The 72,089-nt window shown below is 45.2% G+C and overlaps 3 protein-coding genes and 1 pseudogene across 3 annotated transcripts; all 4 read right to left on the minus strand.

Moving 5' to 3' along the window:
* Nucleotides 1–3,176: 3,176 nt before the first annotated feature.
* Nucleotides 3,177–4,124, minus strand: LOC135874206 (olfactory receptor 52R1-like). The gene has a single exon (XM_065399003.1). The coding sequence runs from the start codon at nucleotides 4,122–4,124 to the stop codon at nucleotides 3,177–3,179; it is 948 nt and encodes a 315-aa protein (XP_065255075.1).
* Nucleotides 4,125–35,714: 31,590 nt separating this feature from the next.
* On the minus strand, nucleotides 35,715–36,713 carry LOC135895311 (olfactory receptor 52R1-like). Its single transcript, XM_065423383.1, has one exon. It carries the CDS (start codon nucleotides 36,711–36,713, stop codon nucleotides 35,715–35,717), a length of 999 nt encoding a protein of 332 aa, XP_065279455.1.
* Nucleotides 36,714–50,928: 14,215 nt separating this feature from the next.
* Nucleotides 50,929–51,876, minus strand: LOC135895627 (olfactory receptor 52R1-like). Its single transcript, XM_065423768.1, has one exon. The coding sequence runs from the start codon at nucleotides 51,874–51,876 to the stop codon at nucleotides 50,929–50,931; it is 948 nt and encodes a 315-aa protein (XP_065279840.1).
* A 16,660-nt stretch (nucleotides 51,877–68,536) lies between these two features.
* On the minus strand, nucleotides 68,537–69,534 carry LOC135883288 (olfactory receptor 52R1-like; annotated as a pseudogene).
* Between the last annotated feature and the right edge of the window lie 2,555 nt (nucleotides 69,535–72,089).

Below are 72,089 nucleotides of genomic sequence, written 5' to 3' on the forward strand. Positions count from 1 at the left end.
AAATCTGGTTCCATTTTGGTTCACATGGAGCCCAGCCTTCCTGTATAGGTGCCTCCTTTCCAAAAAGGTTCCCCAATTCCTAATAAAACTAAATCCCTCCACCCTCCACCATCATCTCACCTATGCATTGAGATCCTGCAGTTGTTATTGTCTTTTTGGGTCTGTGTGTGAAAATGGAAGCATTTCAGAGAACGCCACCATGGAGGTCCGGGATCTCTCTATCCTATTGGTACCTCCCCAGCACTACACATAAGTCTAACTAGAGGCCTCAAGAGATCCGTAACTTTCACACCTGGCAGGCAAGTCACCTTGCTGCTCTCCCAGTCATTGCAAACCCAGGTATCTATGTTTCTAATGATCAAATACACCAAAATTATTACCTGTCTCTACTTATTAAAAGAAGTTCCATCACACGGAGAGCTATCCTCAGTATGAGAAGGTTCCATGACATCATCTGGCAGGAAGGTCCCAATTGCTCCAGTTTCATGTTCTCCTTCCCTGAGACTTTCATCCTCCTCAACAGCACAGAGGCTGTCAGTCCGTAGGTGGGACCATTTCACTCTGTCCCGGGAAGTCTTATCTATGTACCTCTCTGTCTCCCTTAGCTCCTCCAGTTCAGCCACTCTGGTCTCCAAAGCCCATACATGGTCCTTAAGCAAGTAACTCCCACTGATTTGCATGTTCAGAAGCTCAGCTGATGGGCTGGTGAGAGGTGTCTATTTCCACGTGGGATTGTCAGCTGTGAACCCTCCTCTGGAGCAAGGTGCCTAGGAAAGGTCAGCATTTTCTATTGAGAGACGCGAGAGAGATGTGGGAGACTCAGATCCAAAATCTTTGTTCTATCTGCTTTGGAGCAGAGACATAAACACAGGTCTCCCACATCCCACGGGAATGACCTGAGCACCCCGCAAATGGCTATTCTCGGTGGGGTGCTCAGTCTCTCCAGTTTGAGCTGTTCCACTTTATACAAACAAACATTCAGTGGAGCAGGGATTTGAATCTGGGTCTCCCACATTCCAGGTGAGGGTGATAAACCGCCGAGCTATGGGATATTCTGGGCATGAACATACATGGACACACATGCAAACAGACACACACACAGACACAGGTACACACGGATGCACACACACTGATGCACATGCAAGCACACGCACAGTCCCACATGCGCACACACACCTGGAGCCACATGCACACACACACACACACACATGGACCCACGGATGCACACACACCCATGCACACACACACTTGGACCCACATTCACACACAAACACAGAGACCCACATACACACACGGACACACATGCACACACACATTCCCAACCTGCAAGGCCCCATCCAGGAATCGTGGTCTGAGAATGTCTAACAGATTGGGGCTGCTAGGGAGATGGGCGGGGGAACACCTCGTTGGAGAATCCCACCAGAACTGAGGCCTGAGCTAAGACTCTGAGCAGCTCGTTAGCTGTGGGGCAGCGTCAGTGCTCAGGTTGCTTTGTGCAGGCTACTGGTGGAACCTTAGGCTCCTACAGTGTAAGGTAGCACATGAGCCGGGGCTTTGAGGAAGGCAGCGGTGCCTAAGCTCAGTATTTATCTAAATGCCTTTGTGGATCTAGCCCTGGCCACCTTTCTAGAAGAAGCTTAAATCAAACACAAGTTAAGATTGTTCAAAGCCAAGGACGCTGTCTGGCGATGCTTAGGGGAAACAGCCAAGTTCACGGACATCCACCTGTCACTTTTAAAGAACTCTTTCCTCCTTTCTGTGTACAAGGACCAGGCTCCCTGCAGCAAAACACGTTTTTATCTGCTCTTCCCATCCTCCAGTGGCTCTAGTGTCCCAGCTGCTTGCCCTGCTAGATCCCGGGGCAATGCCCCTACCTCAGGTGGCTAGCAGCTGGTGCACCATCGTGGGATGAGAACATGGTGTGATGCTGTATGTTTCAATATGACCATTTTTTATCATTGTTGCTATCACTGTTATAGAATTGCTACAAATCTTGTACAAAGTATGTCCTGTCAGGTGTCAATGGGAAAGTTATGATTTGTTAAGTGTTCCCAGGTGACATACCTCAGGTGAATAAAGCCAGGCAGTGATGTGTTGAGGGCCAACAAGGACACTTTGCTCTCACAAGGGCCATAGAAGAAACATGCCTCTGTAAGGATAAGATCAATAGCTGCACCTGTGAGTTATCAAGAATGTTAGGACATGTGATATGGTCATGTGACCCTGGACTCCAACTTGGGCCAGTAACTGTCCACAAAGAGATGCTGTCGGCTTTGTTTGGGAGAGTAAAATTCCACACACAGAACAGAGGATATTAAAGGACCCCTCAGACATCTCCATTTTATCTTCATTTCTCTGGACTGGGTTTCCAAGAAGGAAGCTCTGAACAAGGTCTGATGAACCCTGACCAATTTGGGTAATTTCCAGAGATTCTTTTGCAAGCCAACAGTTTATTCCATTATTGCTATGATCCTAAAATATGAACTCTGAAAAATCATTTGTATGTATCTGATCCATTAAACATGTATATCTCTTCTTCTTTTCTTTTATTATTAAACCTTTAGATTTTAGTTATTAACAGATTGGCAACAGCATGATTATTGGGTAATATATTAGTTATGTATTTGCCTTGAGATTAGAAGGACCCTATATATGATAAAATTTGTTTTCACTAACAGCTCATTATGGAGTCCAATGTCCGGATGGTGAGCCAAAGGCTGGGATGCCTAAGGAGACTGCATTTTTGGTTTCTATTTAACCAAAGTGGTTAAACAGAACTTTACGTTTGTTGCTGGCTTGGTATAATTTAATGATAGAATAACCAGCAGTCTGGGATGAGTCTGCCCAATTTCTCAGCAGTTTGTCCTGAATTTCACATCCTCAGCTGTGTCCCACTGGAAAAGGGGGCAGGGCCTTTGAGGAATAAGCGGGGCAGGGCACAGGGCCTCAGAGGTCCACTTAAAAGCAATTAGAAAGGTGGGAACCCTATGAGTTAATGAGCTGTACACAGACCAATTCCCCAGTCTGTCACATTGACACAGCACAGTAAGGCCAGGAAAGGATTCAATGTCACTTTGACTGTCCAATAATTGATTCAGGGAAGAGGGCCCAGCACCGTCTCTCCAAACAGCTGTGCATGGAGGTCAGTCTGAGAGCCAGAGCACGAGAAGAAAAATTTAGATGTCTTTACAAATAAAGAGCCGGAGCAGCCTGTCCCGGATCTGTTTGGTCCTCACACCGTAGATGATGGGATTTAGCGTGGGGGGCACCAGGAGGTTCACGTTGCCAATGAGAACACGGAAATGCAGGGCCACATTCTGGCCAAATCGGTACGTGAGGGAGGAGAAGAGAGCTGGGATGAAAAAGGCTAAGATGGAACAGAGATGGGAGCTGCAGGTCCCCAAAGTCTTGAGCCGGGCATCCTTTGTGGGGAGGCGGAAGATGGCCCTGAGGATCTGGGTATAGGACAATGCAACAAAAAACATATCCAGACCCTTCACAAAGAATAGCACAAAGAGGCCGTAGTAACTACTTATCCGGGTATCAGCGCAGGCCAGCTTCACCACAGCTATATGTGCACAGTACGTATCGGGGATGATGTTGGTTTCGCAATATGGCCACTGCCTCGTCAGGATGAGATAGGGCAGTATGAGCATGCCACCACGCAGCACCACAGCCAGGCCGATCTTGGCCACCATGGGGTTTGCCAGGAGGGTGGAATGTCTGAGGGGATCACAGATGGCCACATAGCGGTCAAAACCCATGGCCACGAGGATCCCAGACTCCATCACTGAGAACGAGTGAATGAAGTACATCTGGGTGAGGCAGGCACTGAAATCAATCTCCCTCGAATTGAACCAGAAGATGCTCAGCATTTTGGGCAGGATGGATGTAGACAGCACCAGGTCAGTGACAGCCAGCATGCAGATGAAATAGTACATGGGGGCACGGAGGCTCTGCTCCCTCTTTACGACGAATAGGATGGTGAAGTTCCCCAAGATGGCTATGGCGTACATGGCACAGAACGGGATGGAGATCCAGACATGGGCCGCCTCCAAGCCAGGAATGCCCAGCAGGATGAAGGTGGAGGGGTTGGTGAAGTCGGTTGTGTTAGAATCTGACATGGAGTAGGGAGAAGGTGTCCAACTCTGAGACAGAATGGTGTCTCCTGAATGTACTGTACGTTCTTCTGACTTTGTGTATGTGCCCAGGCTCTAGGGTGATGGTTGCAGTACCAATGCCTGAATGGAGAGGAAATGTTAATATGGGACACTACATGCACAACTGAGGACTGTTCTCATGGGTGAAGGAAATTGGTCACTCTTCACACATTGAAAAATGACATTTTCACTATTCAGACAAATGAATTATGAACAACTGACCCTACTAATGCCAATTCCGTATTTTATGCTGCTCAACATCTAACAGTGAAAAAGAAACAAAGCTTTGACAAAACATTACCAGAGGGAAACATCCCAATTAGAACTCACCTCATGGAAAACACCTGAGCATCATTGATAGTAGCTCCACGGAAACAGTTGCTTATTTGCAGCTGTGGCCAAAACAAAGACAATGTTCAGATGCCTAAGGGAGGGGATGGAGAATACTCTGCTCTGGACACGTGCTCAGTTGTGGACACTCGGTCTGTATATAGTGTATAGCAGATAGAAAGGGATTTCTGAGACAGGATATGAGAATGGGAGAGGCCGCCATACGCTGACAGAGTGTTGAGTATAGCGAAGAGACAAAGAACGGGGCATATGATAGAGGAGAGCAAAATAAAGACTGGAACTGATGACATTCAAATGGAGAAACACAGAACAGTTCCCAACCAGTAATATCTATAGACACTTAGTTTCAGGGTGTTAGTCTGTATCCGCAAAAACAACGAGGAGTCCTTGTGGCACCTCAGAGACTTACAAATTCATTTGGGCATAAGCTTTCATGGGCTAGAACCTACTTCATCAGATGCATGGAGTGGAAAATACAGGAGCAGGTATAAATACATGAAAAGATGGGAGCTGGCTTACCAAGTGTGAGGTCAGTCTAACCAGACAATTCACTCAGTGTTTCAAAAGAGCTAATTCCCCAAAGAAGAGACAAAAGATCGATAAAAGTGATTGGGAGGAAAAATTTAAAGATTAAAAATGAGAATGAAAATTTGGAGTTCTTGAAGAAGAGTTTATGAGATTGGCAAAAGTTCACTATTCCACAGTCAAGAAAGTAGAGAACTTTGGACAAAAACCCGGTTTACTGACAAAGTGAATACAGCAATTGGGGGAAGGATGGAATGGGAAGCAATATATAACATATGGGGAAAAGGGAAAATAGAGAGCAAATAATACAAATTGGAATTTATGAAAATTGATAAGGCATGCTAAAAACATCATGGAAAAATCCATGCTTCGCAGGTTTAAGGATTACAAAAAGGAGGTTATAAAAGTATATTGAGAACAAAAGAAATCCTAGAAAAGTTATGGCTCAATTCTCTGAGGGAGAAACAAAGTTTGTTAATGTTGCAGGAAAGGTAGATATCTTCAAGATATAGTTGTGTTCTGCATTCGGAAAGAAGCAGTATGAGAAACATGTATCACATAAGATGATGAAATACTTTCCAGTCCATTAGCAGTCAAGGATAGCGATAAACAGCATCTACAATTGAATCTTAGAGTTCCAAACACCAGAGTTACGAACTGAATGATTAAGCGCACATCTCACTCGTAACCAGAAGTACACACTGAGGCAGCCGGAGAGACAAAAGAAAAAAAAAGGGGGGGGGGGGACAGGACAGGTCTGGGTAAAACGTAAACTATTCAATAAAAAAAGGGAAAGTTTTAAAGAAAGATTTTACAAAACTAAGAAAGAATGGAAAAGTTGGTCTGGGATTAGTTAAAAAAACCCCATAGGAATATAATTAATGCCAGTCAACAACATGGTTTACGGAAAACACGTCTTGTCAAATAAACCCGATTTCATCCTTAAATGAGAGTACACTTTTGATTGATCAAGTGAACCAAGCAGATGCAATACACTTTGATTTCTCTGAGGTATTTGTTTCAGTAGGGGGAAAAATTCAGATAAAAAAATGCACACTATACAATATCAGTAGAGCACATGTAAAGTGGACTAAAAACTGGCTAACTGAAAGATCTTAGAAAGCAGTTGCCCATGGGCCATTGTCAGTGAATGGGGGTGTTTTTATGAGGTTCTGCAGGGATCTGTTTTTGGCCCAATACTATTCAATATTTTCATCAATGATCTGGAATCAAATAGAAAATCACTGAAGATAAAATTTACAGATGACCCAAAGATTGCCAGATTGGTTACAATGAGGAGGCCAGGACAGGCATACTGATTGATCTGGAACATTTGGTGAGCTGGGTCCATCCAACAAAATGTTTTATTACAGACAAATGCAAAGGGATCCTCTCAGAACAGGGAATGCAGGCTCCACCCACAGACTGGGGCACTGCATTATGGAACGCAGGGACCCTGGAAAGGATTTAGGGGTCATTGTAGACAACCAACTCATTGTGAGCTCCCAGTGGTATGCTGTGGCCAAAAGGGCTGATGTGATCCTTGGATACATAAACAGGGGAATGGTGAGTTGGAGCAGGGGAAGGATTTTACCTCTGCACGTGGTATTGGTGAAACTGACTGTTTCCACTCCCGGGTTCCACATTTCAGAAATGATGTTGAAAAATTGGAGAGGGTTCAGAAAAGAGCCATAAAAATGATTGGAGACTGGAGAAAATGCCGGTCAGAGAGAGTGACGTAAGGGGCTTCATTTATTCATCTTAAATGCCAATAATGTGCTCTAGTGAGGAAAGGCAAAGCAAGACCCAATCCCTGGAATCTGAAGCCAAAAATATTACTGTTGGAAATAAGGGCCAAGTGATTACCACTCTGGGTGATTAAAATTTGCAACACACTGTGAAGGGAAGTGGTGGATTCTCCAACTCCCCATGCCAGCAGATCCAGACTGCATGCTTTTCTGGAAGATCTGCTTGAGGGCTCTTCTACACTTAAAAAGCTACAATGGTCCTGCCTAGTGCTTCAATGTTGACACTACTTACACAGACGGCAAAGGTTCTCCCGTCAAAGTTGTTAATCCACCTCCCCAAGAGGGGTAGCTAGGTCCATTGAAGAATTCTTCTGTTGACCTAATGCCTTATACACCAGGGTTAGGTTGATATAGCTACATTTTTCAGGGATGTTGATTTTTTCAAAAAAGGCAAATGAAATCATGCGAGGTGATAGTACTCATCTACTCGACATTGGTTAGGCCTCAGCTGGAGTATTGTGTCTAGTTTGGGTCACTGATGTATAGGAAGGATGTAGAGAAACTGGAAAGGATCCAGAGGCAAGCGACAACAATGATCAAAGGGATAGAAGGCAAGCCATATGAGCAAGGGCTGAAGCAACCATTTTTGTTTGGTGTGGAAAAGAGGAGATTGATGGGGAGATCGGAGCAGTCTTTGGATACCTGAAAGGCTGCGATAAGAAAGATGGAGAATGTTATTATCTTTTGCCGCAGAGCACAGGACAACAGGCAGTGGGTTCAAACTCCAGCATAGCAGATTTAGATTATATCTGAGAAAAAAAAACTTCCTAACTTTAAGAACAGGAGGACAATGAAACAGACGCTTTGTGAGGTTGTGGAAGCTCCTTCGCTGGAGGTATCCCAAAGGTGGCTGGACACCAATCTTTCTGGGATGGTTTAGACACAACACATTCTACATCTTGGCAGCCGGTCAACTCCATGGCTCTATGATTCTGTAACTAAAAACCTAGATTGGAGCAGGTCTTAGTCACACACATGTTATGAAGCTCGATTCAAAGATAACTGGGTAAAATGTAATGGCCTGTGTTATACAGGATGTCAGGCTGGATGATCAGATGGTCCCTTCTGACCTTAAATCATATGAATCTTTCAGCAAAGAACATAGATCAGGCATTTATATTTACTCTGTTTCACAACACACAAACAAGGGAACATTCAATTACATTGAAAATCTGAACATCTAACACCTAATACCTATTTGGCCTGTGGAACTCATTGCCGCTGACATTATTGGAGCAAACAGCTTAGCTGAATGGGACTCACACATGGCTATTGTAGGTGGTTCTGGGGGGCACCCTTAGTTAAGGCTCTCCAAGAGCTTCAATTAGGAGACCTCATTTTCTTTTGTTTTTAAGCTTCCCAAACTGTAACCATTAGAACTTATATTTGCAATGCTGGGTGTCTCCTCCTGGCTGAATTGTGTTTTCAATGTTTCAGGCATAACAGTTCAGCCAACATCTCAAATGAAGATAGGAGAGAATATGTGTTGCCCATGTTGAAAAATTCTTATAATTATTCCTCAACGCTTTGCAGCAGATAAAAGTCAGGTAACTCCCGCCCCCCACCCCCCCACACACACACTTTTAACAGACAAAGCCTAACATTGCAAGGGGAGGACAGTGACAGTGACAGTGTCTGTGCATTAACACACAGCTGGCTCCTGAGGTCTTTATTCAGTTCTTACTCCAAGGGAAATTTTGCCTCACTGGGGCCTGAGCAAAATACAGGGCCTGGCCTCCGAATTTGGCTTTGTATTGTACATCTATTAACACCTTTCATCATGAAGGATCCACTGTGTCACTAAAATACAGCCACCTCAGGGCTTGAGGCCATTGGCAGGGGCAGGTGGGTGTCCACAGAAAGGAATGGCATTTTGGACAGTGATACGGGTAAAATTCACCCCTGTGGCAAGGGCCCTGGGATGTTTAATGGCTGTGCAGAGCATAAAAGACAACAGACCTATTCTCTATCCCATTACGCCCATGTTGCTCTTGGTTTGTCCAGCAGGTGAGCTCCTCAGCTAAAGATGGGTACCTGTGAATTGTGAAGTGGAAGTGTCTTTCTTGGGAATCCCCGTCAGGTAGCCGTGTCCCACACCTCTCGCACCCCAGCATCTGCATCAACATCCCACGCTGAGAGCTGACACAGGGCTGAACACCGTTAATAATGTAGCTCTTTGCAATCCCAGTTGGCTTCGCTCAGCCTCTGGGGGAGAAGTGGCATCTGGATTCAAACAGGCTGGAGACTGGAGACACTCTAGCTAATATCTTTCTTTCCATGTCTGGGCTTCTGTGTTTTTTGTCCAGCTTCAGGAGTAAACAGTAATTAAGGGACCTTCCCGAAGGGAGATGAGAGCTCTTGGGCTCTGTGATGAGTCAGAGAGGAATTGGCTGCTCGGTGTATTTGTGTATATTTAAAAATTATAGTTGATTAGAAAGAAAACTAGGGATAATGCCTAGGCCTCCCTAGGGTCTGATACTCTGTAAATGCCTAGGATGGCTTGGTAGATAGCAGACAGACAGATCTGGAGACAGATGCCTGAGGGGAGACACAAGCACTTTCTGCAGGCACACAGGGCTGTCACTAAGGGATCAAAGATTAGTAATGCTCATCAAGAACTATTATCATGCTGTGCAGCACCTTTCATTGGCGGATCTTGAAAACACCTAGCTAGGTAAAGTCCCTGTGAACATATCCCCATTATACAGATAGGTAAACTCAGGCAAAGGGAGATGTGACTTGGTGAAGATCCCACAGAGAATGACAGACTGAACTCATGAGTCCTGACTCACCTACTGTAGCCACCATCTCTCCTTCAGTAACTGAGTGCATGACAACTGGGAAATGGACTCACGGTCTAGAAGGACCTGTTCGTTGGGTGTGTGTGAGACGAGCTTCTCCGGAGTGTAACCTGGAACTGGGATACCGCTCAGCCCTCTGATATACCTGTGACATTGCACTCTATATGATTTTAGGAAAATATGCTAATGAGTGTGAATATAATATAACTAGAATATGCTTCAAGCAAAAGGTCTCTTGTAAGGTATCATTACAAAGCTTATAGTCTACTGAGTGTGGTCATCCTATTTGAATTTATGTATCATTCTTCTATCTGAAATTAGAAATATGAAATATAACTCTGGGGGCCTATTGTAATTATGCAAAGTGTGGGCCATTAATGGTGGTTTGGAATCTTGATGGCTCCCATCAACCAGGACAATTGACTGTGGATGGCTCTGTTTGCTTGCAGGCCTTCCTGTGAGTCAGGCTGGGAGGAATGAAGGTTTGCGGTCTCACAGGACATGTGATCATGTCACCTGAACTGGAATCCATCTTAAACCTGGTGCTTTTCCATTTAGAAGGAGGGGGTGGGAACCCAGAGAGGGACAAAGGATTCCTGCCTTGTGCAAAAGATATATAAGAGGGTAGAAGAGAACAAAGGGGGCTGCAGTCATGAGAAATCCCCTAGCTACCACCTGAGCTGGAACAAGGGCTGTAAAAGGGGAAAGGATTGTGCCCAGACTAGGAAGGCGTCCAGTCTGTGATAGAAGCTTATTGAAACATCTCTGAGGGTGAGATTTTATCTATATTCAGTTTTCTTACTGTATTAGGCATAGACTTGCGTGTTTTATTTTATTTTGCTTGGTAATTCACTTTGCTCTGTCTATTATTACTTGGAACCACTTAAATCCTACTTCTTGTATTTAATAAAATCACTTTTTACTTATTAATTAACCAAGAGTATGTATTGATACCAAGGGTAGGGGGGGCAAACAACTGTGCATATCTCTTTATCAGTGTTATAGAGGGCAAACAATTTATGAATGTATCCTTTATAAGCTTTATACAGGGTAAAACGGATTTATTTGGGGTTTGGACCCCATTGGGAGTTGGGCATCTGAGTGTTGGACACAGGGACACTTCTTAAGCTGTTTTCAGTTAAGCCTGCAGCTGTTGGGGGATGTGGTTCAGACCTGGTTCTGGGTTTGTAACAGGTTAGCGTGTCTGGATCAAACCAGACAGGGTTCTGGAGTCCCAAGTTGGCAGGGAAAATGGGTTAGAAATAGTCTCAGCACATCACTTTGAAGTTCCCAAGGGGTTTTCTGTGATCCAACCCATCACAATACCAATCTGGGCTCCCTCTCACACTGTGAGGTTATGGAAGCCGCTATCCTCTCCAGGTCTTGCACTTACACAGCCATACACAGGCAGGGACACACCCAGCTGCAGTTATGTGAATACTTTCACTAGCCACTCATGAACCAACAATAGAGAGGCTCCAGCCAGTTCCCCCCAGCTCCCAAGCCTAGGTCCCCAGAGCTATATTGTCTTGCCCTTGTCAGAAGTCTGACCAGTGTAAGTTTATTACCCAGTCTGCCCCTGTCATAAACAGATATTTAAGGGTTAATGCCTCTTTTACCTGTAAAAGGTTAAGAAGTTCACCTAGCCTAGCTGACACCTGACCAGAGGAACCAATGGGAGGACAAGATGGTTCAAAAGGAAGGAGGGAAGTCTCCTTTGTCTGAGTCACCTTTCAGTTTTGACCGAAGTGGAAAAGCTCCAGAATTCAGCCTCTTATCAAGTAGTGAGTATTAGTGAAGGAAATAAATAGGTTTATGTTTATTTCTTTGTAACTTGTCTTGGGCACTAGGGAATAATTAAATTGGGTATTCTTTTGTGTACTAAGTTTTTGCCCAGGGGAACATACTCTGTGTTTTGAATCTGTTCTCTGTGAGAGTAACTGGTATGCTAATCTCTCCCAGAGAATTTTCTTTTACCTTTCTTTTCTTTATTTAAAAGCTTTTTTTTAAGAACCTGATTGATTTTTTCCTTGTTTTTAGATCCAAGGGGGGTGGATCTGGATCCACCAGGAGTTGGTGGGAGAAAGGAGGGGGGATGGTTAATTTCTCCCTGTTTAAAGATTCAAGAGGTTTGGATGGTGTTCATCAGGGAATTGGTGGAGGAGTTTCTCAAGGCTACCCAGAGAGGGAAAGGTTTTTTGGGGGAAGACAGAGTTTCCCAAGTGACTCAAACTATTTGGGTGGTGGCAGCTAGACCAGATCTAGAGCATCTGAAGAAGTGAGGTTCTTACCCACGAAAGCTTATGCTCCCAATACTTCTGTTAGTCTTAAAGGTGCCACAGAACCCTCTGTTGCTTTGGGTTCTTGTATTCCAGAGTCTGTTGAGGTAAGGATGTAAGGGGACTTTGCATGTTGGGTAGCCCTCTGTTGTGCTGCTTCTCAACCCTAGGGTTATGCACATTCAAAAAGCCTACCCTCCCCCATCTTGTGTTCTCCCTGATAGCCTCACTCCAAGCACTGGGACCTTCCCCACCTCCATTCCCTAGAGGTTTGTGATCGGTGAACTCTGGGCTAAGAGGTGTGTTTTCTCTCAGCAGCTCTTTCACAGCTGCCTTCCATGTCTTACCAGTCCACGGAATTACTTCCTCCCCTCTGTCTAATGGGTCATTAGCATTTTCATAGACAACCATTTTTAGCAGGATCTACCTCCTGTCCTAAAGAGACAGAGTTAGTTTTCACAAACACGTCAGGAACAAAGTCCTGAAAAATTAGGACCTGGATTGAGGTACCCTTCATTACCCCTCTCTCTACCCCCGAGCGGTCAGTTGTGTGACTGATCCCCTCTGGGAGGTCAGTTACACGGTTCCCTCTCAAACCATGAGCCTCAGGTTGGGTGCATGGGTACAGATATGCTGAATCAGCCATTCTGTCCTGGGCATCCTCTCCCATGTGACCAGTGAGGAGACATTCCTGTACTTCCACAGCTCCTTCCCCAGTTTCCTTATCTGGGCCCTCTTCTAGGATACATAACTCTATACTTTCTAGGGTGGGATCTATCCCCAGCTTAGCCATGAAGGGCTCACAGCTAGCAGCCTGGACAATTTTGTCACTGGCTGGCACTACACCTACTCACTTCGTAAGGTGGTATTGCCCCCTTGTGCATTCCCAAGACAATCCCTGCTACCAGAGGGGAGACCAGAGGAGAGGGCAGAGGTAACAGGACTGCGGTGAAGGAAGAAAGGAGCCACACTGGAGATGGAACAACTGAAACTCCCCAAGGACTTGAAACTCTCAGGTAATGCAGCAGACTCTGGGAAGAGACTCAGGCAGAGTTTTGAGATATACCTATGCAAGTACAGGTCTGTCTCATCTTACACGGGGGTTCTGTTCCACGGTTAGCGCGTAAAGTGAAAACCACGTATAGTCAAAATTACATTGAGTTAAATGGCGGGCGGAATCGCCTGCACTACAGGTACAGTATTAAAATTGTTATTTTTCTCTTTTTTTTTTGTTTTTTGTTTTGTTTTTGCCGACAGTGTAAAGCTGAAATCGAGCATGTTAAATGCGCGTAAGATGCGACAGACTTGTAACTGGGTTTGGTGAGAAAGGAGACCAGCAGAAAATTGCAATCTTCTTAAAAAGTGCAGGACTTGAGGCAGTGGATGTCGTTATTAGTATGCAACTCAGGCTTTGTCTACACTAGCATTTTAGTTGTTAAAACTTTTGTTGGTGATGGGTGTGAAAAACATCCCCGTGACCAACAAATGTGATAGTGTGGATAGCGCTACATCAGCGGGAGGCGCTCATTGGTGGTGGTTTAATTATGCTGGCAGGAGAGCTCTCTCTATACATACAACATGATGGGGGCTAATTTAGCTACAACGAGTCAGGAAAAAGATCTTGGCGTCATCGTGGATAGTTCTCTAAAGATGTCCACGCAGTGTGCAGAGGCGGTCAAAAAAGCAAACAGGATGTTAGGAATCATTAAAAAGGGGATAGAGAATAAGACTGAGAATATATTATTGCCCTTATATAAATCCATGGTTCGCCCACATCTCGAATACTGTGTACAGATGTGGTCTCCTCACCTCAAAAAAGATATTCTAGCACTAGAAAAGGTTCAGAAAAGAGCAACTAAAATGATTAAGGGTTTAGAGAGGGTCCCATATGAGGAAAGATTAAAGAGGCTAGGACTCTTCAGTTTGGAAAAGAGAAGACTAAGGGGGGACATGATAGAGGTATATAAAATCATGAGTGATGTTGAGAAAGTGGATAAGGAAAAGTTATTTACTTATTCCCATAATACAAGAACTAGGGGTCACCAAAAGAAATTAATAGGCAGCAGGTTTAAAACAAATAAAAGGAAGTTCTTCTTCACGCAGCGCACAGTCAACTTGTGGAACTCCTTACCTGAGGAGGTTGTGAAGGCTAGGACTATAACAATGTTTAAAAGAGGACTGGATAAATTCATGGTGGCTAAGTCCATAAATGGCTATTAGCCAGGATGGGTAAGAATGGTGTCCCTAGCCTCTGTTCGTCAGAGGATGGAGATGGATGGCAGGAGAGAGATCACTTGATCATTGCCTGTTAGGTTCACTCCCTCCGGGGCACCTGGCATTGGCCACTGTCGGTAGACAGATACTGGGCTAGATGGACCTTTGGTCTGACCCAGTACGGCCTTTCTTATGTTCTTATGTTCTTATGTTCTCTCCCATCATCACAGAGTGGCTACACGGGAGACCTTTCAGCGACTCAGTTGCAGCGGTACACCTATCCCACTGTAAGGTGTGTATCATAGAATACAGGGTTGGAAGGGACCTCAGGAGGTAATCTAGTCCAACCCCCCGCTCCAAGCAGGACCAATTCCCAACTAAATCATCCCAGCCAGGGCTTCGTCAAGCCTGACCTTAAAAACCTCTAAGGAAGGAGATTCCACCACCTCCCTAGGGAACCCATTCCAGTGCTTCACCATCCTCCTAGTGAAAAAGTTGTTCCTAATATCCAACCTAAACCTCCCTCACTGCAACTTGAGACCATTACTCCTTGTTCTGACATCTGCTACCACAAAGAACAGTCTAAATTCATCCTCTTTGGAACCCCCTTTCAGATAGCTGAAAGCAGCTATCAAATCCCCCCTCATTCTTCTCTTCTGGAGACTAAACAATCCCAGTTCCCTCAGCCTCTCCTCATAACTCATGTGTTCCAGCCCCCTAATCATTTTTGTTGCCCTCCGCTGGACTCTCCAATTTTTCCACATCCTTCTTGTAATGTGGGGCCCAAAACTGGACACAGTACTCCAGATGAGGCCTCACCAATGTCGAATAGAGGGGAATGATCACGTCCCTCAATCTGCTGGCAATGCCCCTACTTATACAGCCCAAAATGCCATTAGCCTTCTTGGCAACAAGGGCACACTGTCGATTCATATCCACCTTCTCGTCCACTGTAACCCCTAGGTCCTTTTCTGCAGAACTGCTGCCTAGCCACTCGGTCCCTAATCTGTAACAGTGAATGGGATTCTTCCGTCCTAAGTGCAGGATTCTGCACTTGTCCTTGTTGAACCTCCTCAGATTTCTTTTGGCCCTATCCTCTAATTTGTCTAGGTCCCTCTGTATCCTATCACTACCCTCCAGCATATCTACCACTCCTCCCAATTTAGTGTCATCTGCAAACTTGCTGAGAGTGCAGTCCATGCCATCCTCCAGATCATTAATGAAGATATTGAACAAAACCAGTCCCAGGACTGACCCTTGGGGCACTCCGCTTGAAACCGGCTGCCAACTAGACATGGAGCCATTGATCACTACCCATTTAGTGCGACGATCTAGCCAGCTTTCTATTCACTTTATAGTCCATTCATTCAGCCCATACTTCTTTAACTTGCCAGTAAGAATACTGTGGGAGACCGTATCAAAAACTTTGCTAAAGTCAAGGAATAACACATCCACTGCTTTCCCTTCATCCACAGATCCAGTTATATCCTCATAGAAGGCAATTAGGTTAGTCAGGCAGGACTTGCCCTTGGTGAATCCATGCTGACTGTTCCTGATCTAAGGTTCTTTCATAGATTCATAGATTCATAGATTCTAGGACTGGAAGGGACCTCGAGAGGTCATCGAGTCCAGTCCCCTGCCCGCATGGCAGGACCAAATACTGTCTAGACCATCCCTGATAGACATTTATCTAACCTACTCTTAAATATCTCCAGAGATGGAGATTCCACAACCTCCCTAAGTAATTTATTCCAGTGTTTAACCACCCTGACAGTTAGGAAATTTTTCCTAATGTCCAACCTAGACCTCCCTTGCTGCAGTTTAAGCCCATTGCTTCTTGTTCTATCCTTAGAGGCTAAGGTGAACAAGTTTTCTCCCTCCTCCTTATGATACCCTTTTAGATACCTGAAAACTGCTATCATGTCCCCTCTCAGTCTTCTCTTTTCCAAACTAAACAAACCCAATTCTTTCAGTCTTCCTTCATAGGTCATGTTCTCAAGACCTTTAATCATTCTTGTTGCTCTTCTCTGGACCCTTTCCAATTTCTCCACATCTTTCTTGAAATGCGGTGCCCAAAACTGGACACAATACTCCAGCTGAGGCCTAACCAGAGCAGAGTAGAGCGGAAGAATGACTTCCCGTGTCTTGCTCACAACACACCTGTTAATACATCCCAGAATCATGTTTGCTTTTTTTGCAACAGCATCACACTGTTGACTCATATTTAGCTTGTGGTCCACTATAACCCCTAGATCCCTTTCTGCCGTACTCCTTCCTAGACAGTCTCTTCCCATTCTGTATGTATGAAACTGATTTTTTCTTCCTAAGTGGAGCACTTTGCATTTGTCTTTGTTAAACTTCATCCTGTTTACCTCAGACCATTTCTCCAATTTGTCCAGATCATTTTGAATTATGACCCTGTCCTCCAAAGCACTTGCAATCCCTCCCAGTTTGGTATCATCCGCAAACTTAATAAGCGTACTTTCTATGCCAATATCTAAGTCGTTAATGAAGATATTGAACAGAGCCGGTTCCAGAACAGACCCCTGCGGAATCCCACTCATTATGCCTTTCCAGCAGGATTGGGAACCATTAATAACAACTCTCTGAGTACGGTTATCCAGCCAGTTATGCACCCACCTTATAGTAGCCCCATCTAAATTGTATTTGCCTAGTTTATCGATAAGAATATCATGCGAGACCGTATCAAATGCCTTACTAAAGTCTAGGTATACCACATCCACAGCTTCTCCCTTATCCACAAGACTCGTTATCCTATCGAAGAAAGCTATCAGATTGGTTTGACATGATTTGTTCTTTACAAATCCATGCTGGCTGTTCCCTATCACCTTACCACCTTCCAAGTGTTTGCAGATGATTTCCTTAATTACTTGCTCCATTATCTTCCCTGGCACAGAAGTTAAACTAACTGGTCTGTAGTTTCCTGGGTTGTTTTTATTTCCCTTTTTATAGATGGGCACTATATTTGCCCTTTTCCAGTCTTCTGGAATCTCTCCCGTCTCCCATGATTTTCCAAAGATAATAGCTAGAGGCTCAGATACCTCCTCTATTAGCTCCTTGAGTATTCTAGGATGCATTTCATCAGGCCCTGGTGACTTGCAGGCATCTAACTTTTCTAAGTGATTTTTCAAGTGTTCTTTTTTTATTTTTATCTGCTAAACCTACCCCCTTCCCATTAGCATTCACTATGTTAGGCATTCCTTCAGACTTCTCTGTGAAGACTGAAACAAAGAAGTCATTAAGCATCTCTGCCATTTCCAAGTTTCCTGTTACTGTTTCTCCCTCTTCACTAAGCAGTGGGCCTACCCTGTCTTTGGTCTTCCTCTTGCTTCTAATGTATTGATAAAAAGTCTTCTTGTTTCCCTTTATTCCCGTAGCTAATTTGAGCTCATTTTGTGCCTTTGCCTTTCTAATCTTGCCCCTGCATTCCTGTGTTGTTTGCCTATATTCATCCTTTGTAATCTGTCCTAGTTTCCATTTTTTATATGACTCCTTTTTATTTTTTAGATCATGCAAGATCTCGTGGTTAAGCCAATGTGGTCTTTTGCCACATTTTCTATCTTTCCTAACCAGTGGAATAGCTTGCTTTTGGGCCCTTAATAGTGTCCCTTTGAAAAACTGCCAACTCTCCTCAGTTGTTTTTCCCCTCTGTCTTGATTCCCATGGGACCTTACCTATCAGCTCTCTGAGCTTACCAACATCCGCCTTCCTGAAATCCATTGTCTCTATTTCGCTGTTCTCCCTTCTACCCTTCCTTAGAATTGCAAACTCTATGATTTCATGATCACTTTCACCCAAGCTGCCTTCTACTTTCAAATTCTCAACGAGTTCCTCCCTATTTGTTAAAATCAAGTCTAGAACAGCTTCCCCCCTAGTAGCTTTTTCAACCTTCTGAAATAAAAAGTTGTCTGCAATGCAGTCCAAGAAATTGTTGGATAGTCTGTGCCCCGCTGTGTTATTTTCCCAACATATATCCGGATAGTTGAAGTCCCCCATCACCACCAAATCTTGGGCTTTGGATGATTTTGTTAGTTGTTTAAAAAAAGCCTCATCCACCTCTTCCATCTGGTTAGGTGGCCTGTAGTAGACTCCTAGCATGACATCACCCTTGTTTTTTACCTCTTTTAGCCTATGCCAGAGACTCTCAACACTTCCATCTCCTATGTCCATCTCTATCTCCGTCCAAGTGTGTACATTTTTAATATATAAGGCAACACCTCCTCCCTTTTCCCCCTGTCTATCCTTCCTGAGCAAGCTGTATCCATCCACACCAACATTCCAATCATGTGTATTATCCCACCAAGTTTCAGTGATGCCAACAATGTCATAGTTGTATTTATTTATTAGCACTTCCAGTTCTTCCTGCTTATTACCCATACTTCTCGCATTTGTATATAGGCATCTAAGATACTGGTTTGATCTTTCCTCCCAGTTTTGTCCTGACCCTCCTTTCTCTCTGCCAATATAGCCCACACTCCCTCTCGTTTCCAACCCATCTCCCAGGTCTCCATGTTCCCCACTTACCTGCGGGCTTTGCTCACCTGTCCCCGTCAAACCTAGTTTAAAGCCCTCCTCACTAGGTTAGCCAGTCTGTGTCCAAATAGGGTCTTTCCCCTCCTCGAAAGGTGAACGCCATTCTAAAAACGCTTCTAAAAAGCATTCTAAAAGGTTCTTTTAGAATGCTTTTTGATTTGGTGTATACATTTAGTTTGAGCCTCTATTATGGTGTCCTTAAAAAGTTTCCATGAAGTTTGCAGAGATTTCACTTTTGGAACTGAACCTTTTTATTTCTGTTTAACTAACTTCCTCGTTTTAGTGTAATTCCCCTTTGTGAAATTAAATGCTACAGTTTTGGGCTGCTGTGGTGTTTTCCCTGCCACAGGGATGTTACATTTAATTATATTTTGGTCACTATTACCAATGCTCCACTTAGAACTAAATCAATAATTGCCTCTCCCCTTGTGGGTTCCAGGGCTAGCTTCTCCAAGAAGCAGTCATTTAAGATGTCAAGAAACTTAATTTCTGCATCCTATCCTGAGGTGACATGTACCCAGTCAATATGGGGATAGTTGAAGTCCCCCATTATTGTTCTGAGGTTTTTTTATAGCATCTCTAATCTCTCTGAGCATTCTAAGGGCTTGTCTACACTACAAAATTAGGTCGGATTTATAGAAGCCGGTTTTATAGAAACCGGTTTTATGCAGCCGACTGTGTGTGTCCCCACATAAAATGCTCTAAGTGCATGAAGTCGGCGGACCGCGTCCACAGTACCGAGGCTAGCGTCGACTTCCGGCGCATTGCACTATGGGTGCCTATGGGTACCTATCCCACAGTTCTCGGAGTCTCCGGCGCCCATTGGAATTATGGGTTGAGATCGCAATGCCCGAATGATGCAAAGCAGTGCCGCGGGGGGTTCTGGGTACATTGCGTCACGCCCCTCCCCCGCCGTCACAGCAACGGCAGACAATAGATTCGCGCCTTTTTACCTGGGTTACCTGTGCAGACAACATACCACGCCAAGCATGGAGCCCGCTCAGCTCAGCTCACCGTCACCATATGTCTTCCGGGTGCCGGCAAACGTGGGACTGCATTGCTAAACAGCAGCAGCAGCTTACTGCCTTTTGGCGGTAGACGGTGCAGCATGAGTAGTAGCCTTCATCGGCGCTCGGGATGCTGGTAGCTGTGGGGCTGGCAGCCGTAGGGCTGCATTGCACCAGCCCCTTGCCTTTTGGCAGTAGATGGTTTATTACGACTGGTAACCGTCCTGTCAGTATTGTCTGCTGAGCATCCAGAAGAGGCCGAGGGCGATCTGGGTGCTGGCAGACAATACTTGCCTTTAACCGTCCTCGTTGGACAATGATGGTTACCAGTCGTAGTATACTATTTGCTGCCAAGTATTTGCTGCCAAGCACCCAGAAAATGCCGAGGGCTATCAGTCATGCTGCACTGTCGTCTTAAGATGTAAAAAATAGATTTGTTCTGTATTCATTTCCTTCCCCCCTCCCTCCGTCAAATCAACGGCCCGCTAAACCCAGGTTTAGGAGTTCAATCTCTGAGGGGGGGGGCATTCTGTGTGACAGTTGTTTGTATTTCTCCCTGATGCACAGCCACCTTTCTTGATTTTAATTCCCTGTACCTGTACGCCATGTCGTCAGTCACCCGCCCCTCCCTCCCTCCCTCCCTTCTTCCCCTGGTCTTTAGATACTAGTTTCGCGCCTTTTTTCAGATCAGACGCCATAGCTAGCACTGGGATCATGGAGCCCGCTCAGATCACCGCGGCAATTATGAGCACTATGAACACCACGCGCATTGTCCTGGAGTATATGCAGAGCCTGGACATGCCAAAGCAAAACCAGGAGGACCAGCTGAGGAGGAGGAGGCGATTGCAGCGCGGCGACGATAGTGATGAGGAAATTGACATGGACCTCTCACAAGGCACAGGCCCCAGCAATGTGGAAATCATGGTGTTACTGGGGCAGGTTCATGCCATGGAACGCCGATTCTGGGCCCGGGAAACAAGCACAGACTGGTGGGACCGCATCGTGTTGCAGGTCTGGGACGATTCCCAGTGGCTGCGAAACTTTCGCATGCGAAAGGGCACTTTCATGGAACTTTGTGACTTGCTTTCCCCTGCCCTGAAGCGCCAGAATACCAGGATGAGAGCAGCCCTCACAGTTGAGAAGCGAGTGGCGATAGCCCTGTGGAAGCTTGCAATGCCAGACAGCTACCGGTCAGTCGGGAATCAATTTGGAGTGGGCAAATCTACTGTGGGGGCTGCTGTGATCCAAGTTGCCAGGGCAATGAAAGACCTGGTGATATCAAGGGTAGTGACTCTGGGAAACGTGCAGGACATAGTGGATGGCTTTGCTGCAATGGGATTCCCAAACTGTGGTGGGGCGATAGACGGAACCCATATCCCTATCTTGGCACCGGCGCACCAAGCCACCGAGTACATAAACCGCAAGGGGTACTTTTCAATGCTGCTGCAAGCCCTGGTGGATCACAAGGGACGTTTCACCGACATCAACGTGGGCTGGCCGGGAAGGGTACATGATGCTCGCGTCTTCAGGCACTCTCTTCTGTTTCGAAAGCTGGAGGAAGGGACTTTCTTCCCGGACCAGAAAATAACCATTGGGGATGTTCAAATGCCTATCGTGATCCTTGGGGACCCAGCCTACCCCTTAATGCCATGGCTCATGAAGCCATACACAGGCAGCCTGGACAGGAGTCAGGACCTGTTCAACTACAGGCTGAGCAAGTGCCGAATGGTGGTGGAATGTGCATTTGGGCGTTTAAAAGCGCGCTGGCGCAGATTACTGACTCGCTGTGACCTCAGCGAAAAGAATATCCCCATTGTTATTGCTACTTGCTGTGCGCTCCACAATATCTGTGAGAGTAAGGGGGAGACATTTATGGCGGGGTGGGAGGTAGAGGCAAATCGCCTGGCCGCTGATTACGTGCAGCCAGACACCAGGTCGGTTAGAGCAGCACAGCAGGGCGCGGTGCGCATCAGAGAGGCTTTGAAAACTAGTTTTGTGACTGGGCAGGATATGGTGTGAAACTTCTGTTTCTTTCTCCTTGATGAAATCGCAGCCCCCCCACGCACCCGGTTAACTCTACTACCCTGTAAACCAAGCACCCCAACCTCCCCTACCCTCCCCTCTTCAAGCACCACTTGCAGAGGCAATAAAGTCATTGTTACTTCACATTCATGCATTCTTTATTAATTGAGCACACAACTAGGGGGATAATTGCAAAGGTAGCCCGGGATGGGTGGGGGAGGAGGGAAGCAGCACACAACTAGGGGGATAATTGCAAAGGTAGCCCGGGATGGGTGGGGGAGGAGGGAAGCAGCACACAACTAGGGGGATAATTGCAAAGGTAGCCCGGGATGGGTGGGGGAGGAGGGAAGGAAAAGGACACACTGCACTTTAAAACTTTAAAACTTATTGCTGTGGAAATCATCTAGGGTGGAGTGATTGGGTGGCCGGAGGCCCCCCCACCGTGTTCTTGGGCGTCTGGGTGAGGAGGCAATGGGACTTGGGGAGGAGGGCTGGTGGTTACAGAGGGGCTGTAGCGGCGGTCTCTGCTCCTGCTGTTGGTTACAGAGGGGCTGTAGCGGCGGTCTCTGCTCCTGCTGTTGGTTACAGAGAGGCTGTAGCGGCGGTCTCTGCTCCTGCTGTTGGTTACAGAGGGGCTGTAGCGGCGGTCTCTGCTCCTGCTGCCTTTCCTGCAGCTCAACCATACGCAGGAGCATATCACTTTGATGCTCCAGCAGCCGGAGCATCGACTCTTGCTTTATGAGTACAAGTTGACGCCACTTCTGCTCTTCAGCCCGCGTTTCAGCACGCAACCTCTGCTCTTCAGCCCGCGACTTCTCCTCTTCAGCCCGCCACCTCTCCTCTCGCTCATATTGGGCTTTTTTAAAATCAGTCATTGACTGCCTCCACGCATTCTGCTGTGCTCTGTCAGCGTGGGAGGCAGTCTGTAGTTCAGTGAACATTTCGTCACGCGTCCTTCGCTTCCTTCTTCGAATATTCACTAGCCTCTGTGAAGGTGAAACATTTGCAGCTGGTGGAGGAGAAGGGAGAGTTGTTTAAAAAAGATACATTTTTGAGAACAATGGGTACACTCTTTCACTTTAGATTTTGCCGTGCATCACACAGCACATGTGCTTTCATTACAAGGTCGCATTTTTCCTCTTATATTGAGGGCCTGCCTGTTTGGTGTGAGAGATCACTCACGCAGTTCCAGGCCACAGATTTCAGCTTGCAGGCAGCCATGGTAAGACACAGTCTTTTGGCTTTTTTAACCTTGTTAACAAGTGGGGATGGTTTAAAACAGTACTGCTCTCATTAACCATACCAAGCACCCGCTGGGTTGGCCATTTAAAATGGGTTTGCAATGTAAAAGGAGGGGCTGCGGTTTCAGGTTTAACATGCAGCACAAACCCAACTAACTCCCCTCCCCCACACACCCAATTCTCTGGGATGGTCACTTCACCCCTCCCCCCCACCGCGTGGTTAACAGCGGGGAATATTTCTGTTCAGCAGAGCAGGAAGGGGCACCTCTGAATGTCCCCTTAATAAAATCGCCCCATTTCAACCAGGTGACCGTGAATGATATCACTCTCCTGAGGATAACAAAGAGCGATAAGGAATGGATGTTGTCTGCATGCCAGCAAACACCGGGACCATACGCTGCCATGCTTTGTTATGCAATGATTCCAGACTACGTGCTACTGGCCTGGCGTGGTAAAGTGTCCTACCATGGCGGACGGGATAAGGCAGCCCTCCCCAGAAACCTTTTGCAAAGGCTTTGGGAGTACATGAAGGAGAGCTTTCTGGAGATGTCCCTGGAGGATTTCCGCTCCATCCCCATACACGTTAACAGACTTTTCCAGTAGCTGTACTGGCCGCGATTGCCAGGGCAAATTAATCATTAATCATTAAACACGCTTGTTTTTAAACCATGTGTAATATTTACAAAGGTACACTCACCAGAGGTCCCCTGTGTGCCCACAGGGTCTTGGGTGAGTTCGGGGGTTACTGGTTCCAGGTCCAGGGTGACAAACATATCCTGGCTGTTGGGGAAACTGGTTTCTCCGCTTCCTTGCTGCTGTGAGCTATCTATGATGTTCTCTCCATCCTCATCTTCCTCGTCCGCCGAACCCGCTTCCCTGTCTCCAGAGAGGGACTGATAGCACACGCTTGGGCTACTGGTGGCTGCACCCCCTAGAATGGCATGCAGCTGCTCGTAGTAGCGGCATGTTTGCGGCTCAGCCCCGGACCTTCCGTTTGCGTCTCTGGCTTTGTGGTAGGCTTGCCTTAGCTCCTTAATTTTCACGCGGCACTGCTGTGCGTCCCTGTTATGGCCTCTGTCCTTCATGGCCTTGGAGATCTTTTCTAATGTTTTGCCATTTCTTTTACTGTTTCGGAGTTCGGCCAGCACTGCTTCATCTCCCCAGATGGCGATCAGATCCCGTACCTCCCGTTCGGTCCAGGCTGGAGCTCTTTTGCGATCCTGGGACTGGGACTGGGACTCCATCACGGTTACCTGTGCTGATGAGCTCTGCGTGGTCACCTGTGCTCTCCACGCTGAGCAAACAGGAAATGAAATTCAAACGTTCGCGGGGCTTTTCCTGTCTACCTGGCCAGTGCATCTGAGATGAGAGTGCTGTCCAGAGCGGTCACAATGAAGCACTGTGGGATAGCTCCCGGAGGCCACTAATGTCGAATTCCGTCCTCACTACCAAATTCCGACCCCCATAAGGCCGATTTTATCGCTAATCCCCTCGTCGAGGTGGTGTAAAGAAACCGGTTTAAAGGGCCCTTTAAGTCGAAAGAAAGGGCTTCGTCGTGTAAACGTGTCCAGGTTTAAGTCGACTTAACACAGCTAAAGTTGACCTAAACTCGTAGTGTAGACCAGGCCTAAGTCACTATCACCATCCTGGTCATTTGGTCGGTTATATATCCCTACTGCTATATTCTTACTATTCAAGTATAGAATTACCGTATATACTCGTTCATAAGCCGAATATTTTTCGTAAAAAAGTGACGCATCAAAGAGCAGGGGTCAGCTTATAAATGGGTCTACACCAAAATTTGATAATTTTAAACACTATGGAATCATTGAATTGAATATCTAATACATTGCCATTTTGTTTACCTGGAGCGTCTGCAGGCATGGAGCCCCTCAGCTCCCTGTAGCCGCGGTTCGCCGTTCCCAGCCAATGGGAGCTGTGGGAAGTGGTGCGCCACTTCCCGCAGCTCCCATTGGCTGGGAACGGCGAACCGCGGTCACAGGGAGCTGAGGGGCTCCATGCCTGCAGATGCTCCAGGTAAACAAAATGTATCGCCAACGGCTTACCCTGACAGGCCGGGAGCCAAAGTTTGCCAACCCATTTATTGATGTCAATACTGCAGCCTTTTAAAGTTGCAAAGGCTTTGTTTTGTGGACTAGACTGGCTTGAAATGGACCTCATAAGTCTCGAGCCAACATGAAAATATAAGGTGCAGAATCGATGGAATCTCTAATAAAATTGAAATAGCCTGTTATCCCTACAGACCTGCCAATCTACAGGACCGCTTTGAAATAAACAAACAACAATAATAATTTGACAGTGATAAAGCAGGTGACATTCCTATATAAAGTCCTACAAAATCTATAACTATAATTATAATAATAATCTATTTTCATACTAGTATGTAAAATGAACAATGGTGAAATCAAAAGAAAAAGGTCTTCTTATCATGCAGCGTTCAAACTTAAAGTTGTTAAATATGCAGAAGCAAACAATAATTGGGCCGCTGCTCATGAATTCTGTATCAATGAGAAGCAAGTAAGAGAATGGTGAAAAAATAAAACAACACTAAAAGACATGCCAAGAAGCAAGAAAAAATGTCCAATTATGTGCGCTTCATTTCCTGCGCTAGAGAAAGATCTCAATAATTGAGTTGTTGAATGTCGACAAAATGGGTACATTGTCACTAGAACTGGAATTTGTCTGCGTGCTTTGCAAATGTCGAAAAATGGCAAATACATGTCAGTAAAGCCGTCAATGTTTGTTGCATCAGCAGGTTGGTGTACTCACTGCATGAACTGTCATAGTCTCTGTCTTTGTCAGTGAACAAAGTGCAAAAGCTGCCTAGAGATCTGGAAGAAAAAACTTGAATCTTTCCAAAGGTTTATTATAAAATATCGAAAGGAATATGCATTTGAACTGTCACAAATATGGAATATGGACGAAACACCAATGACATTCAATCTCCCAAGCAACAGAAGGTAACCGGTGTTGGTGAAAAAACAGTTTTAATTAAAACCAATGGCCATGAAAAAATCTATTTTACAATGGATTTATCATGTTTGGCAAATGGATCAAAGCTCCCTTCTGTTGTTATTTCTAAAAGAAAAACCTTGCCTAAAAAGATGACATTTCCTGCTGATGTCATCGTACTTGCACACGAAAAGGGATGGATGGATGAAAGTGGGACTATTGAATGGCTGGAAAAAATGTGGAATAAGAGACCAGGAGCACTTTTCAAGAAACCTGCAATGTTCGTTTGTGACATGTTCAGGGCACACAAGACGGATTAGGTGAGAAATGTTGCCAAAAATATGAAAACTACTTTGGCTGTAATACCTGGAGGCTTAACTTCAGTTCTACAACTGCTTGATGTCTGCCTGAACAAACCCTTAAAGACAGGCTACGCAAAAAGTGGTCTAAATGGATGTGCTCAGGAATGGCGAAGTTGACAAAAGGCAGGAATCTTATGAAGCCAGAAATCAATCTGGTTGCCCAGTGGATCAAGGATACGTGGGTGTCCATTCCCTCAGAAATGGTAGAAAAATCATTTAGGAAATGCTGTATCAGCAATGCACTTGATGGGTCAGAAGATGATGCCAAATTTGATGATGACACAACAGAGGCTGATGATGAGAAGGAATCTGACTTCCTGCAGCTCCCATTGGCTGGGAACGGCAAACCGCGGGCACTGGGAGCTGAGGGGTTCCGTGCCTGCAGACACTCCAAGTAACCAAAACATCCCGACCCGCCAGCGTCTTACCCTGACGGGCCGGGAGCCAAAGTTTGCCAACCCCTGAAATATAGGGTCAGCTTATGAAAGTGTCATACAGTTTTTGCTATTTTTACCTAACCATCTTGGGGGGTCGGCTTATAAACGAACGGGCTAATGAACAAGTATATATGGTACTATCCATAGAGATTCTATGGTATAGTTTGGTTCAATTAAGATTTTTACTTCATATGATTTTATGCTTTCTTTCATGTATAGTGCCACTCCCCCACCAGCACGACCTGTTCTGTCCTTCTGATATATTTTGTTCCCTGGTATTACTGTGTCCCATTGATTAACCTCATTCCACCAAGTTTCTGTGATGACTAGTTGTAGCGAGCGAAGACTCACCGGCACGGCATCTCCTGCTGGTCGTCTTGGGAATTAGTTCAACTCCAGCTCCGGAGCGCCCTCTGCTCACCGGTGGCTCACCTGCCTCAGGCCCCGTGTGCCTCCCAGATCCTGGTGCCCCTTTACCTCAGTGTTGTGCCCCAGCAGTACCCCCACATGCTGGGTCTCCCCTCCCAGGGGAACCCCCAACCCTCTACACCCACCTTGCCTCAGTGACTTCTGCCAGTCATCATCTAGCCCCCGCTCGCTGGGGCAGACTGTAAAGGCCACTCATCATTGGCAAGGGGGTAGGACCAGCTGCCTCTGCCTAACCTTGGGCTACAAATCTGCAACCCCAGTACCTGCTTTGGCCTTAGCAAGGCCCGCAGCCTGGGGATTTGCCAGGCTGCAGCTCCCCAGGTCCTCTTGTCTTTCCCCAGCACAGCTCCTAGGCAGCCAGGTCCTTCTCTCTTCACAGCTAGAGAGAGACTGCTTGCCTTCTGGCTCTGCAGCCCTTTTATATGGTCTTTCCTGATTCACTCTAAGCCCCAGCCCTTTCCAGGGCTGGCTTTTAACCCTTGCTGGGCAGGAGCGGGGTGACTGTCCCACTACACTAGTATATCAATATCCTCATTAAATATGAGGCACTCTAGTTCACCCTTTTTTATTATTTAGACTTCTGGTATTTGTATATAAGTACTTTAAAAATTGTCACTTTTTAACTAAAAGAACAGGAGTACTTGTGGCACCTTAGAGACTAACAAATTTATTAGAGCATAAGCTTTCGTGGGCTACAGCCCACTTCTTCGGATGCATATAGAGTGAAACATATTGAGGAGATATATATACACACATACAGAGAGCATGAACAGGTGGGAGTTGTCTTACCAACTCTGAGAGGCCAATTAAGTAAGTGAAAAAAACTTTTGAAGTGATAATCAAGATAGCTCAGTACAGACAGTTTGATAAGAAGTGTGAGAATACTTACAAGGGGAGATAGATTCAATGTTTGTAATGGCTCAGCCATTCCCAGTCCTTATTCAATCCTGAGTTGATCGTATCTAGTTTGCATATCAATTCCAGCTCAGCAGTCTCTCGTTGGAGTCTGTTTTTGAAGTTTTTCTGTTTTAAGATAGCCACCCGCAGGTCTGTCATTGAATGGCCAGACAGGTTAAAGTGTTCTCCCACTGGTTTTTGAATATTATGATTCCTGATGTCAGATTTGTGTCCATTAATTCTTTTGCGTAGAGACTGTCCGGTTTGGCCAATGTACATGGCAGAGGGGCATTGCTGGCACATGATGGCATATATCACATTGGTAGATGTGCAGGTGAACGAGCCCCTGATGGTGTGGCTGATGTGATTAGGCCCTGTGATGGTGTCACTTGAATAGATATGTGGACAGAGTTGGCATCGGGCTTTATTACAAGGATAGGTTCCTGAGTCAGTGTTTTTGTTCAGTGATGTGTGGTTGCTGGTGAGTATTTGCTTTAGGTTGGGGGTTGTCTGTAAGCGAGGACAGGTCTGTCTCCCAAGATCTGTGAGAGTAAAGGATCATCTTTCAGGATAGGTTGTAGATCTGGCTATCTTACAACAGAAAAACTTCAAAAACAGACTCCAATGAGAGACTGCTGAGCTGGAATTGATATGCAAACTAGATACGATCAACCCAGACTCAATGACCTTTCAGGATCCCTTCCAGTTCTATGAGATAGGTATATCTCCATATATTATATTATAGTTTTAGGGAAAATATGTAAAACAGATTTATTAAGCACAGAAATATTTTAAGTGACTATAAGTAATAGCATACAGATCAAAGTTCGTTACCTCAGAAATAAACAAAATTGCAATGTATGTTCTATACACTAGATAGGATAACATGAGGGGCAAAGGAGTCCAGGAGAGCTGGCTGTATTTTAAAGAATCCTTATTGAGGTTGCAGGAACAAACCATCCCAATGTGTAGGAAAAATAGTAAATATGGCAGGCTCCTGCATTGTCATGTTACCGAAATATCGGGTCCACCTAGCTGAGAGCCAATAACAGCCAGACAGGGATAAGGAGGAGTTGCTTTATTCTGCAGAAGAAAGGAGAGCCTTGCACCTTGGTACAAAAACTTTGTTTTACACACATTTTACAGATTTTTTATACACATTTAGACCAAGGTCCTTGCAGTGTTAACACTTGATTGGTGGTGGTTAGACCCGTGCTTTTGCTATCTGGTCAGTGAAAACCAGCTTGGGACCAGCTCTAACTACCTCAAGGCCTTGAAGGGAAAACAGTTGAAAAGTTTAGGCTACTGTGTCCTTAAGGTGTTTGCTTTTTTTTAGTGGCCGCTGGCTGACATAACGACTGCTGGGATTAAGGGGGGTCGCTAGTAACTTTTACAGTCCCCCCTTCGGGCCTGACAAATTCAAAAATTGTCAGGCCCGTTACGCAATTTGCGATCAAGCTGGAGGGACAGATACTGGGTTTTTTTATGGACAGCAGAGCTTTTGATTATAGCATTACACAGGGATTTGGCACATTGTATTATTATTTAAATAACACATAGGAAGAAAAGAAAGAAAAAGATTTATTTAACAATTGTTTGAAAGAGCCCCGTAAACCATGACCCAAGGTCTGGAAGGAGGTTTTTAAAACTAAAGGTGTGATTAAGAGATACAGCATGGAAAACAACAGCAGCATTTTTAATGGCTTGTAAATCCTGCTTAATTAAGCCAGAATGATTAATATAGAAACAACATTTTTTTTTGATGCGAGCATAAGTCCCCCCCTAATTGGTTTATATGCTTGGAAGGAGTATTGAGAACGTTTGCACTTTTACCCAGAAAGTTTTTAAGTATGTTTTTATGGCCACAGATCAGATAGTATTTTTGATGTGTTTGTAAGGGCAGTGGGCCAAGCCTGAACATGCTAGATTTCACTGCAATGCCTTTTCAGCCTTAGTGATATTTAATATTATTTTTGTTAGCAATTTTTGGGTTATAGAACGAAGGGTGGAGATAGCATGTAACTTACCAACTTTAGCCTGTACCTGGGTTAGCTGTGCCCCAATTTTTTATTATGTTTTGGTTTTTAAAAATATTTTAAATTGCTGCTGCGTTATTGGCCCCATCCCATAGGGATCCGGTTAAGTTATTTTTTTTTTAGAGGAAATAACCCAAGCCCTTTGTTGTGCTAATTTAATGGCAGCCCCCTGTGAGCAATTTGGGTATGTAGAGGTGATCTGGAAACTGGATAAGTGTAATGAACATTTAATAGTTTTTAGTGTAGTGTTAATTACAGTTTATTGATATTTTAATATATTTTTTTTGTGTAGTACTATACTATATTTTTAAGCATGGGTTTTATAAGGGTTTTTTTTGCCAGTGTATAATTTTTTGTTTTTTTACCAGGGTCAGTTTTTAATGTTTTTTGTAGGCAGGAATTTTTGGACTTTGGTGGTTTTAATGAAGCAAGTGGTTTTTTTTGTTTGTTTGTTTGTTTTTGAACAGTGTGGTTTAGCATTATACAAGGGAGAGGTTACTAGCACTTTACTTTTTTTTTTTTTTTTTGCTGTTTAGAAGGCACAGAAGAGCTAGAAGGAGAAATAGGCTTATTAGTTGGAGAGTTCTTCCGAGGTGGAGGGGTATTTTTACAGTGAGAAGCATGGGTCCAGGTAGGCAGACCTTGGCACTTTACAGCGGTGTTGGTGGTTTACAGGACTTGGAAAGGGCCTTTCCAGCATGGAGCCAAAGCAGTTTTTTGTTGATGGACTTTATGTAGACTAAGTCTTTTTGTTTTAATGAATGGCAGGGCTGCTAGGGTTTTTGGGTAGCATTTCTTTTATCTGTGAGAAAAGAAACCTAACACATTTTATTAATTCCTGGCAGTGTTTTACAGATTTTATAGTTGCTTGGGCACATTTAGACCCCCCTTTTCTTGGCTGTTAGCCAAGTCTTAGCTGTGGGCAGTGTTTTTGGATGAGGCCAGCGTTTTATTTTTGGACTGAGCTTGCTAGCTATATATTTTTTTTAGTTAACTTGTTGTTGTTGTTTTTTTATTTTTTTTTAATTTATAAAGGAAATTTTTATTTTTTTATTTATATATATATATTTAATAATGAATACATACATATTGCTATTATACAGTACATTAGTTTTATTACTTAATGTATGCTATGTACACCCTTTTAGTAAAATAATTTTATTATAGAGCTTTGGAGCAACAAACCAGGACAAGCAAACCCACTTTTGAGGAGTTCACTCGGTACAACTTTTGGTGTCCAATAGCTTTTTTTTTTTTTTTTAGCCCTTTGTCTAGAAATCTGAGGTAGCCAGAAGGATCCCATGTGCAATATGGGGAGTGGGTTAACCTTTTATGTCCTTGCTTTTAAAGACTGTTGGTATGCACATTTTAACAACAATTTTGGCTATAGAACACAAAAATAATTTTTATTGTGCCAGTAAATGCATGGTACGTTGAATGCTATTTAGCTGGCATTTTTTGATGATTTGAAAGACAAAAGAATAGAGGTTTTCCCCTTCTGGGCAGTCAGTTATTGCTTAAAATATTTTTTTTATATACACATACTTTTGTTGATTTTAGACAAAACAGAGGAATTACCCCATATTGTTTTTGTATTTGTTTTATAGGCAGCCCAGGTTTCAGTGGCTTTTATTTTATTAGTTAGAAAATTGCATTAATACAGATGCTTTTTGGCTTGCTTTTAGATTTAAAGCTATTTACAGCTTAAAAAATTTTACTTAAAAAGGGACACAATTAACTTTTTTAGACTTTTGATTGCCTTTTACTTTTAACTTCTGCTTTCAAACACACAGTGATTTGAAAGAGACAACACAACCTATATTGGTAGGTTTGCATTTTTTTTACCATTGCTACAATATACACTGCACATGTTTTGCGGAAAATGCACATTTTTTTTACAATTTAATTTTTACAACACTAGCCACATTAATTTTTATACAAGGTGTAACTATTTTTTTTGAACACTGGGTAAAAACCATTTACTTAATATATAATTTAAAGGGCTATTTTTAGAGGGTTTTACCAGAGACCCACCCATCTGCCTGCTGACACTCTAACAGAGAATTACACAGAGAACAGAGGGAATTATGGCCTAATAGGATTTTATTACAGGAATTTTTACTAATACTGACCACTACAGGGGACGGGACAGAAGGATTCCAATTTGACCTCAGAGCTTCATCGCACGCGATGGCTTCCACTCTGAGGAATTATGAATGAGAGGCTCAGTTCCGTCCACACACCTAACGCTCAATGTATAAGACAGAAATTTATTAACCGGTTAACCAGACCAGAACCAGAACCAGATAGTGTTTTTTTATTTTATTAGGACTCACCTTATTGGAGCACGAACCCCAGGGGCTGTGGTGAAGCAGAGAAAAGGGGCGAAACACCCCGTTGGCACCGTTCCCAGTTCTCCGCAGCCGTCCGGAGTCCGATGTCCGAGCTAGGAGAGTCCCGGCGGAGTCGCCAGAAACTGTTACCGAAATATCGGGTCCACCTAGCTGAGAGCCAATAACAGCCAGACAGGGATAAGGAGGAGTTGCTTTATTCTGCAGAAGAAAGATGAGCCTTGCACCTTAGTACAAAAACTTTGTTTTACACACATTTTACAGTCAGGCAGCAGATGAGCCGAGGTTTGAGAAAGGCAGTGGCGCCTAAATTCAGTATTTACCTGAGTGCCTTTGTGGATCCAGCCCTGGACACCTTTCTGGCAGATGCTTTAGTCAAACACAAATTAAGGTTGTTCAAAGCCAGGGGGGCTGGCTGGCTTGGAGGAAACAGCCAAGTTCACGGACGTCACCCTCTCACTTTTAAAGAACTTTTTCCTCCTTTCTTTTTAAAAGGACCAGGCTCCCTGCAGCAAAACAAGTTTTGATTTGCTCTTCCCGTCCTCCAGTGGCTCTAGTGTCCCAGCTTATGGCCCTGCTAGAACCCGGGCAATGTCCCTTCCTCAAGTGGCTAGCAGCTGTAGCAGCATTGTGGGACGAGAACATGGTGTGATGCCGTATGATTGAATATGACAATTTTTTATCGTTCTTGCAATCACTGTTATAGAATTGCAACAAATCTTATACAAAGTATGTCCTGTCAGGTGTCAATAGGAAAATTATGATTTGCTAAGTTTGATTATCCTCTTTATATGCAGGTATCATCTTTTTGTCTGAAGTTATGTTTATTGGCAATGTAGTGGTATCATACATGTGTGTTGTGTTCCTGAGTGACACCCCTGAGGTGGATAAGTCCAGGCAGCGATGTGTTGAGGGCCAACAAGGACACTTAGCTCTCACAATGGGCCGTAGGAGAAGCATGCCTCTGTAAGAATATGGTCAATAGCTGCCCCTGTGAGTCATCAAAGCATGTTAGGACATGTGATATGGTCATGTGACCCTGGACTCCCACTTGGGCCAGTAACTTTCCGCAAAGAGGTATTGTTGCCTTTTTTTGGGACAGTAAAATTCCACACACAGGACAGAGGATATTAAAGGACCCCTTAGACATCTCCATTTTATCTTCAATTCTCTGGACTGGGTTTCCAAGAAGGAAGCTCTGAACAAGGTCTGATGACCCTCGACCAGTTTGGGTAATTTCCAGAGATTCTTTTGCAAACCAGCAGTTTATTCCATTACTGCTATGATCCTAATCTATGCACTCTGAAAAATCACTTGTATGTATCTGATACATCAAACATTTATATCTCTTCTTCTTTTCTTTTATTATTAAACCTTTAGATTTTAGTTACTAACAGAATGGCAGCAGCGTGATTATTGGGTAATATCTTAATTATGTATTTGCCTTGAGATTAAAAGGACCCTATATGTGATTAAATTGGTTTTCACTAACCGCTCATTATGGAGTCAACTGTCTGGGTTGGGATGCCTAAGGAGACTGCATTTTTGGCTTCTAGTTAACTAGTGTGGTGAAATAGAACTTTACGTTTGTTGCTGGCTTGGTACAATCTAATGATCGAACAACCACCAGTCTGCGTTGAATCTGCCCTATTTCTCAGCAGTTTTTCCTGAATTTGGCATCTTCAACTGTGGCCCACTGAGGCATGGTGACACATGGACACAACTGATAGGTGCTTCACAGCCTATCGCTCACTCCTCTGAGGAGGTATCCTCCTTTTACACCTGGGGAAATGGAGTCAGCAGGAATGGATGTGTCTTGCGCTGGGACCATAGCCCATGAGTACCTAGATTGCTTATTCTCTCTCAGACCAGGCTCGTATGGTCCATGCAGCAGCACAGAGGCCTGGTAATCTCTCCATTGGTGTATCTAGTGCAGGGAATCAAACCAATTTTCAGTGGGGCTGCACCCACTTGCACCAGCAGAGCATTTGTCCCAAGTCATTGAAGTAAAGATAAAGCATGAACAGAGACAGGTGAGCTGAGAGTGAAGAGTCCCAGCTCTGCCACAGATTTGCTGGGTGACTTTGGGCACAGCCTCTCCATTCATTAAATGGAGATTACTATTTATTATGTCTAGTGTGCTGCTACTGAAAGGCCCTAATCAGAATCACAGACTGCAGTGATTTGGTTCCTTGCAGCACATAGTTGGGCTCTATGCTCTGTGTAGAGTTCAAGGCAGCGTGTGGTCCCTGGTAAACAAGCAAGACAAGGCTGAAGACTGAGCTGGGTGGAAACCTGTTTTTGTGGCTGTAGTTTTTAGCTGTTTCATAAATTCCTCCTGCTTAAGAAGGATGGCAACTCCATTGACCGTGACACACAAATAAACTCATTGCATCTAATACAACCCAGAGGAGCAATGCCAGTTCATGGCCAGAGCAGTGGTGCTGCTGGGGGCGGGAGGGCAGGACTCCCATTTCCTATTCTCAGATCTGGCATCGACTCATTGTGTGGCCTTGAGTAAATCACTTTACCTCTGTGTAGCTCAGTCTGTTCATGTCATGGATAGAACGCTGCATTGCAGCGAAGATAAAGAGCTTCAACATGTAGAGCTCAAAACCATCATGCAGAGCGTATGTTAGACTCAACTTCACTGTTCAGCTTCAGCCCCTGGGCAATGGGTGCCCTGTAGTTCCAAATAAGGTGCTGTGTACGTGTGTAAATAGCTGACTAATTGTAGGTGTGCCGTTTATCTCCCTCCCTGTGAGCTACCAACGCCACCCAGGCCTCTGCCCAGCATCTTGCCTTCCCAACTAATGCAGGGGCTTTTTCTTGAGCCTCTTTCAGCTGTTATTACCCTAGCTTCAAAGCTGACCCCTTGCCCTACCCCCGAGGCCAGGCTCGGGGCAAAGGGTTCCCAGCCCATACTCATTGCAGGGATCCTGCCTGCTACAGGCCCCCAGCAAAAAGGAACACAAGGGAAATGAAAGCTAAAGAAATGAGCCAGGCCTTGGGGGAATAGGCGGGGCACGGTGCAGGGCCTCGGGGGTCCAGTTAAAAGCAATTAGAAAGGTGGGAAGCCTTTGTTAGTGAGCTGTACACAGACCGATTCCCCAGTCTGTCACGGTGACACAGCACAGCAAGGCCAGGAAAGGATTCAATGTCACTTTGACTGTCTAGTAAGTGACTCAGGGAAGAGGGCCCAGCACCATCTCACCAGCCAGCTCTGAATGCAGGTCGGTCTGACAGCTAGAGCACCAGAAGAAAAATTCAGATGTCTTTAAGACTAAAGAGGTGGAGCAGCCTGTCCCGGATCTGTTTGGTCCTCACACCATAGATGATGGGGTTTAGCGTGGGGGGCACCAGGAGGCTCACGTTGCCAATGAGAACACGGAAATGCAGGGGCACATTCTGGCCAAACCGGTACGTGAGGGAGGAGAAGAGACCTGGGATGTAAAAGGCTAAGATGGAACAGAGATGGGAGCTGCAGGTCCCAAAAGTCTTGAGCCGGGCATCCTTTGTGGGAAGACTGAAGATGGCCCTGAGGATCTGGGTATAGGACACAGCAATAAAAACCATATCCAGACCCTTCACACAGAATAGCACAAAGAGGCCGTAGTAACTACTGATGTGGGTATCGGCACAAGCCAGCTTCACCACGGCTATGTGCGTGCAGTGTGTGTCAGGGATGATGTTGCTTTTGCAATATGGCCATTGACTCGTCAGGATGAGATAGGGCAGTATGAGCATGCCACCGCGCAACACCACAGCCAGGCCAATCCTGGCTACCATGGGGTTTGTCAGGATGGCGGAATGTCTCAGGGGATCGCAGATGGCCACATAGCGATCAAAAGCCATGGCCACGAGAATCCCAGACTCCACCACTGAGAAACAGTGAATGAAGTACATCTGGGTGAGACAGGCACTGAAATCGATCTCCCTGGAATTGAACCAGAAGATGCTCAGCATTTTGGGCAGCATGGATGTAGACAGGACCAGGTCGGTGATGGCCAGCATGCAGATGAAATAATACATGGGGGCACGGAGGCTCGGCTCCCTCTTCACGACAAACAGGATGGTGAAGTTCCCCAAGATGGCTGTGACGTACATCGTGCAGAAGGGGATGGAGAGCCAGACATGGGCCGCCTCCAGGCCAGGAATGCCCAGCAGGATGAAGGTCGAGGGGTTGGTGAAGTCGGTTGTGTTGGAATCTGACATGGAGTAGGGGAGAAGGTGTCCAACTCTGAGGCAGAACGGTTCCTCCTGCATTTACCGTATGATCCCCTGACTTCCTGTATGTGCCAAGGGTCTAGGGTTATGGTCGCAGTACAAATCACTGTATGGAGAGACAATGTTAATATGAGACACTACATGCACTACTGGAAGCTGTTCTCAAAGGTGAAGCAGATTTTTCACTCTTCACACATAGAAAAATGACATTTTCACTATTCAGAGTGAACAACTGACCATACTAAAGCCAATTCCATATTTTATGGTGTTCCGTACATCAAGAATTCCTACATATCTTGGTATGGGAAAACTTAATAGGCACCAGTGGGAAACATGAGTGTGGATACTGTCTATTCATCATTGTTCCTTAATACAATGAAACCCAGGCTAGAGAGTCCATTCTGCAGGGAGTTCCCCATTCACCTTATTGCTCAAAATCTAACAGTGGAAAAGAAACAAAGCTTTGACAAAACATGTACCAGAGGGAAAAAAATAGAAAAAAACCCAACTAGAAAGAAAACCCAACAAACAAACCCCCAAACAAACCCAACTAGAAACAAACTCAGGGAAAAGACCTGGGCATCATTGATAGGAGCTCCATGAAAACAGTTACTCATTCACAGCCATGGTGAAAACAAAGACAATGTTCATATGCCTAAGCAATGGGGTGAAGAATAACCTGCTCTGGACACGTGCTCAGTTGTGGACACTCAGTCTCTATGAAGGATATAGCAGATAGAAAGGGGATTTCTGAGACAGGCTATGAGAAAGGGGGAGTCTGCCGTATGCGGACAGACTGAAAAGTCTGGGACTGTTTAGTTTAGAGAAGAGACAAAGAAGGGGGCATATGATAGAGGAGAGCAAAATGAAGAAAGAACTGATTACATTCAAATGGACAAACACAGAACAGTTCCCAAACAGTAACATCTATAGACACTTAGTGTTTCAAAAGGGCTAATATTCCCAAAGGAGATGCAAAATAGCAATAAACTGATTGGGAGAAAAAAATTGAAGAGAAAAAATGAGAATGAAAATTGGGAGTTAGAACATAAGAACATAAGAACGGCCGTACCGGGTCAGACCAAAGGTCCATCTAGCCCAGTATCCTGTCTACCGACAGTGGCCAATGCCAGGTGCCCCAGAGGGAGTGAACCTAACAGGCAATGATCAAGTGATCTCTCTCCTGCCATCCATCTCCATCCTCTGACTGACAGAGGCTAGGGACACCATTCCTTACCCGTCCTGGCTAATAGCCATTAATGGACTTAACCATCATGAATTTATCCAGTCTCTTTTAAACTCTGTTATAGTCCTAGCCTTCACAACCTTCTCAGGTAAGGAGTTCCACAAGTTGACTGTGCGCTGCGTGAAGAAGAACTTCCTTTTATTTGTTTTAAACCTGCTGCCTATTAATTTCATTTGATGACCCCTAGTTCTTGTATTATGGGAATAAGTAAATAACTTTTCCTTATCCACTTTCTCCACATCACTCATGATTTTGTATACCTCTATCATATCCCCCCTTAGTCTCCTCTTTTCCAAGCTGAAGAGTCCTAGCCTCTTTAATCTCTCCTCATATGGGACCCATTCCAAACCCTTAATCATTTTAGTTGCCCTTTTCTGAACCTTTTCTAGTGCCAGTATATCTTTTTTGAGATGAGGAGACCACATCTGTACGCAGTATTCGAGATGAGGGTGTACCATCGATTTATATAAGGGCAATAATATATTCTCAGTCTTATTCTCTATCCCCTTTTTAATGATTCCTAACATCCTGTTTGCTTTTTTGACCGCCTCTGCACACTGTGTGGACATTTTCAGAGAACTATCCACGATGACTCCAAGATCTTTTTCCTGACTTGTTGTAGCTAAATTAGCCCCCATCATATTGTATGTATAGTTGGGGTTATTTTTTCCAATGTGCATTACTTTACATTTATCCACATTAAATTTCATTTGCCATTTTGTTGCCCAATCACTTAGTTTTGTGAGATCTTTTTGAAGTTCTTCACAGTCTGCTTTGGACTTAACTATCTTTAGCAGTTTAGTATCATCTGCAAACTTTGCTACCTCACTGTTTACCCCTTTCTCCAGATCATTTATGAATAAGTTGAATAGGATCGGTCCGAGGACTGACCCTTGGGGAACACCACTAGTTACCCCTCTCCATTCTGAGAATTTACCATTTATTCCTACCCTTTGTTCCCTCTCTTTTAACCAGTTCTCAATCCATGAAAGGACCTTCCCTTTTATCCCATGGCAGCTTGATTTACATAAGAGCCTTTGGTGAGGGACCTTGTCAAAGGCTTTCTGGAAATCTAAGTACACTATGTCCACTGGATCCCCCTTGTCCACATGTTTGTTGACCCCTTCAAAGAATTCTAATAGATTAGTAAGACACGATTTCCCTTTACAGAAACCATGTTGACTATTGCTCAACAGTTTATGTTTTTCTATGTGTCGGACAATTTTATTCTTAACTATTGTTTCGACTAATTTGCCTGGTACAGACGTTAGACTTACCGGTCTGTAATTGCCAGGATCACCTCTAGAGCCCTTTTTAAATATTGGCGTTACATTAGCTAACTTCCAGTCATTGGGTACAGAAGCCAATTTAAAGGACAGGTTACAAACCTTAGTTAACAGTTCCGCAACTTCACATTTGAGTTCTTTCAGAACTCTTTGGTGAATGCCATCTGGTCCCGGTGACTTGTTAATGTTAAGTTTATCAATTAATTCCAAAACCTCCGCTCGTGACACTTCAATCCGTGACAGTTCCTCAGATTTGTCACCTACAAAAGCCAGCTCAGGTTTGGGAATTTCCCTAACATCCTCAGCCGTGAAGACTGAAGCAAAGAATCCATTTAGATTCTCCGCAATGACTTTATCGTCTTTACGCGCTCCTTTTGTATCTCGATCATCAAGGGGCCCCACTGGTTGTTTAGCAGGCTTTCTGCTTCTGATGTACTTAAAAAACTTTTTGTTATTACCTTTGGAGTTTTTGGCTAGCCGTTCTTCAAACTCCTCTTTGGCTTTTCTTATTACATTCTTGCACTTAATTTGGCAGCGTTTATGCTCCTTTCTATTTGTCTCACTAGGATTTGACTTCCACTTTTTAAAGGAAGTCTTTTTATCTCTCACTGCTTCTTTTACATGGTTGTTAAGCCACGGTGGCTCTCTTTTAGTTCTTTTACTGTGTTTCTTAATTTGGGGTATACATTGAAGTTGGGCCTCTATTATGGTGTCTTTAAAAAGCACCCTGCAGCTTGCAGGGATTTCATTTTAGTCACTGTACCTTTTAATTTCTGTTTAACTAACCCCCTCATTTTTGCATAGTTCCCCCTTTTGAAATTAAATGCCACAGTGTTGGGCTGTTGAGATGGTCTTCCCACCACAGGGATGTTGAACGCTATTGTATTATGGTCACTATTTCCAAGCGGTCCTGCTATAGTTACCTCTTGGACCAGCTCCTGCGCTCCACTCAGGACTAAATCTAGAGTTGCCTCTCCCCTTGTGGGTTCCCATACCAGCTGCTCCATGAAGCAGTCATTTAAAGTATCGAGAAATTTTATCTCTGCATTTCATCCTGAAGTGAAATGTTCCCAGTCAATATGGGGATAATTGAAATCCCCCACTATTATTGAGTTCTTAATTTTGATAGCCTCTCTAATTTCCCTTAGCATTTCATCATCACTATCACTGTCCTGGTCAGGTGGTCAATAATAGATCCCTAATGTTATATTCTTATTAGAGCATGAAATTTCTATCCATAGAGATTCTATGGAACATGCGGATTTGCTTAAGATTTTTACTTCATTTGATTGTACATTTTCTTTCACATATAGTGCCACTCCCCCCCCCCCCCCCCGCACGACCTGTTCTGTCCTTCCGATATATTTTGTACCCCGGAATGATTGTGTCCCATTGATTGTCCTCAGTCCACCAGGTTTCTGTGATGCCTATTATATCAATATCCTCCTTTATCACGAGGCACTCTAGTTCACCCATCTTATTATTTAGACTTCTAGCATTTGTGTACAAGCACTTTAAAAACTTGTCACTGTTTATTTGTCTGCCCTTTTATGATGTGTCCGATTCTTTATGTGAATGTTTCTCATCTGATCTGGCCCTTACATTATCCTCTTCCATCCTCTGCTCCTGACTAGAACCTGGAGATTCTCTATCAATAGACTCTCCCCTAAGAGAAGTCTCTGTCCGATCCACATGCTCCTCTGCAGCAGTCGGCTTTCCCCCATCTCCTAGTTTAAAAACTGCTCTACAACCTTTTTAATGTTTAGTGCCAGCAGTCTGGTTCCACTTTGGTTTAGGTGGAGCCCATCCTTCCTGTATAGGCTCCCCCCATCCCAAAAGTTTCCCCAGTTCCTAATGAATGTAAACCCCTCCTCTCTACACCATCGTCTCATCCACGCATTGAGACTCTGAAGCGCTGCCTGCCTACCTGGCCCTGCGCGTGGAACTGGGAGCATTTCTGAGAATGCCACCACAGAGGTCCTGGATTTCAGTCTCTTACCTAGCAGCCTAAATTTGGCCTCCAGGACATCTGTCCTACCCTTCCCTATGTCATTGGTACCTACATGTACCACAACCACCGGCTCCTCCCCAGCACTACACATAAGTCTGTCTAGATGCCTCGACAGATCCGCAACCTTCGCACCAGGCAGGCAAGTCACCATACGGTTCTCCCGGTCATCACAAACCCAGCTATCTACGGTTCTAATGATCGAATCTCCCATTACTAATACCTGCCTTTTCCTAGTGACTGGAGTTCCCTCCTCCGGAGAGGTAACCTCAGTGCGAGAGGCAACCCCAGCACCATCTGGAAGGAGGGTCCCAACTATGGGAAGGTTTCCCTCTGCTCCCGTTGACTGCTCTGCTTCCCTGGGCCTTTCATCCCCCCTCAACAGCGCAGGGGCTGTCTGACCGGAGGTGGGACAATTCTACAGTGTCCCGGAAAGCCTCATCAACATACCTCTCTGCCTCCCTTAGCTCCTCCAGTTCCGCCACCCTTGCCTCCAGAGTCCGTACGTGGTCTCTGAGGGCCAGGAGCTCCTTGCACCGAATGCACACATACGCCACCTGCCCACGGGGCAGGTAATCATACATGCTGCACTCAGCGCAATAAACTGGATAGCCCCCACTCTGCTGCTGGGCTTCTGCCTGCATGGTCTCCTAGTTAATGAAGGGGTTGTTTAAAGCAAGACGTTTTGAATGTAGTTTGGGCTATAGGTTTTAAGGGGAATAAAGGGTTTAAGATAGAACCGGCAAGGGACCCTCGCCCCTTCCCACTCCCCTTCCCAACTCCCTTGCGAAACTCCCTGTTAGCAGCCCCTGGTCGCAAAAGCTCCCTGGTCGCTTGTGCGCTGCTTTATAAAGCCCTGGCCTGGGTGAATGCCCCGCCCACTGATTAAGGCTCAGCCAATTACCAGAGGCTTCTAGCCTTCAGACCTTCCTTTGAAGCTCACAGCTTCCAACTGCCAGCCAGAGCACACGGTCCTTCAAACAACCAAACAAACAAACAGACTGACAAACACAAGCTCAGCACACAGCAAGTAACCCCCAAACACAAACAAACACACACTACAGACAGTCACTTACCCCAAGGGTCCTGTATTTGCTCCTCCTTCACCTGGAGAACTCCCTTGCGAAACTCCCTGTTAGCAGCCCCTGTTCACAAAAGCTTGAAGAAGAGTTTATTAGATTGGCAAAAGGCCACTATTCCACTATCAAGAAAGTAGAGAACTTTGGACAAAAACCCAGTTTACAGATAAAGCAATTGGGGAGGGACGGGATGGGAAGCAATATATAACAAATGGGGAAAAGGGAAAATAGAGAGAGAAAATAATACAAATTGGAATTTATGAAAATTGATAAGGGATGCTAAAAACATCATGGAAAAATCCATGCTTCGCAGATTTAAGGATCAGAAAAAGGAGGTTATTAAAGTATATTAAGAAAAAAAGAAATCCTAGAAAAGGTTTAGGCCAACTCTTTGAGGGAGAAACGAAGTTTGTTAATGTTGCAGAAAAGGGAGACGTGGTCAAGAAATAGTTGAGTTCTGCATTTGGAAAGAAGCAGTATAAGGTACTCATATCACATGAGGTGATGAAATAGTTTCCAGTCCATTAACAGTCAAACATGGCGATAAACAGCATCTACAATTGAATCTTAGACTTTCAAACACCAGAGTTACGAACTGACTGATCAAGTGCACATCTCACTCGGAATCAGAAGTACACAGTGAGGAAGCTGGACAGACAAAAGGGGGGGGAAAAGGGTGGAGGGGGAAATAGGGCAGTTCTGTGTTAAACGTAAAGTATTCAGTAAAAAAGGGAAAGTTTTTAAAAAATGATTTTACAAAATTAAGAACGAATGGAAAAGCTGGTCTAGGATTAGTTAAAAAAAAAGTCGTGGGATTATAATTAATGCCGGTCAACAACATGGTTTATGGAAAACACGTCCAGTTGGAGATAAGGGCCAAGTGTTTAGCACTCAGGGCAATTAACATTTGGAACACACTGAGAAGGGAAGTGGTGGATTCTCCAACTCCGCATGTCTGCAGATCCAGACTGGATGCTTTTCTGGAAGATCTGCTTGAGGGCTCGTCTACATTTAAAACACTACAATCGTGCTGTCATAGAGCTTCAATGTGGACACTACTTACACCGACGGCAGGGTTCTCCTGTCAGTGCAGTTAATCCACCTTCCCAAGAGGTGGTAGATAGGTCGACAGAAGAATTCTTCTATTGACCTAATGCCTTCTACACCAGGGTTAGGTTGACATAGCTACATCTCTCAGGGGTGTGGATATATTCAAAAAAGGCAAATGCAATATTAGGTTGTAATAACGGAAGCATAACATGCAAATCATGGGAGGTGATAGTACTCATCTACTTGGCACTGGTTAGGCCTTAGCTGGAGTATAGTGTCTAGTTTGGGTCACCAATGTATAGGAAGGATGCAGAGAAACTGGAAAGGATCCAGAGGCAAGAGACAACGATGATCAAAGGGATAGAAGGCAAGCCATATGAGCAAAGGCTGAAGCAACCATTTGTGTTTTGTTTGGAAAAGAGGAAACTGAGGGGGAGATGGGAGCGATCTTCAGATACTTGAAAGGCTGTGATAAAAAAAATGGAGGAAAGTTATTCTCCCTTGCCGCAGAGCACAGGACAACAGGCAGTGGGTTCAAACTCCAGCATAGCAGATTTAGATTATATCTGAGAAAAAACTTCCTAACTGTATGAACAGGAGGACAATGGAACAGATGCCTTGAGAGGCTGTGGAAGCCAAAGGTGGCAGGACACCCAATTCTCTGGGACGGTTTAGATACAACACATCCTGCATCTGGGCAGGGGGTCAGACTAGCTGACGCTTGCATTCCTTTCTAACCCCATAGCTCTATGATTCTATAATGTAAAATCCTAGAGTGGAACAGGTCTTAGTCACACATAAGTTATGAAGCTCGAATCAAGGGTAGCTGGGTAAAATTTAATGGCCTGTGTTATACAGGATGTCAGGCTGGATGATAAAATGGTTCCTTCTGACCTTAAATCATATGAATCTATCAACAAAGAAAGTAGATCAGGCATTTGTATTTACTCTGTTTCACAACACACAAACAAGGGAACATTCAATTACATTGAAAATCTGACCATATAACACTGAGAAAAGAAAATTGTCAAAATACTTCATATTTGGCCTGTTGTACTCCTTGCCACCGACATTATTGGAGCAAACAGCTTAGCTGAATAGGATTCACAAATGGATCGGCCATTATAGGTGGTTCTGGGGGCACCCTTAGTTAAGTCTGTCTGACACCTTCAATTAGGAGACCTCATTTTCAGTTCTTTATATGTTTGCCAAACTTTAACCATGTGGACTTATATTTGCCATGCTGGCTGTCTGCTTCTGGCTGAATTGTGTTTTGAAATTTTCAGGCATAACAATTCAGCCAACGTCTCAAATGAAGCTAGGAGAGAAGATGTCTTGCCCATGTTGAAAAATTCTTATAGTTATTCCAGTGAGGAGCCCTAGCACCTCCATGCTTTCCAGCAGATAAAATTAAGGTAACTCCTCCCTGACCCCCCGCGTTAAGAGCCAGAGCCCTGAAATGCAAGAGGAGGAGGTGACAGTGTCTCTGCATTAACTCACATCTGGCTCCTGAGGTCTTTACTCAGTTCTTACTCCACGGAGAATTTTCCCTCAGTGGGGCCTGAGCAAAATACAGGGCATAGCTTCCGAATTTGGCCTTGTATTGTACATCTACTAACACTTTTCATTATTAAGGATCCACTGTGCCACTAAAATGCAGGCGCCTCAGGGCTTGAGGCTATTGGCAGGGGTGGGTGGGTATCTACTGAAAGGAATGGCATTTTGGACAGTGATAAAGGAGCAAACTCACCCCTGTGGCAAGGACCCTGGGATGTTTAATGGCTGTGCAGAGCAGAAAGAAAAACAGACCTATTCTCTATCCCATTATGCCCATGTTACACCGGGTTTGTCGAGCAGGTGAGCTCCTCAGCAAGAGATGGGTACCTGTGAATTGTGAGACAGAAGTGTCTTCCCTGGGAATCCCCCTCAGGTGGCCGTGTTCCACCCCTCTCTCACCCCAGCATCTGCAGCAACATCCCACACTGAGAGCTGACACAGATCCGTGCACCATTTATAATAGAGCTCTGTGCAATCCCAGTGGGGTTCGTTCAGCCTCTAGGGGCGAAGCGGCATCTGGATGTAAACAGGCTGGACAGCGGAGACACTTTAGCCAATGTCCTTCCTTCCATGTCTGCACTTCTGTGCTTTTTGTCCAGCTTTAGGAGTCAACAGTAATTAAGGGACCTTCCCAAAGGGAGATGAGAACTGTGGGGCTCTCTGCGGAGTCAGAGAGGAATTGGCTGCTCTGTGCATTTGTTTATACAGTGAAACCCCACTACACCGTGACGTTTGGGGTCCAAAAAATTAAATCACGCCAAATGCGGGGTCGCGGTATAGCGGGGTTTCAAGCCCGTCAGTGGTCCCCAAGGCGGTGCATTGAGGTGCGCCACCTAGTGCCCCTAGTGCCTAGTGCCCAGCAGGGGAGAGAAGCTGCGGCCCCGCGCCTGCCGGGGACAGTGAGCACCGGCACCCGCAGCCCTGTTGTTCTCTGTCCCGGGCAGGCGCGGGGCCACGGCTTCTCTCCGGCTTCAAGAGGAGCCGCGGCCCCGCGCCTGCTGGGGACAGAGAGCTCCAGGGCTGCGGGCGCCTGAAGAAGTGAGGTTCCTACCCACGAAAGCTTATGCTCCCAATACTTCTGTTAGTCTTAAAGGTGCCACAGGACCCTCTGTTGCTTTTTACAGATTCAGACTAACACGGCTACCCCTCTGATTTTGTACCCTGGTATTACTGTGTCCGATTGATTATCCTCATTCCATCAAGTTACTGTGATGCCTAGTATATCAATATCCTCATTTAATACGAGGCACTCTAATTCACCCATCGTATTATTTAGACTTCTGGTATTTATATATAAGCACTTAAAAATTGTCACTTTTTAACTGTCTGCCATTTCACAATGTAATGCAATGGGACTCTCTTTCATTTGACTGTTTCTCATTAGATCCTACCTGTTTTTTTTTATTTTCCAAGCTCTTGTCCTTACTAGGACATAGCGAATCTCCATTAATAGATTCTCCCCTAAGAGATGTCTCTGTCTGAACCACGTGGTCCTCCGCACATGTCAGCGTTCCACCAGCCCTTAGTTTAAAAACTGCTCTACAACCTTGTTGATTTTAAGTGCCAGCCATCTGGCTCCATTTTGGTATACGTGGAGTCCAGCCTTCCTGTATAGGTGCCTCCTTTCCCAAAAGTTTCCCCAATTCCTAATAAAACTAAACCCCTCTGCCCTACACCATCATCTCACCTATGCATTGAGAACCTGCAGTTATTCTTCTCTATCTGGCTCTGTGTGTGGAAGTGGAAGCATTTCAGAGAATGCCACCATGGAGGTCCTCGACTTCAACCTCTTTTAAATTTAGCCTCCAGGACCTCTCTATCCTTCCCTATGTCATTGGTACCTCCCCAGCACGACACATAAGTCTATCTAGGTGTGGGGGGGAGGGATAGCTCGGTGGCTTGAGCATGGGCCTCCTAAACCCAGCGTCGTGAGTTCAATCCTTGAGGGGACCATTTAGGGATCTGGGGCAAAAATTGGGGATTGGTCTTGCTTTGAGCAGGGAGTTCGACTAGATGACCTCCTGAGGTCCCTTCCAACCCTGTGATTCTATCTCAAGAGATTTGCAAACTTCACATCTGGCAGGCCAGTCACCATGTGATTCTCATGGTCATCGCAAGCCCAGCTATCTATGTTTGTAATGATGAAATCCCCCAAAACTATTATCTGTCTCTTCCTATTAACTGGAGTTCCCTCACATCTGGAAGGAGGGTCCGAACTGCTCCAGTTTGCTTTTCTCCTTTCCTGAGACTTTCATCCTCCTCAAAAGCACAGAGACTGTCAGACCGGGAGTGGGACTATTCAATTCTGTCCCAGAAAGTCTCATCCAAGTACCTCCCAGTCTCCCATAGCTCCTCCAATTCATCCACTCTGGTCTCCAAAGCCCATACAGGTCCTTAAGCACGTAACTCCCACTGATTTGGGCCTCTATTACCTTGGCTAATGGGCAGGAGAGAGGTGTCTATTTCCACATGGGATTGTCAGCTGTGAGCCCTCTCCTGGAGCAAGGTGCCTAGGACATGTCAGTGTTTTCTAGTGAGAGACCCAAGCGAGACGTGGGAGACCCAGATCCAAAATCTCTCCTCTACCTGCTTTGGAGCAGAGACATAAACACAAGTTTCCCACATCCCATATGAGTGCCGTGAGCACTCCGCAAATGGCTATTCTGGGTGGGGTGCTCAGTCTCTCCAGCTTGATACAAACAAACATTCAGTGGAGCAGGGATTTGAATCTAGGTTTCCCTGGGATATTCTGGGGCTGCCCATACATGGACACACATGCAAACAGACACTCACACAAACACACGTACACACGCATACACTCAGATGCACACACACTGACGCACATGCAAGCACACACACAGATCGGGGCTGCTGGGGAGATTGTGGGGAACACATCATTGGAGAATCCCACCAGAACTGAGGCCTGAGTGAAGACTCTGAGCAGCTTGTTAGCTGTGGAGCAGCATCAGCGCTCAGGTTACTTTGTGCCGGATACTGGTGGAACCTTAGACTCCTACAGTGTAAGGTAGCACATGAGCCGGGGCTTTGAGGAAGGCAGTGGCGACTAAATTCAGTATTTACCTGAGTGCCTTTGTGGATCCAGCCCTGGACACCTTTCTGGCAGATGCTTTAGTCAAACACAAATTAAGGTTGTTCAAAGCCAGGGGGGCTGGCTGGCGATGCGTGGAGGAAACAGCCATGTTCACGGACGTCACCCTCTCACTTTTAAAGAACTCTTTCCTCCTTTCTTTTTAAAAGGACCAGGCTCCCTGCAGCAAAACAAGTTTTGATTTGCTCTTCCCGTCCTCCAGTGGCTCTAGTGTCCCAGCTTATGGCCCTGCTAGAACCCGGGCAATGTCCCTTCCTCAGGTGGCTAGCAGCTGTAGCAGCATTGTGGGACGAGAACACGGTGTGATGCCGTATGATTGAATATGACAATTTTTTATCGTTCTTGCTGTCACTGTTATAGAATTGCAACAAATCTTATACAAAGTATGTCCTGTCAGGTGTCAATAGGAAAATTATGATTTGCTAAGTTTGATTATCCTCTTTATATGCAGGTATCATCTTTTTGTCTGAAGTTATGTTTATTGGCAATGTAGTGGTATCATACATGTGTGTTGTGTTCCTGAGTGACACCCCTGAGGTGGATAAGTCCAGGCAGCGATGTGTTGAGGGCCAACAAGGACACTTAGCTCTCACAATGGGCCATAGGAGAAGCATGCCTCTGTAAGAATATGGTCAATAGCTGCCCCTGTGAGTCATCAAAGCATGTTAGGACATGTGATATGGTCATGTGACCCTGGACTCCCACTTGGGCCAGTAACTTTCCGCAAAGAGGTTTTGTTGCCTTTTTTTGGGACAGTAAAATTCCACACACAGGACAGAGGATATTAAAGGACCCGTTAGACATCTCCATTTTATCTTCAATTCTCTGGACTGGGTTTCCAAGAAGGAAGCTCTGAACAAGGTCTGATGACCCCCGACCAGTTTGGGTAATTTCCAGAGATTCTTTTGCAAACCAGCAGTTTATTCCATTACTGCTATGATCCTAATCTATGCCCTCTGAAAAATCACTTGTATGTATCTGATACATCAAACATTTATATCTCTTCTTCTTTTCTTTTATTATTAAACCTTTAGTTTTTAGTTACTAACAGAATGGCAGCAGCGTGATTATTGGGTAATATCTTAATTATGTATTTGCCTTGAGATTAAAAGGACCCTATATGTGATTAAATTGGTTTTCACTAACCGCTCATTATGGAGTCAACTGTCTGGGTTGGGATGCCTAAGGAGACTGCATTTTTGGCTTCTAGTTAACTAGTGTGGTGAAACAGAACTTTACGTTTGTTGCTGGCTTGGTACAATCTAATGATCGAACAACCACCAGTCTGCGTTGAATCTGCCCTATTTCTCAGCAGTTTTTCCTGAATTTGGCATCTTCAGCTGTGGTCCACTGAGGCATGGTGACACATGGACACAACTGATAGGTGCTTCACAGCCTATCGCTCACTCCTCTCAGGAGGTATCCCCCTTTTACACCTGGGGAAACGGAGTCAGCAGGAATGGATGTGTCTTGCGCTGGGACCATAGCCCATGAGTACCTAGATTGCTTATTCTCTCTCAGACCAGGCTCGTATGAACCATGCAGCAGCACAGAGGCCTGGTACTCTCTCCATTGGTGTATCTAGTGCAGGGAATCAAACCAATTTTCAGTGGGGCTGCACCCACTTGCACCAGCAGAGCATTTGTCCCAAGTCATTGAAGTAAAGATAAAGCATGAACAGAGACAGGTGAGCTGAGAGTGAAGAGTCCCAGCTCTTCCACAGATTTGCTGGGTGACCTTGGGCACAGCCTCTCCATGCATTAAATGGAGATTACTATTTATTATGTCTAGTGTGCTGCTACTGAAAGGCCCTAATCAGAATCACAGACTGCAGTGATTTGGTTCCTTGCAGCACATAGTTGGGCTCTATGCTCTGTGTAGAGTTCAAGGCAGCGTGTGGTCCCTGGTAAACAAGCAAGACAAGGCTGAAGACTGAGCTGGGTGGAAACCTGTTTTTGTGGCTGTAGTTTTTAGCTGTTTCATAAATTCCTCCTGCTTAAGAAGGACGGCAACTCCATTGACCGTGACACACAAATAAACTCATTGCATCTAATACAACCCAGAGGAGCAATGCCAGTTCATGGCCAGAGCAGTGGTGCTGCTGGGGGCGTGACGGCAGGACTCCCATTTCCTATTCTCAGATCTGGCATCAACTCATTGTGTGGGCTTGAGTAAATCACTACACTCTGTGTAGCTCAGCTGGTTCATGTCATGGATAGAACGCTGCCTTGCAGTGAAGATAAAGAGATTCTACATGTAGAGATCAAAACCATCATGCAGAGCATATGTTAGACTCAACTTCACTGTTCAGCTTCAGCCCCTGGGCAATGGGTGCCCTGTAGTTCCAAATAAGGTGCTGTGTACGTGTGTAACTGGCTGACTAATGGTAGCTGTGCCGTTTATCTCCCTCCCTATGAGCTACCAACGCCACCCCAGCCTCTGCCCAGCATCCTGCCTTCCCAACTAATGCAGGGGCTTTTTCTTGAGCCTCTTTCAGCTGTTATTACCCTAGCTTCAAAGCTGACCCCTTGCCCTACCCCCGAGGCCAGGCTCGGGGCAAAGGGCTCCCAGCCCATACTCATTGCAGGGATCCTACCTGCTACAGGCCCCCAGCAAAGAGGAACAAAAGGGAAATGAAAGCTAAAGAAATGAGCCAGGCCTTGGGTGAATAGGGGGGCATGGTGCAGGGCCTCGGGGGTCCAGTTAAAAGCAATTAGAAAGGTGGGAACCCTTTGTTAATGAGCTGCCCACAGACCGATTCCCCAGTCTGTCACGTTGACACAGCACAGTAAGGCCAGGAAAGGATTCAATGTCACTTTGACTGTCCAATAATTGATTCAGGGAAGAGGGCCCAGCACCGTCTCTCCAAACAGCTCTGCATGGAGGTCAGTCTGAGAGCCAGAGCACGAGAAGAAAAATTTAGATGTCTTTATGACTAAAGAGCCGGAGCAGCCTGTCCCGGATCTGTTTGGTCCTCACACCATAGATGATGGGGTTTAGCGTGGGGGGCACCAGGAGGTTCACGTTGCCAATGAGAACACGGAAATGCAGGGGCACATTCTGGCCAAATCGATACGTGAGGGAGGAGAAGAGAGCTGGGATGAAAAAGGCTAAGATGGAACAGAGATGGGAGCTGCAGGTCCCAAAAGTCTTGAGCCGGGCATCCTTTGTGGGGAGGCGGAAGATGGCCCTGAGGATCTGGGTATAGGACAATGCAACAAAAACCATATCTAGACCCTTCACACAGAATAGCACAAAGAGGCCGTAGTAACTACTGATGCTAGTATCAGCGCAAGCCAGCTTTACCACGGCTATGTGCATGCAGTGCGTGTCGGGGATGATGTTGGATTTGCAATATGGCCATTGCTTCGTCAGGAGGGGATAGGGCAATATGAGCATGGCACTGCGCAGCACAACGGCCAGTCCAATCTTAGCCACCATGTGGTTTGCCAGGGTGGTGGAATGTCTCAGGGGATCACAGATGGCCACATAGCGATCAAAAGCCATGGCCACAAGGATCCCAGACTCCATCACTGAGAAGCAGTGAATGAAGTACATCTGGGTGAGGCAGGCACTGAAATCGATCTCCCTGGAATTGAACCAGAAGATGCTCAGCATTTTGGGCAGCATGGATGTAGACAGGACCAGGTCGGTGATGGCCAGCATGCAGATGAAATAGTACATGGGGGCACGGAGCCTCGGCTCCCTCTTCACGACAAACAGGATGGTGAAGTTCCCCAAGATGGCTGTGACGTACATCGTGCAGAAGGGGATGGAGAGCCAGACATGGGCCGCCTCCAGGCCAGGAATGCCCAGCAGGATGAAGGTGGAGGGGTTGGTGAAGTCGGTTGTGTTGGAATCTGACATGGAGTAGGGGAGACGGTGTCCAACTCTGAGGCAGAACGGTGTCTCCTGTGTCTACCGTATGTTCCCCTGACTTCCTGTATGTGCCAAGGGTCTAGGGTTGTGGTCGCAGTACAAATCCCTGGATGGAGAGACAGTGTTAATATGAGACACTACATGCACTACTGGAAGCTGTTCTCAAGGGTGAAGCAGATTTTTCACTCTTCACACATAGAAAAATGACATTTTCACTATTCAGAGAAATAAATTATGAACAACTGACCATACTAATGCCAATTCCATATTTTATGGTGTTCCGTACATCAAGAATTCCTACATATCTTGGTATGGGAAACCTTAATAGGCACCAGTGGGAAACATGAGTGTGGATACTGGCTATTCATCATTGTTCCTTAATACAATGAAACCCAGGCTAGAGAGTCCATTTTGCAGGGAGTTCCCCATTCACCTTATTGCTCAAAATCTAACAGTGGAAAAGAAACAAAGCTTTGACAAAACATGTACCAGAGGGAAAAAACTAGAAAAAAACCCAACTAGAAAGAAAACCCAACAAACAAACCCCCAAACAAACCCAACTAGAAACAAACTCAGGGAAAAGACCTGGGCGTCATTGATAGGAGCTCCATGAAAACAGTTACTCATTCACAGCCATGGTGAAAACAAAGACAATGTTCGTATGCCTAAGCAATGGGGTGAAGAATAACCTGCTCTGGACACGTGCTCAGTTGTGGACACTCAGTCTCTATGAAGGATATAGCAGATAGAAAGGGGATTTCTGAGACAGGCTATGGGAAAGGGGGAGTCTGCCGTATGCGGACAGACTGAAAAGTCTGGGACTGTTTAGTTTAGAGAAGAGACAAAGAAGGGGGCATATGATAGAGGAGAGCAAAATGAAGAAAGAACTGATTACATTCAAATGGACAAACACAGAACAGTTCCCAAACAGTAACATCTATAGACACTTAGTGTTTCAAAAGGGCTAATATTCCCAAAGGAGATGCAACATATCAATAAACTGATTGGGAGGAAACATCGAAGAAAAAAAATGAGAATGAAAATTGGGAGTTCTTGAAGAAGAGTTTATTAGATTGACAAAAGGCCACTATTCCACTATCAAGAAAGTAGAGAACTTTGGACAGAACCCGGTTTACTGATAAAGTGAAGGCAGCAATTGGGGAGGGACGGTATTGGAAGCAATATATAACAAATGGGGAAAAGGGAAAATAGAGAGAGAAAATAATACAAATTGGAATTTATGAAAATTGATAAGGGATGCTAAAAACATCTTGGAAAAATCCATGCTTTGCAGGTTTAAGGATCACAAAAAGGAGGTTATTAAAGTATATTAAGAAAAAAAGAAATCCTAGAAAAGGTTTAGGCCAACTCTTTGAGGGAGAAACGAAGTTTGTTAATGTTGCAGAAAAGGGAGAAGTGGTCAAGAAATAGTTGAGTTCTGCATTTGGAAAGAAGCAGTATAAGGTACTCATATCACATGAGGTGATGAAATAGTTTCCAGTCCTTTAACAGTCAAACATGGCGATAAACAGCATCTACAATTGAATCTTAGAGTTTCAAACACCAGAGTTACAAACTGACTGATCAAGTGCACATCTCACTCAGAACCAGAAGTACACAGTGAGGCAGCTGGAGAGACAAAAGGGGGGGAAACAGGGCAGTTCTGTGTTAAACGTAAAATATTCAGTAAAAAAGGGAAAGTTTAAAAAAAAAGATTTTACAAAATTAAGAAAGAATGGAAAAGCTGGTCTAGGATTAGTTAAAAAAAAAAGTCGTAGGATTATAATTAATGCCGGTCAACAACATGGTTTATGGAAAACACGTCTTGTCAAATAAACCCAATTTCATCATTAAATGAGAGTACACTTTTGAATTATCAAGGGAACCAAGCAGATGCAATAGAGTTTGATTTAAATAAAATAAAAAATAAATAAATTTTAATAATTTATTTCTGTGAGGCATTTCTTTTAGTAGGGGAAAAAAATAAGATAAAAAAATGCACACTATACAATATCAGTAGAGCACATGTAAAGTGGACTAAAAACTGGCTAATTGATAGATCTCAGAAAGCAGTTCAGTATATTCATCAATGATCTCGAAGCAAATGCAGAATCACTGCAGATAAAATTTACAGATGACCCAAAGATTGGCAGATTGGCAAGCGACAACGATGATCAAAGGGATAGAAGGCAAGGCATATGAGCAAGGGCCGAAGCAACCATTTGTGTTTTGTTTGGAAAAGAGGAAACTGGGGGGGAGATGGGAGCAATCTTCAGATACTTGAAAGGCTGCGATAAGAAAGATGGAGGAAAGTTATTCTCCCTTGCCGCAGAGCACAGGACAACAGGCAGTGGGTTCAAACTCCAGCATAGCAGATTTAGATTATATCTGAGAAAAAACTTCCTAACTGTATGAACAGGAGGACAATGGAACAGATGCCTTGAGAGGCTGTGGAAGCCAAAGGTGGCAGGACACCCAATTCTCTGGGACGGTTTAGATACAACACATCCTGCATCTGGGCAGGGGGTCAGTCTAGCTGACACTTGCATTCCTTTCTAACCCCATAGCTCTATGATTCTATAATGTAAAATCCTAGAGTGGAACAGGTCTTAGTCACACATAAGTTATGAAGCTCGAATCAGGGGTAGCTGGATAAAATTTAATGGCCTGTGTTATACAGGATGTCAGGCTGGATGACAAAATGGTTCCTTCTGACCTTAAATCATATGAATCTATCAACAAAGAAAGTAGATCAGGCATTTGTATTTAGTCTGTTTCACAACACACAAACAAGGGAACATTCAATTACATTGAAAATCTGAACATATAACACTGAGAAAAGAAAATTGTCAAAATACTTCATATTTGGCCTGTTGTACTCCTTGCCACCGACATTATTGGAGCAAACAGTTTAGCTGAATAGGATTCACAAATGGATTGGCCATTGTAGGTGGTTCTGGGGGCACCCTTAGTTAAGTCTGTCTGACACCTTCAATTAGGAGACCTCATTTTCAGTTCTTTATATGTTTGCCAAACTTTAACCATGTGGACTTAAATTTGCAATGCTGGCTGTCTGCTTCTGGCTGAATTGTGTTTTGAAAATTTCAGGCATAACAGTTCAGCCAATTTCTCAAATGAAGTTAGGAGAGAAGATGTCTTGCCCATGTTGAAAAATTCTTATAGTTATTCCAGTGAGGAGCGCTAGCACCTCCATGCTTTCCAGCAGATAAAATTAAGGTAACTCCTCCCTGACCCTCCGCGTTAAGAGCCAGAGCCCTGAAATGCAAGAGGAGGAGGTGACAGTGTCTCTGCATTAACTCACATCTGGCTCCTGAGGTCTTTACTCAGTTCTTACTCCACGGAGAATTTTCCCTCAGTGGGGCCTGAGCAAAATACAGGGCATAGCTTCCGAATTTGGCCTTGTATTGTACACCTACTAACACTTTTTATTATTAAGGATCCACTGTGCCACTAAAATGCAGGCGTCTCAGGGCTTGAGGCTATTGGCAGGGGTGGGTGGGTATTCGCAGAAAGGAATGGCATTTTGGACAGTGATAAAGGAGCAAACTTACCCCTGTGGCAAGGACCCTGGGATGTTTAATGGCTGTGCAGAGCAGAAAGGAAAACAGACCTATTCTCTATCCCATTATGCCCATGTTACACCGGGTTTGTCGAGCAGGTGAGCTCCTCAGCAAGAGATGGGTACCTGGGAATCCTGAGACAGAAGTGTCTTTCCTGGGAATCCCCATCAGGTAGCCGTGTCCCACACCTCTCTCACCCCAGCATCTGTATCAACATCCCATGCCGAAGCCAAACACAGGGTGTGCACCATTTATAATAGAGCTCTGTGCAATCCCAGTGGGGTTCGTTCAGCCTCTAGGGGCGAAGCGGCATCTGGATGTAAACAGGCTGGAGACCGGAGACACTCTAGCCAGTGTCTCTCTTTCCATGTCTGCACTTCTGTGGGTTTTGTCCAGCTTTAGGAGTAAACAGTAATTAACCGACCTTCCCAAAGGGAGATGAAAACTGTGGGGCTCTCCGTGGAGTCAGAGAGGAATTGGCTGCTCTGTGTATTTTTGTATATTTAAAAATTATAGTTGATTAGGAAGAAAACTGGGGATAATAACTTGGCCTCCGTAGAGTCTGATACCATGTAAATGCCCACGATGTGTAGGTAGATAGTAGACAGACAGATCTGCAGACAGATGACTGAGGGGAGACATGAGCACTTTCTGCAGGCACACGGGGCTGTCGCTAAGACATCAAAGATCAGTAATTCTCATCAAGAACTATCATCATATGGTGCTGCACCTTTCATTGACGGATCCTGAAAACACCTAGCTAGGTAAAGTCCCTATGAACATATCCCCATTATACAGATAGGTAAACTCAGGCAAAGGGAGACGTGACTTGGCAAAGGTCCCACAGAGAATGACAGACAGAACTCATGAGTCCTGACTCACCTACTGTAACAGCCACCTCTCTTTCAGTAAATGAGCGCATGACAACTGGGAAATGGACTCATTGTCTCGGAGGACCTGTTCGTTGGGTGGGTGTGATGGAATTCTGCAGGGTGTAACCTGGAACTGGGATACCGCTGAGCCCTCTGGCTTACTAATCTGGGCTCCCTCTCACACTGTGAGGTTATGGGAAACCGCTATCCTCTCCAGGTCTTGCACTTACACAATCATACACAGACAGGGACACACCCAGCTGCAGTTTCATGAAAGCTTTCACTAGCCACCCATGAACCAACAATAGAAAGGTCCAGCCAATTCCCCCCAGCTCCCCAGGCTCTGATCCCAGAGCTGTACTGTCTTGCCCTCTCAAAAGTCTGACCAGTGTAAGTTTATTACCCAGTCTGCCCCTCTCTCAATGTAGAGAGGACAATGCACCAACTCCATTTCCTGAGGAGATTTCCCTTTTGCATTTCAAACAACACTCTGTTTTAGGAATAGATTTTAAATGACTATAAGTAAGAGCGTAGTGATCAAGGTTCACAAAAATAACAGGAGTACTTGTGGCACCTTAGAGACTAACAAATTTATTAGAGCATAAGCATTCGTGGGCTACAACCCACTTCTTCGGATGCATATAGAGTGAAACATATATTGAGGAGATATATATACACACATACAGAGAGCATGAACAGGTGGGAGTTGTCTTACCAAGTCTGAGAGGCCAATTAAGTAAGCTGGCTAAAGAAGGAGCCTCTCCACCCCCCCTGCTACTCTGAAAACTGATCAAGGTTCGTTACCTCAGAAATAAACAATATTGCAATGTATGTTCTATACACTAGACAGAATTTTAATCAATCCGTGTCTCACCCTGATGGTACAAACATCCCACCAGTCTTCCATACCCCTTCAGCCTGGGACCACAGCCACAGTTCAGTCCTTGTTCCTAAGCTGCTTCCACGTGTTGAGTTGTGGAGGGAGTGAGACCATGTGGAGGGAACTTCATTTTTTAAAGCAAAAGCCCCCAGCACAATTAGTGGGAAAGTACAGCATAAAATGGAGTCCAGTGTCACATGAGCTGGTCACATGTCCTTGCCATTACCCATATCCTGGCTAGAGTATTCACAGGAAAGTCGGTCGGGTGCAGATAAACTTCTTCTAAGGCCTATTGTGATTCTTAATGGGACATTACCCTGAATGGTACATCTACAATGTGCTGGCTAGACTGGATGTAAACTATATTGTGAATGTTACCCAGGAGCAAACACACTTCAAATACTGGTACTACGTCAATATTCATAACTTTGGGTACAAAAATGATACATGCACACAAACAGGGTAATCCTATTCAGCAAATCATAACTTTCCCATTGAAACCTTACATGACATACCTTAGATAAAACACATAATAATCATATCACCTTGGTAAATATGGGGGTACCAGGGTGCAGCTCTGGGGCACAGAATGTCACACTTCCCCCCTTAGTGTTAGACACTGATTACTGCGGAGGCAGTGTGCCAAAGCCCCCTTTAGCTTTTGACCATACAACTCCCAAGTTTTGCAAACATTGTAGTGTTACCCACAGGTCTTGTTGCAAAGTTCTGTGTACCTTTTAACAGTTTGTGGAGCAGCCTAGTGATCTCAAAAGTCAGGAAGTGTGCCTTCTCTGCGTCGCTAGAAAACATCTCTTTGTGTCTGTGCAGCATGGTTAACCATTGTGTTTTTCCAAATGGTGATAACTCAATAGAGATATTCACCAAGGCCATGAGGTGTGCCTCAGTGTCCCCTTTCACACAGCAGAGCAGGTTTATTATGGTTTCCCTGCTGTGACAAGCTTTGAGCCTGTTTACAGGTGTTAGCTGAGAAGCAGTATCCCCATAAGGCTTTTTGTTTACTACTCCTATTATGTCAAAAACTTTCCCCAAAACCATGCATATTACACTTTTCATAGGATTTAGCATCAGTACCAAATTCTTTGTTATAAGAATAACCATTAGCTAGAAACTTTGCATAATGAGATTTCACAACAACACTCAAAGTTTTATCACAAGTATGAATTTTGAAGAATTGTTATTATACCACGCCTTTTGCTCAGACAGTTTGGTTTGTTCAATACCATTTGTGTCTTTCAACTCCTTCCTGAATCTTAACATGTGTTTATTTACTGGTTTTCCTTTCCCCTCAGTGTCCCCTTCAGCAGGGATCTTAGTCTAACGACATCTTTGGGTTCTTGGTATTCCACGGTCAGGTGAGGTAAGGATGTAAGGGGACTTTGCATGTTGGCTAGCCCTCTGTGGAGCTCCTTTCCAACCCCAGTGTTATGCCCATGTGAAAAATCTACACCCTCCCCTCGGTCGTTCCCTGCAATCCCTACTCTAAGCACTGGGACCTTTCCCACCCCCCTTTCCTAGAGAGTTGTGATCTGTGCTTTCTGGGCTAAGAGGTGTTTACTTTCTCAGCAGCTCTTTCATAGCTGCTTTCTCTGTCTTACCAGCCCATGGAATTTCCTCCTCCCCTCTCTCTGTTGGGTCATTAGCATTTTCACAAACAACTGTCTCCTCAGTAGGAGCTACATCCTGTCCTAAAGAGACAGAGTTAGTTTTCAGAAGCATGTCAGAAACAAAGTCCTGCAAAATTAGGACCTGCATTAGGGTACCCTCTATCATCCCCCGCTCTATCGCTGAGAGGTCAGTTGTGTGACTGTTCCCCTCCAGGAGGTGAGTTACACAGTTCCATCTCACAGTGTAAGCCAGAGGTTGGGTGCTTGGGAGCACAGATGCTGAATCATCCATTCTGTTCTGGGCATCCTCCCCCATGTGATCAGTGAGGAGACATTCCTGTACGCCCACCATTCCTCCCTCAGTTACCTCCTCTGGCCCTGCTCCCCAGATACATACTGCTATGCTCTCTAGAGTGGAATCTATCCCCTGCTCAGCCATGAGGGGCTCACAGCTAACAGCTTGGACAGTTTTCTCACTGACAGGCACTACACCCTCTGAGATTCCTGAGGTGGTGTTGCCTCCTGCTGCAATATTAAAGGACTCTCACCCATCTCCTCAGTGGTTTCCACAATGTTATCATCCCCCTCTGTGTTCCCCTCTGGGAAACATCCTCCTATGCCCCCTGGCATTGGGTTTGTCCCTTGTTTAGCTGCAACCTGGATATTTTTCTCCCTGACAGGCAATACACTCTCCTCCCTCCCTGAGGAGATGCTGCCTTCAGCTGCAGGGCAGGAGCTGGTCTCAACCATCCCCATCCCAGGAAGCGTGCAGCTTCTCCCGGCTGCAGAGGAATCAAGGAGAGTCTCTCTCATTCCTTCAGCAGTTCCTGGGACTTTCCCTCTGGTCCCAGCAAAATGCTCCTTCTTCCTGGAGGAGGATACTTTAACGGCCCGAGCTACATGGAATAAATCATAACCAATTAGCAGATCAATAGGGTTATCGTCTACTGATAATACAGCTTCCAAATCCTTGGGTTCCATGTGAACTTTAGCCATATGTACATGGATTTTGTGACCTCCTACTAATAAAAGCTCTGCCATCTGTCCTGGCAGTGTGTCACCTTCTTGCACTATGCTCCTTCTAACCACAGAAATTTCTGCCTGTATTTTCCCACCGAAGGTGTTCCCTGCCACAGTTGCTGACAGCCTTGATGTGCTTCATGTCTAGTTGTGCAGTGGCTAATTTTACAGCCGAGTATGATAAGTGACAGGTGTCTGAGAGGTTTCTGGGCTCAGGGTCGCAGCATTCCCATGGGCTACCTGCTGCCTGCTTCCTCCTAGCACAGGGCATTGATTCCTCATGTGGTCAGTGGAATTACACTGATAGCACCTCCTGGGCTCTTCTGCTTTTACAGGAGATTTGGGTCAGGGATTAGAGGAATGGGATAAAACAGAACCTGCTTCCCACTAAGTGTAAACCCTTCTGACTGTGGTTTATTCACAATAGACGCTTGTGCCTGCTCAAAATCATCAGCTAGAGAACCCATCCCATCCACAGTTTTCACATTTTTGTCCCAAAGACACAGTTTTACATCATCTTTATATATGTGTAATAAATGCTCCTGAGTAACAAGATCAAACATTCCTTCAAAGCCTCTAACACCTTTGCCCCTTACCCACTTCCCCATCAAATCTTTCATTTTGTTTAAATATTCCACATTCCTCATACCAGCACCCTGTTAGGATTCCTCAGTTTCACTCTATATCTTTTAGGGGTAATCTGAAATTATTTCAAAAACATTTAGTTGAATTTACAATAATCTAAAGCATCCTCAATTGCCATTTTATTGAATATATGCAGTGCTTTACTAGTTAATTTTTCTAATGTGGGCATCTTCTTGTTATCAGGAATCTTATGAATCACACACAGCCTCTCAAAGGTAGTGAAGGATTCAGCAATATCACCTGCCTCATTGTATGCACAATCCAACTGTTCCCAATTTTGGATTTTTGAAGAGGTGGGAATCAGTGGAGTGGGAAGTTTCTGGTTCTGCTTTTCCAGCAAGTCCAATTGGTGTTTCCACTCTCCCTCTCTCTCCTCAATTTCTTGTTGTGTTAGTTTCATAGCCCTTCTGTGTTCAGCCTACTCTCTGGCAGCTTCTGCCTGCTTTAGCTCCACAATATTCATATGTTCTTTTTCTTTATCTGCTGTCTGCAATCTGAATAGCTCCAACTTCACAATTGTTTTGCTGTTTTCACTTATTTTGCTGTTTTCTGTCCCTGTTTCCCTTTCCCGAAAAAAGCAAATGAATTGGTAACCTCTTTGACTGATCTCCAGCTACTACACTTAAAGTCTCACTGAAAAATCTCTGCACCAGTGTATGAAGTGCAAATCTCACTCAGAACAACAAGCTGTGCACTTCACCCTGATCACTGTGCCACTATGACCGACTTCCCTGGGGTGCAGCCTGGAACTGGGGTACAGCTGAGCCATCTGGCATACCAGTCTGGGCCCCCTCTCACACTGTGATAAAGTGACAAGCTGCAAACCCCTCCAGGCCCTGCACTCACACAAATATTCACAGGCAGGGACACACCTAGCTAAGTTACATGAATGCTTTCGCCAGCCACTCATAAAACAACAATAGGGAGACTCCAGTCAATTCTCCCCAACTTCCCAGCCTAGGAATCCAGAGCTGTATCATCTTGCACAGTGAACGTTTATTACCCAGTGTGCCCTTCCTTCAATGTGGAGAGGAGAATGCACCAGCCCTGGTTCTTGAATAGATTTTCCTTTACACTTCAAACAACACACTGGTTTAGGCAAAACAAATTAAACCAGATTTATTAACTTCAGAAAGATAAATGTTAAGTGATTATAAGTAATAACTGTACAGATCAAAGTAGATTACCTAACAAATAAAGCAAAATCACAATCGGAGTTCTGTAAACTAGAAGGTATTTTAATCAAGCAGTGTCTCACCCTCACAGTACAAACAGTCCACTAATCCTCCATACACACGGTGGAATTTCTCCTTTCCAGCCTGGACCACCTCCCCAGTCATAGCCCTTTTCCTCTAGCTGAGTTTTCAGATGTTCAGCTGTGGGTTGCAGTGAGACCAACTGGTGATGTCACATCTCCCTTTTATAGCTTCTGCCATACGGGGGAAACATCATTGTCCCAAACAAAGCCTGCAGCACAATTAGTGGAAAATACAGGCACAAGATGGAGTCCAGTGTCACATGGGCTTGTCACACGCCCTTGCAAGCTTCCATGAGTCACAGCGGGGGCCATTACCAATATTCTGGCTAGAACGTCCACAGGAAAGTCCATCAGGTGGGTATAAGTTTCTTCCATGGCCCATTGTGTTCACTGATGGGCCATCCAGTTGAATAGTCCATTCACAATGTGCTGTCTAGACTGGATGTAAACTACCTTGTGGGACTTACCACAGGAGCAAACACATTTGAAATGCACATTTATAGTCAATAATTGTTACTTTCGATACAAACATGAGACATTCATACAGATAAAATAATCATATTCATCAAACTATAACTTTTCCTTAGACATCTCACATGATATATTTTGTACAAGATTTGTTGCAACTGTATAACTGTGGTAAATATGGGGGTGGAAAGGTTCTGCTTTGGGTTACAGCATGTCACAGCAATATATCTATCGAACTAGATCTCTCTGATCTAGTATTTGTATTTTTATATAAGGCATACATCCATGTCCTGAAAAAGACTACATTCTGGTCTGTACGACAGGAGGAAAGCAAGTTGAGGTTCAGAGTAGAGGAAAATGAAAGAGTGTTTTCCGCACTATCCATCTCACACACAATACATGATCCTCTCAAAATGTCCCTCCCCCTTTCCTTTTTCAGCGAGTGTCACCTGCACTTTCTGTTTGTCAGAACTCAGCAGCAAACACATTGCTGGTTCAAAAGACAGTTTGCCACAGTATCTGAGGAGCCATTTGTCCCATCAGAAATCATAAACATTTTCATGGCAAATCCCAAAGGAACGTAGCCCCCTTACAACCCAAGCGATGCCAGATCAATCTCTGGGAAGGTGTTTAAGGAGGTCTGGTTGTATATTTGGTTTATGTCCATCCCTGTCAGTCTTGTCGTGCCACTGAAGCTTTTGACTACCATGTGATCGCTGGCCATGTAGTGGCATTCCTAGGTGTGCCAACTTCAGAATGTGCTGGTCTTTCATGCTAGTAATGTGTCCCTATCAAAAAAGCTGCAAAAACTGACACAGTGCTGATGGGGGCTGTTGCTGGGTTCAAAATATCCTCACTCCTGATCTTGTGCTACCACTTGATATGGAGCAGGTGCTGGAGATTCCGAGCATTGAAAACATCAGCGTGGCGCTCCTCAGCCTTCCTGAGCCCCCACATTTCTCTTCCATCCATGGGACCTGGGGAACCCATTGTTCTATAGATCTGCAGCTTTGTAGCAAGTTTGCTGCCATGACATCCCCACAAAGGCTGCAGAAGGGAGCAGGGTAGGAGCTGCTACTCTACGAGCGCCCACATCTTTCGAGCAGCCTCCAGCCCTGTCTCTTAAGCTGCCACTTGTCCAGCAATCCCTCCAGACAGGTTAATACTGAGCTGGGTGCAGTTTTTAGCTGCAGGCTGCTTGACGGTAATGGCCAAGAACTTAGTTTTATCTGGATTAATAACCAGATTAATGCGCCCTGCTTCTTGCCCTGCCAGATCAGCTCTCAGATGCAGCGATTCACAGTGCTACACCTGCAATTGCCACTGAAGTCCATGGAATAAGAGCGTTTGTAACTGGCACCTAGAGTGGGATGCACATTAGAGGTGACAGAGATAGGGAGCCGTGTGTGTGTGTGTGGGGAGGTGAGTTACAAAGAAAAGGGAGAGATGGACCTAAATGCATGGAAAGGGTGACAGAGAGAGAGAGAGAGAGAGAGAGAGAGAGAGAGAGAGAGAGAGAGAGAGAGCGTGATGGGATGAAACTCACTAGAACAAGGGCTCCCTGCCTCTGCCATTCTGGGGAGCACTTTCCAAGGGAGAAACAAATCCTCTCCCTGACCCCAAACCGGCACTGCCTGGTTCAGGAAGCATTTCCTTCAGGGGAGCCCGGCTGGATCAGTCTGGGAACCAGAGTACTCCAGGAAACACCGAGGGCAGAGGAGCCACATCTGGGTGAGGAGAACATCTTGTGGACACCTCCCCGCCCAACCCCACTCCCCTTCCACACACAGTCCTTCAACATCTGTGTAGCAGGTCCATGTTTGCTGTCACAGTCCTGCTCAATCTCCCATGGGTGGACAGACACCACGCAGCTGTGTTTGAGTCCCACACACTGGACCCATGTGCTTTTGAGTCAGAGCAGCATTCAGGCCCTGCCTCTGGCTCTGAGTTTCTAGGCCCACTCTCACTGCAAGCAGAGAACTGCACACCAAGAGACTAGGCCCTGAGACCAGTTTCGTCTCGGTTCCCCCAGACTCTCCAATTGGTTCAGCAGACCCTTCCCAGAGTTCCCCCTTGGGTGAACTCTGTTTCCAGTTTCTCTCTTTCGGGGCACAGAATCATTAAAGCAAACAGACCCAGGCCTTGCAAAGGGGTTCTGTGACACATGGCCAGAAAGGGTTAAGCTACTTGCAGGCTAATTGACCCAGGTTCACCCCTTAGAGACACGTTATAAAATAAATCTGATAGCCTCTAACTAAACATTCCCTAACCAAACTATTTCTTCTAGGTATGGAAAGTACTTTTTCATACCTGGTTCAAACCTTACACAGCATTTCTGCTTATAGCATTGCTGTTCCATGCTCCTGCAACCCAGAGAACAACAGACAAAGGGAAAGTTTTTTTCCCCCGATTTTAAAAAGTTCTACCTTCCCATTGGCTCTTTTGGTCAGGTGCCCACTCCTTTTCTTTTACCTGTGGGCTTGCTAACCCTTTAGAGGTGAAGCAAGCATTGAACAGACACCAAGAGGGATTTTACAGCTAACTGGCTGGCTGCGTGTCCATAAGGGAGCTCTCCCCCTTCATTTATCACACATGCCTTCTCCTCCAGCTGGATTCTGTCTCTCTGCTGCAGCCATAGCCCTGCAACCAAAGAGTCCCCTCTCCCGCCCTTGTGCCTCTCTCCTGGCCCAGTTTCTTCTGGCTCATCCAGTCGCTGTGTTTTTAAAGGGCTGAACCAACACCTCCTCTCTTTGTTCCCTCTTCTTGGGAGGTTCCATTCCTTCCATGCCCACCCCTCTGTAGAGAAGCTGGAGAAAACTGGATTTTATGTAGACTACAGTTACTCCCATCTTCTCTCCCAGTGAGATCTCGTTAGGTGCTGATAGCCTTTAATGACCAACCTATTTATAGACATATACCTTCTCCTCAGCCACCTGCCTCTGACCACAACCATGTGAGGAACAAGTATAGTAAAGGCCCAAAGACATAAGGATACAGATGGCTCATAAAATCAAACGTGAGTTAATAAGGTTTCCACCCAACACACTTTTACCCCAACGGTCTGGTTTTTGGCTTCTGTGTCTGAGTGACATTTAGGGTGGCCAGGTACCCAGTTCTCAACTGGAAAGTCTGATCGAAAAGGGGATCTGGCAGTGTCCAGTTACTGCAGGGTTGGGGGAGGCACCAGGTCATTAACCCGTGCCAGCCCCTGCTGATCTAGAGCCATCTCCTTTTTGCAGGAAGGGTCCTTGACATGCTGAAGCAGCTCCCATCCCACCCCCAGAGCAGAGGGAGCCCAGCTCGGCAGGGGCGCCATGTAGAGAAGTCAGGTGGGCTCTAGCCTACCCTGAGTTTCATACCTGAGGTCTGCTCACAGTGCACACCCTAGCCCCAGATGTAGCTCTTAACTGCAACACAGCTTGACTGTGGTATGTGATGAGTTCTGTGGGGCTCCGAGCCTCTGCCTTTGTTTATAAACAGAGGCAGGGTAATTAAGATAACAAAAGGCTTGTCAAAATGATGGAGTCAAAAATAGTGTTACCCATCAAGAAAGAGATCTTGGAGACATTGTGGATAGTTCTCTGAAAACATCCACTCAATGTGCAACAGCAGTCAAAAAAGCTAAAAGAATTTGGGAATAACTAGGAGAAAATATATACAGAAATATAATATTGCCTCTATATAAATCTATGGTAGGCCAACATATTGAATACTGCACGCAGGTTTGGTCACCCCATCTCAAAATAGATGTACTGGATTTGGAAAAGGTACAAAGAAGGGCAACATAAGACTGGTACTTTTCAGCTTTGAAAACAGTCGACTAAGGGTGATATGGTATAGGTTTATAAAATCAAGACTGGTGTTCAAAAATCAAATAAGGAAATGTTATTTACTCCTTCAAAAAACACATAACTAGGGGTCACACAAGGAAATTAATAGGAAGCAGATTTAAAACAAAGAAAGTATTTCTTCACAATCAACCCGTGGAATTTTTTGCCAGGGGATGTTGCAAAGGCCAAGACTATAACAGTGTTCAAAAGAGAACTGGATAAGTTCATGGAGGATAGGTCCACCAAGAGCTAATAGCCAGGATGGGCAGAGATAGTGTCCCTCACCGCTGTTTGCCAGAAACTGGGAGTGGGTGACAGGGAACTAATCACTTGATGATTACTAACAAAAAAACAGGAGTACTTGTGGCACCTTAGAGACTAACAAATTTATTAGAGCATAAGCTTTCGTGGGCTACAGCCCACTTCTTTGGATGCATATAGAGTGAAACATATGTTTCACTCTATATGCATCCGAAGAAGTGGGCTGTAGCCCACGAAAGCTTATGCTCTAATAAATTTGTTAGTCTCTAAGGTGCCACAAGTACTCCTGTTCTTTTTGCGGATACAGACTAACACGGCTGCTACTCTGAAACTTGATGATTACTGTCATGAATATAGGGGGAAGGGTAGCAACATTTATGTATGCTGTAGCATAAAATCCTTCCTTGGCAGCTGTACTGGATTGCCTTACCTGTAAGTGGTTAAACAGTTCAAATAACTTAGTTGGTACCTGACCAGAGGGACCAATGAAGAAAGAAGATACCTTCAAATATGGGAGGGGGGAAGGATTTGTTTGTTGTTCTCTTTTGTTGTTCCCTCTCCGGAAGGAGGGAGAAGCCAAGCAGGTACAATAGCTCCTGAAAATATACCAGGAATAATCCATCTGAAACCACAGAAACTGTGAGTAGGGCAAGGAAATGTGTTAGGTTATCTTTTGTTTTGGCTTGTGAATTTTCCTATGCTACAGAGGTAGTTTTATTCCTGTTTTTTGCAGCTATGAAGCTGAGTCCAGAACAGAATCCTCTGTGTTTTAAATCTTTTTATTACCCTGTAAAGTTACCAGAAATCCTGATTTTGCAGGTGTGATTCTTTTATTTTTTTCTTTATAAATAAAGAACCTGATTGATTTCAGTGTCCTGAGGACAAACGGTCTGTTCTGTTCTCACATTGATTAGGCAACTGGTTGGTATATTATTCCAAGCCTCCCCAGGAAATGGGGTGAAGGGACTTGGGGGGATATTTTGGGGGTATAGGGATTCCAAGTGACGCTTCCCTGAATTTTTGTGTAAATCACTTGGTGGTGGCAGCAATACCGTCCAAGGACAAGGGAAGTAATTTGTGCCTTGGGGAACTTTTAACCTAAGATGGTAGAATATAAGTGTAGGGGGTCTTTCATGTGGGATCCTACATCTGTACCCCAAAGTTCAGAGTGAGGGAAGAACCCTGATAATTACCAGATTAGTTCATGGAGGATAGGTCCACCAATGGCTAATAGCCAGGATGGGCAGAGATGTTGTCCCAAGACGCTGTTTGCCAGAAACTGGGAGTGGGTGACAGGGCATGAATCACTTGATGATTACCCTGTTCTGTTCGTTCCCTCTGAAGAACTTGGCATTGGCCACTGTTGGAAGACAGTATACTGGGCTAGATGGACCATTGGTCTGACCCAGTATAGCCATTCTGATGTTCTTATACAGACCCCAGATGTCTCTGTTGCCTGCCATAATCTAATAGACTCCCCTCCCCTCCTAGAACTGAGATAGAACCCAGGAGTCCTGATGGAGTCTCTCTCTCTCTCTCTTTCTCTCTCTCTCTGTAGAGTTAGTAACAAAGTAAGAATATACTTTAAATTTTTAAACCTAACCACCGTCCTTTAAGTGACTTGCCACAAGATGTCAGAACACTTTAGTATTAGAGCTGAGTGGGTCTAATACTTATTTCTCTTTCTTTCTTTTATATAGGAATTAGATGCAGTGCTCCTGTCAGCTAATTGCTAAGTTATCTGCCAAAACCCAAGAGTTTTCAAGAGCCCAAGAAGCCCCTGGAATCATGGTCAAAGTGGATGCACCCTAACAAAATCTGAAATGTCTTCCTTGCAGCTGAGGATGGGGGGAGTGAGGTGGAAATGATCCAGTGAGTGACAGGGGGAGGGGAGGAGAGGAGCAACTGATGGGGCGGGATCTTGGGCAGAAGAGGCAGAGCAGGGGCACAGCCTTGGCTGAAGAGGTGGAGTGAGGGGAGGGGTTTCGGGGATGCAGTTACCAGTAATTAGAAAGGTGAAAACCCAATTAATTGTACATAGACCGATTCCCCAGTTTGTCACGCTGATACAGCACAGTGAGATCAGGAAAGGATTTAATGTCCTTTTTACTGCTCAGTGAGTGATTTAGAGAAGAGGGCCCAGCACCATGTCACCAGCCAGCTGTGCAAGGAGCTCGGCCTGAAAGCCAGAGCACAAGGAGAAAACTTTTAGGTCCCTTTATGAGTAAAAAACTGGAGCAGCCTGTCCTGGATCTGTTTGGTCCTCACCCCATAGATGATAGGATTTAGCATGGGGGGCACCAGGAGGTACATGTTGGCCATGAGAACGTGGAAATGCAAGGGCACACTGTGGCCAAACCGGTGCGTGAGGAAAGAGAAGAGAGCTGGGATGTAAAAGGCTAAGATGACAAACAGGTGGGAGCCACAGGTCCCAAAAGTCTTGAGCCGGGCATCCTTTGTGGGGAGGTTAAAAATGGCCCTGAGGATCTGGGTATAGGACACGGCAATAAAAAACACATCCAGTCCAATCACAGAGAATACCACAAAGAGACCATAGTAACTACTGATGCGGATGTCGGTGCAAGCCAGCTTCACCACGGCTATGTGCTCGCAATATGATTGGGGGATAATGTTGGTTGTACAATATGGCCACCTTCTCGCTAGGAAGGGATAGGGTAGTGCGAGCATGCCACTGCGCAGCACCACGGCCAGGCCGATCTTGGCCACCACATGGTTTGTCAGGATGGTGGAATGTCTCAGGGGATCACAGATGGCCACATAGCGATCCAAACCCATGGCCACGAAGATCCCAGACTCAATCGCTGAAAAGCAGTGAATAAAGTACATCTGGGTGAGGCAGCCACTGAAATCGATCTCCCTGGAATTGAACCAGAAGATGCTCAGCGTTTTAGGCAGGATGGACGTGGACAGGACCAGGTCAGTGATGGCCAGCATGCAGAGGAAATAGTACATGGGCCCATGGAGGCTCGTCTCCCTCTTCACAATGAACAGGATGGTGAAGTTCCCCAAGATGGCTATGGCGTACATTGCACAGAAGGGGATGGAGAGCCAGATATGGGACACCTCCAGGCCAGGAATGCCCAGCAGGATGAAGGTGGAGGGGTTGGTGAAGTCGGTTGTGTTGGAATCTGACATGGAGTAGGGGGAAGGTGTCCAACTCTGAGGCAGAACGGTGTCTCCTGCATGTACCGTACGTTCCCCGGACTTACTGTATGTGCCCAGGGTCTAGCATGATGGTTGTAGTGCAAATTCCTGGATTGAGAGACAATGTTAATATGAGACATTACATGTACTACTGGAGGCTGTTCTCATGGGTGAGGCAGATTGGTCGCTCTTCACACACAGAAAAATGACATGTTCATTATTCAGATAAATGAATTATGAAAAAAATGACCCTACTAATGCCAATTCCATATTTTATGGTGCTCTATGTGACAATAATTGCTACATGTTCTCTTGTTGGAAACCTTAATAGACACCAGCAGGAAACATGAGCGTGGATTAAAAAAAACCATGTACCCGAGGGAAACATCCCAACTAGAACACACATCAGGGGAAAGACCTGGGAGTCATCGATAGCAGCTTAAAGGAAACACTGGCTCATTCGCAGCAGTGGCCAAAACAAAGAGAAATTCGGATGCCTAAGGAATGGGATGGAGAATACCCTGCTCTGGACATGTGCTCCGTTTTGGTCACTCAGTCTCTATAAAGGATATAGCAGATAGAAAGGGGATTTCTGAGACAGGCTATGAGAATTGGGGAGGCTGCCATATGCGGACTGAAAAGTCTGGGTCTGTTTAGTTAAGAGACGAGATAAAGAAGGACGCTTATGATAGAGGAGAGGAAAATAAAGTTTGCCAAACTTTAAGCATTTGGACTGAAATTTCACATGCTGTTTGTCTGCTTCCAGCTGATTTGTTTTTTCACTTCCAACATAACATTTGAGCCAACTTCTCAAATGAAGCTAGGAGAAAAGATGTGTTGCCCATGTTGAAAAATTATTATAATTGTTCGAGTGAGGAGCCCAAGCAGCTCCATGGAGATAAAAGTCAGGTAACAGCCCCCGCTCCCCCGTTAACAACCAGAGCCCTGAAATGCAAGAGGAGGATGTGACCGTGTCTCTGCATTAACACACAGATGGCTCCTGAGGTCTTTACTCAGTTCTTACTCCAAGGGGAGTTTTGCCTCAGTGGGGCCTGGGTAAACAATGGGCAAGGGCCTCAGAATTTGGCCTTGTATTGTACATCCTGAAGGATCCACTGTGACACTGAAATGCAGTGACCCTGGGGCTGGAGGCCATCCGCCCAGAGAGCCCAGCAAAGAGGGACATTTCAGCCTGTTATACTGAGGCAAACTCACCCCCTGTGGCAAAGGACCTTGGATGTTTAATAGCTGTACAGAGCAAAAAGGACCACAGTCCTATTATTTATCCCATCATGCCCACATTGCACTGGGTTTGTTTAGCAGGTGAGCTCCTCAGCAAGACATGGGTACCTGTGAATATTGAGATGGAAGCGTCTTCCCTGGGAATCCCCCTCAGGTAGCCGTGTCCCACACCTCTCTCACCCCAGCATGTGCAGCAACATCTCACGCCAAGAGCCGACACAGGGGTGTGCACCATTTATAATATAGCTCTGTGCAATCCCAGGGGGGTTCACTCAGCCTCTAGCAGATAAGTGAGCAACTGAATATAAACAGGCTGAAGACAAGCCTGTCTGGGTTTCTGTGTTCTTTGTCCAGCTTTAGGAGTAAACAGTAATTAAGGGACCTTCCCAAAGGGAGATGAGAACTCTGGGGCTCTGTGCTGAGTCAGAGAGGAATTGGCTGCTCTGTGTATTTGTGTATATTTACAAATAGACTCATAGACTCATAGACTTTAAGGTCAGAAGGGACCATTATGGTCATCTAGTCTGACCTCCCGCATGATGCAGGCCACAAAAGCTGACCCACCCACTTTCCCTTAACTCAGCTGTTGAAGTCTCCAGATCGTGATTTAAAGACTTCAAGTGGCAGAGAATCCTCCAGGCTGCGACCCCTGCCTTATGCTGCGGAGGAAGGCGAAAAACCTCCAGGGCCTCTGCCAATCTACCCTGGAGGAAAATTCCTTCCCGACCCCAAATATGGCGATCAGTAGAACCCCGAGCATACAGGCAAGAATCTCCAGCCCGACCCTCATTTTACCAGCGATGGCACGTTATTGCCTAATTGACTAAAATCACGTTATCCCATCAAACCATTCCCTCCATGAACTTATCTAGCCTAATCTTGAAGCCAGGGAGGTCTTTCGCCCCCACCGTTTCCCTCGGAAGGCTGTTCCAAAATTTCACCCCTCTGATGGTTAGAAACCTTCGTCTAATTTCAAGCCTAAACTTCCCCATGGCCAGTTTATATCCATTTGTTCTCGTGTTCACATTAGTACTGAGCTGAAATAATTCCTCTCCCTCCCTGGTATTTATCCCTCTGATATATTTAAAGAGAGCAATCATATCCCCCCTCAGCCTTCTTTTGGTTAGGCTAAACAAACCAAGCTCCTCGAGTCTCCTTTCATAGGAAAGGTTTTCCATTCCTCGGATCATCCTAGTGGCCCTTCTCTGTACCCGTTCCAGTTTGAGTTCATCCTTTTTAAACATAGGAGACCAAAATTGCACACAGTACTCCAAATGAAGTCTCACCAGCGCCTTGTATAACAGAAGCAGCACCTCCTTGTCCCTACCAGAAATACCTCGCCTAACGCATCCCA

The sequence above is a fragment of the Emys orbicularis genome, chromosome 1 (assembly GCF_028017835.1).
Source record: "Emys orbicularis isolate rEmyOrb1 chromosome 1, rEmyOrb1.hap1, whole genome shotgun sequence".
Lineage (NCBI taxonomy): Eukaryota > Metazoa > Chordata > Testudines > Emydidae > Emys > Emys orbicularis.

What these genes read in the sequence shown, in the direction of transcription:
- LOC135874206 (XM_065399003.1), bottom strand. Translation starts at nt 4,124, where the DNA reads ATGTCAGATTCTAACACAACCGACTTCACCAACCCCTCCACCTTCATC.
- LOC135895311 (XM_065423383.1), bottom strand. Translation starts at nt 36,713, where the DNA reads ATGCAGGAGGAACCGTTCTGCCTCAGAGTTGGACACCTTCTCCCCTAC.
- LOC135895627 (XM_065423768.1), bottom strand. Translation starts at nt 51,876, where the DNA reads ATGTCAGATTCCAACACAACCGACTTCACCAACCCCTCCACCTTCATC.